The sequence below is a fragment of the Silene latifolia genome, chromosome 3, assembly GCF_048544455.1.
Source record: "Silene latifolia isolate original U9 population chromosome 3, ASM4854445v1, whole genome shotgun sequence".
Lineage (NCBI taxonomy): Eukaryota > Viridiplantae > Streptophyta > Magnoliopsida > Caryophyllales > Caryophyllaceae > Silene > Silene latifolia.
Window position 1 is genome coordinate 30,135,839 of NC_133528.1, and position 72,089 is coordinate 30,207,927.

The 72,089-nt window shown below is 36.5% G+C and overlaps 2 protein-coding genes and 3 non-coding genes across 5 annotated transcripts; 1 reads left to right on the forward strand and 4 right to left on the reverse strand.

The window, feature by feature from the left end:
• Positions 1-32,786: 32,786 nt before the first annotated feature.
• On the reverse strand, positions 32,787-32,894 carry LOC141650475 (small nucleolar RNA R71). Its single transcript, XR_012546505.1, has one exon. It is a non-coding gene; the product is annotated as a small nucleolar RNA R71 (small nucleolar RNA).
• Positions 32,895-39,195: 6,301 nt separating this feature from the next.
• LOC141650476 (small nucleolar RNA R71) lies at positions 39,196-39,303 on the reverse strand. The gene has a single exon (XR_012546506.1). It is a non-coding gene; the product is annotated as a small nucleolar RNA R71 (small nucleolar RNA).
• Positions 39,304-45,399: 6,096 nt separating this feature from the next.
• Positions 45,400-45,471, forward strand: TRNAD-GUC (transfer RNA aspartic acid (anticodon GUC)). Its single transcript has one exon. It is a non-coding gene; the product is annotated as a tRNA-Asp (tRNA).
• Positions 45,472-45,982: 511 nt separating this feature from the next.
• On the reverse strand, positions 45,983-48,926 carry LOC141647481 (DNA-directed RNA polymerase V subunit 7-like). Its single transcript, XM_074455691.1, has 2 exons — positions 48,790-48,926; positions 45,983-46,769 (listed from the first exon to the last, which is right to left on the reverse strand). Exon 2 carries the CDS (start codon positions 46,754-46,756, stop codon positions 46,229-46,231), a length of 528 nt encoding a protein of 175 aa, XP_074311792.1. The 5' UTR covers positions 46,757-46,769; positions 48,790-48,926; the 3' UTR covers positions 45,983-46,228.
• Positions 48,927-60,317: 11,391 nt separating this feature from the next.
• LOC141647483 (CAAX prenyl protease 2) lies at positions 60,318-68,026 on the reverse strand. The gene is made up of 8 exons (XM_074455692.1): positions 67,749-68,026; positions 66,705-66,764; positions 66,449-66,613; positions 65,506-65,617; positions 64,651-64,722; positions 62,557-62,619; positions 60,917-60,991; positions 60,318-60,814 (listed from the first exon to the last, which is right to left on the reverse strand). The coding sequence occupies exons 1-8, from the start codon at positions 67,950-67,952 to the stop codon at positions 60,681-60,683; spliced, it is 885 nt and encodes a 294-aa protein (XP_074311793.1). The 5' UTR covers positions 67,953-68,026; the 3' UTR covers positions 60,318-60,680.
• Positions 68,027-72,089: the final 4,063 nt, after the last annotated feature.

The window sequence follows — 72,089 nt, forward strand, 5'->3', positions numbered from 1 at the left end:
TCAACCAGGCCAGCCGGCCTGCCATGGGTCCCTCGGCCGAGGGTAAGACAGTCTTTCCACCTGCTCTGCCACTTGGCCACTACGTGACAAAAGGTGAAAGTCTATAAATACTCCTCAATCCTCATTGAGAAAACGATCCAATAATCCACAATTCATCCTAAAACTCACTATTAATCTGGTATTAACTCCCTTATCTCTCTACAATATACTTTGCCAAGTAACACACAACTTAATCTCTCTAAGTTTACTGACTTGAGCGTCGGAGTGAGTACGCTCGGTACCAAGCCGAGCCCTCAGTTTGTTCATCTTTACAAGAGAGGCCGAAAGGAAGAGTCAAGCAAAGACGTCATTCACCAAGTTTACGTGGTCACAAAACACTGCTCCGAAATTACACCCGGAACAGCAGCTTTGATAAAGGATGTTAGGACCTCTACGAGCAATCCGTACCCCATTCAAATCATTTAGAACTAAAGACCCCAAGAATGCCATGTCAACACGAGGTGCATTTCGATGTATGAGAAAGAGTTGACACCAATTTCTACAAACCATTGCCATATTTGCCTTATCTTCGTACAAATCAAGTCGTGTGAATATCTCATTCATTAAATGTTGATTATTAAAAACATCATATTGTGCTGCTTGAGCTTGTGCCATTGACGGTAACTTCCTTTAACGGATCAAATGAAAACTCCATTCCCGTTTGCTTTTCAGATACATAATTACTAATAAAGTTTTCTTTATCTTCTGCTAGAATATTAACAACACACCCATTGCACCAATTTTCCATAGATGATTATGTAGACTTAATTAAGAATAAAGTATTTGGACCTACATTTTTAGCAAGTTAGGAAAAAAAGAAAATTAGTTACAAAAAAATAAACTGAAAATAACTAAGATGAAATTTAATTGCTTTCGACACAACTCCCGCACATGTGTAACCTATAGAAGTATCATGTGTATCCTATAGAAGTAGCATGTGTATGTTGTAGGCAAGAGATGTATACCTAGAGGTAAAAGTACAGCTATGAACACAGCAACACATGCTAATATTGGAAGACACACAGCTAACGCTACGGATACATGAAAACAAATTGTGCATCCAGTAAGAGTATCATGTGTATTCCGTAAGTGACAAATGTGTATCCAGAATACAAAAAGACCTAATATGGCATCCTAATTGTGGACTTAGCCCAAAAAACGTGAGACTCTTCTGAATTATGACCCAGCACAAAAAATCGCAAACATTAAAATAGTTCCATCCATTTTTAAAAGAGATATTGTCACTTTGTCGATCCACCCAAGAAGAGATCTATATCTAGAGGTAAGGTACTGACTATGAACACAAAGAACACATGCTAATATTAGAAGATACATAGGCTAATGCTACCGGATACATGAAGCAATTTCGTATCCAAAGTAAAAGAAGCATGTGTATTCCGTAAGTGACAAATGTGTATCCAGAATACCAAAAGACCTAATATGGCATATTAATTGTGGACTTAGCCCAAAAACGTGAGAGTGTTCTAAATTATGACCCAAAGACAAAAAAAAATCGCGAACTATTTTATATAAGAAGGTACATAGGCTAATGCTACCGGATACATGAAGCAATTTGTGTATCCAGTAAAAGAAGCATGTGTATTCCGTAAGTGACAAATGTGTATCCAGAATAACAAAGACCTAAGATGGCATCCTAATTGTGGACTTTGCCCAAACCGTGAGACTCTTCTGAATTATGACCCAACATAAAAATCGCGAACATGAAAATAAAATGGAGGGACATGCACAAGCTATCGCTCGCATACATACGGGGAAACAGATTGTGTGGATCCTATAGAAGGAGCATGCGTATCCGTATGTAAGAGATGTGTATCTAGACTTAAAAATACACCAATAAAACACAGACAACGAGCATACCACTTAATGAGAACTCACACCAAGACGCCAACGGAAAAATCAATCGCATCCCCTCAAAACACATGACAACATAACACAACAAATAACCATAGCAATTAAAACAGTAATTATATACGTTTGAGCTTCAATAATCAACATGTGAAGCTTAATAAAGATCAAAAATCAAAAAATATAAATCAGCTAAAACATAAACAACATAAAAATGAAGAAATTAGGGTTACATCAGGATAGAAAACGTCACCGTCGGAAGACAATGGGAGATCAAGTCGCCACCGTCGCCGTCGCGAGCGGTCGTCGGTGATGTCGCCGTCGGGGGGCGGTGGTCGGTGATGAGAGAGAAGTCGTCACCGTCGGGGATAAGAGTGAGATGTACGGGAGTGTAATGGGAAATTGTGAGTTCTGAGTTGTGCTTTAAAAAAAAAAAAGTACACAAAGTGAGGGGTATTAGTAGTTAAATACAGTTCGCACCGTAATTTGGTTCGTACAGGATCCGATTCTATATATATATATATATATATATATATATATATATATATATATATATATATATATATATATATATATATATATATATATATATAGAGAGAGAGAGAGAGAGAGAGAGGCAAGTTCAAATGAGTCCACCTAAAATGGTGAGTCCACTAAGTCCTAATCTTAGCCATTGATCTTATAAGATTGATGCTTGAGATTTTAAAAATTTAAGATGAGAACTTTAATGTTTTATAAATGAAACTTTAATTTATGAGTGTAAGTTTAATTCTTTATAATTATAACTTTAATATTTAAAGTCATTTTATGAATAAAAATTTAAATTTATGTTATAAAATTTTATTTTAAAAATATAAAATTGATTTTTGAGTGTAACTTTAATGTTTTACGAGTGAAATTTTAATGCTAATTTTTAAAACTTTAAATTTTTTAGATAATTTCTAATATAAAAATTTGAATTTATTTAATTTTACTGATTTATAAATGTAACTTTAATGTTTTACGAGTGAAACTTTAATCTTAAAAATTGAAACTTTAATTTTTCTAGCCATTTTCTAATATAAAAAATTAAATTTATTTAATTTTACTAATTCATAAATTTTTCGAATTTTATGTAAATATTGTAATTTTATGTAAATAGTGTAATTTTATGATTGTAACTTTAATGTTTTATGATTGTAACTTTAATCAGAATTTTTGAAACTTTAATGTTTTATGATTGTAACTTTAATCATAATTTTTGAAACTTTATGTTTTTTTAGGATTATAACTTTATACTAATTTAAATTTATGTGATATAAACTTTATTCTATTAGAAATATAATTTTAGTCCATGTCATGTGAAACTTTAGTCCATATAATGTGAAACTTTCGTCCATATCAGTGAAACTTTAGTCCATATATTGGCAACCAGATCTGGAAAAAAAACAAAAAAACACAACCACGACAGCCCCCACTTCGCCGCATCACCACCACCACGGTCAACAACCACCACCCGAAAAAAAAAGAGTAGATCTGAAAAACGACTCCAGCCACAACTCCTCCAACCATCGACACCAACCACGAACCCCACCACCATACACGACTTCACCGCGTCCACGACACCACTTAGATCCACCACCACCACAAATGAAGGTAAAATCAGGAAAAAAAAAAAAAAAAAAAAAAACTGAAAAAAATAAAAACGACGCCACACTGTAGATACCTCATTTCTGCACCTCTCGCAAACCACCCGGTGATGATTGGGCCGCATGTTTGGTACGCGAAACGGTTTGTGACAATTCGTAAGATTATCGTCAAGTGATTGCTCAAATATTAATGTCTACCTCTTAATTGTCATCTACGTGCCGATACGGTCGTTTTTGTGATAATTAGAGTACATTCGAGTCGGGCCTAAAACCGTCTCCATTTTCTCATCAACCGTTAAATCCCGAGTCGAATGTTGGAATGTTAGGATATTTCTATTCCATATTTCATAAATTTTATCTTTTAGTCAACAATTTTCCGTAATATTCACATAAGATATTAAGGAAAACCGAATTATTTCCGTCCTACCATAACTCAAACACGGAAATCTTTCTTCGCGCGAAGGAAACCCCTTGGGAACAGACGCGCAGTCTTTGCGCCTCTTCCAAGAGACGCAGTGGCTGCTGCGCCTCTTCCTGTGTCCTTTTCGCATGTTTCTCGTATCTTTTTCATATCTTTCCGAGATTCACTTCCAAAGAGTCTCCGAAACCCTAATTCCTTCACGTGATTAGTATAAATAGGAGCCTTCGCTCCTCATATTTCTCACGCGAGTGTCCGCCCTTCTCTTCTCCCTTTGCATTCTAGACTTTGTTCTTACTTTTTGGCGTCTACGTGCTGGAACTTTCGACCACGTAAGCTCGGATCCTTCTGAGTATCAGCCTCCCCGTTGCATGACCGACCAATTTGACCAACTACACATCAATCAACTTAATTAACTTAATCGTTTTCCTCTTACGAGGGCACTTTATTTGCATTCGCGTCGAGCATCACTAATCGATATCTTAGTCCTTCTCGTTTCGTCAACATGTAAGTCTGAGGGTGTAATCTCTCTTTTTATTTATTGTATTTTATTTATTGTATAATCAATTGTAAGGTTTACGTCGAAAATACCATTAAAACCGATTTCTAAAAATATGCTTTAAAACCTCTTTTTTACGGATTTCCAGTAGATAACCGTCGAGAACGGACGCAGCAACTGCTGCGCCTCTTCGAAGGAGCGCAGTTCCTGCTGCGCCTCTTTGTGAGGATGCCGCAGTTCCTGCTTCCTTTCTTCTTCGTTCGTCCTCTGTTATTCGTCAAGTCCTTTTCATTTGTTTCGTTTGTGTGTTAATTCTTCATCATAGCATGATAATCTCATATGTATATCACAATCATCATCATTAATATGTTTTAATCATCATAAATCCGACTTAAATCCCTTATAATCCAATATTTGCGGGTTTTCGTCATTAAATTCAATTCCGGGTTGTAGAGATTCAATTCATCCATATTGGGTTTCTGGAATTCGTCTTTGATATAGTTTTCACTTGTCTTTCGTTGTATTCGTCGCATATTCGTCATTAATCCATCATATCTAACCTAATTAATTGAATTAATTTGTTTGACTCATTAATATTTTTCACTTCTATCATTAATCCATCTTATGTCAATTCGTTTAATTCCGTCTTATTCATGTTTTACTGTTTTCATGACCCATTCATATGTTAAACAACTTATTAATCACTTTCATCCGAGTAAATATCATCAATCGATCATTAAATTCACCAATTAACGTTAACGGCTTGCAATTACGGCTTCACAACCAGAACTGAGCCAAGGAACAGACGCTGCGTCTGCTGCGCCTATTCCAAAGGACGCAGCTCTGCTGCGCCTGTTCCTGGCTGAGTTCTGTCCCTGAACTCCGTTTCTGCCTTGACCTAGTTTAATTAGTTTACATATTAATTAACTATTAACCGTAATATCACGCTAATTCCTGTTCGTTAGTTTATTTGATTCTTTCTTTTATTCTTTTCTCAAATTATCCGTTTTAAAGGTATTTTCGACATAAATCGCCTATCCGATATAATTAATGTAATTTTTATCATTGTAATTCATGATTATCATTATTTCTTGTATCATTTGTATGTTTTCACATGTAATGAGCCATAAATTCCTACTTCGACCCAATTGTTTGCTAATTACGTGTCAACCGACTTAGTATTAATTCTCACATGCTAGGATTAAAACTTGGATGTTGCATCGCATGCATATAGCCGACGATATATCAAGTACGAATAACTTCCCTAATCATTAGTAGAGGCCGCTATCGAGGCGGGCGGGATTAGGTGTTCGATCAAAAGAGCTTCCTAATACGTACCCTCACCCCTTACTCCAGATATCTGTGAACACCCGTGTTCATTGGCATCCACGAGAGTCATTCTAGACATAGAATGCTAAGGGTAACGATTGCTTAGTGTTCATGTCTCTACTTTGTGTCTTGACATGACACGAGGTATTCGAACGGTTCCAATTTCCCATAAAAATTGGTGGCGACTCCATACAAAAATGCAAACGCTTGTTCACCAAGCGCCCCCGTGGCCCATTGTCCACAGTTTGGCGACTCCGCTGGGGACAATACACTTACGTGTAGCCAAAAGGGTGAAACTTGAACAAGGTTAGGGAATAGTTTGTACAAGACAATTGTCGGTTTTCATAACTCGGTCTTCCTAGACCGTTTTATTCGGCCTTCCTAGGCCCAACCCAACCCATTCGACCAATCGTCCCGTCTAAACGGTCCTAATTCTTATTTGGGCCTAAGGATGGATAGCGATTGACGTCATCCATACCCTGATGCTTACTCTTGTTTGTATCAAGGGCCTTCACTACTTGAGGAAATGGACTAGGAATCGGCCTTACTCTTGTTTGGTACGAGCCTCTCCACAGACTTCGGGTTTGATGGTTCGGTATGGCAACCCACCCTTTAAACCAAAACCCTTTTAAATGCACTCAGCATCCCGTTATAATGCTTGTATAAATGTGTATACCTTACGTGATCACCACTTCTAAACATAACCATGACAATTTTTCAAAAATCAAAACCCATTTTCAAACAAAATTTCGAAATACTCTTAATTAGCGCAAAATCCGGTCAAAACTCTGTCCGTTTGTCGTGTCAAAATTCGGGCCACAAGCCCATTTCAAAACCTCACTTCGAGTCAACTCCTACAACTACACTATAGTTGGCTAGGACACACATTTTCAAAAAAAACCTTGTCTTTCTTCAAAGTTCACTCAACACAAGTGGCACACACCCACTTCACGAGTCAAAACATTTCTTCTTTTAGCAAGTGTGTTAGAATGGTCGATCGTGTTTTGATTCGCCGCCGATCTCTTATCCAGTTTCCAAGATGCCCGGATCAAGTGATGAAAGAAATCTCCACCAACTTCAAGATGGTAATGATCGAATCCTAGCCGCGATAGCCCAAATGAAAGCTACTCAAGAACAAACTTATGACCGCCTTGAGCTCATCGAGGGCCGTATCTATGCCGTAGAGGGAAGGTTGCCTCCTCATGAAAGTGAAGTACTACGTGACTCTGACAACGAATCCAAGGATGAAAATCCTCTCATGGGGATCACTGTAGCTGAGAAAAGACTCCAATACCTAGAGGAGCAATTGATGTACCTTAAGGGTGATGACATTTATAGGGAGAACAATCGCAAGTATGAGGCCGTCAATTCAAAATTGCCAACTAACTTTAGTATGACGGATATCCCTAAGTTCAAGGGACACGAGAACCCTTTGAACCACATCCGTGCCTTCAAGGATTACATGTCTATCAAAGGTATCAAACCCGAGATGTTCTTAAGGATCTTTCCTTCATCTCTTGATACCATCCCGAGGCAATGGTTCTACTCTTTAGATCACAAGAAGGTCGCTACTTGGGAAGATGCCGCAATCGAGTTCTCTAAACAATATGCGGATAACGCCGAGATTCAAGTCAACATGCGTACTCTAGAGGTTCTTACCCAAAATGACAAAGAAGGATTCACCGACTTCCTAAGTAGGTGGAGGAAGACTAGCACTCAACTAGTTGAACGCCCGGATGAGGCTACTCTTGTGGAGAAGTTTGTGGATAATCTCAAACCCATCTATGCCAATCATTTGAGATATCAAAACATCAAGATTTTCAAGGACTTGACCGTACTTGGGACAAGGATTGAAGATGACATCCGTAAAGGACTCTTGTCCAAAACGGTAGGCCGAGGATATCAAGGGTCCACAAGTCATTCATACGGCTCCACTAGCAAGACCGATGAAGTTAACCTTCTCGAACCATCCAAGAAAACTACCCCACCAAGGAAATTCACAAACCTTGGGGACACTTACTCCAACGCCCTAAAAAGGCTAATGAAGCAAGGTAAACTCCAACCCATTGGACCTACTCCCGAACCCGAAAGGAAGTCCAAGTTATGGGACGAGAATTCGTACTGTGAATACCATAGGGGCAAGGGGCACGACACAGAAAAATGCTACAAGTTGAAAAACGTGCTTCAAGACATGATCGAAGATGGTCGACTACCAATACCACCGGGAGGTAAACCCAACAACACTCAGAATCCTCTTGGAGTTCTAGTGATCACAAGTGATGAATCTACCTTAGATTGCTCACACCTCATTTCTCCGACCGAAAATGAAATTCATGCAATCGAGAATGAAGGGTTCTACTCTACTATCTCCCCTACCATTTCCGACTTCATCACATGGGCAAGGAGTGTAGATAGGCAAGTTTGGGAATTAGAAAACGTGGTAACAACTTTACGCAATCCCAACGCAACACCCGAAGAACATGTGCCACTAATCTTCTCTCAAAACGCTACTATGCAAGAAATAATCACCGTGGTTGATAAACTAGTCGATCAAATCATACGACTAGAAGATGATATCATGAGAATGAGGGAATTAGCTACAATCAATGGAGTTTGGGCCGACGATGATGAAGACGAGTATCTCATTGAAAACTCCCTAGTCAAAGAGATAGTCCAAAATGGTGAAGACCAAGATGTGGACCACCTAACTCGTTCGGGTCGTCCATATCAAAGCACTACTCAAAATGGTCCAACCAACGTTATCACACCAAATGACAACGAAGACGACTCCACTGATCATTTGCTCAAGCAATTACAGAAGACAAAGGCTGATCTTTCAGTCTGGCAATTAGTAGCAAGCTCATTCCCACATCGCCAAGCTTTACTGCAAGCTTTGGCCAAGCTAAATGTAGCGCATAACTCCACTCCTGAAGATGTAGTCAACTTGGTCTTCCAAGAATCACCGAAGCTAAGTAATCCTATTACTTTCTCAGACGAAGATTTGCCACCTTTTGGCGCTAGTCACAACCTTGCTCTATACATCACTATCATTTGTCTAATGAAGAATGTGCCAATGACCTTGGTGGATGATGGCTCCGCGGTCAACGTCATACCCCTCAAAACGGCATACAAGCTAGGCATGAAAGAGTCGGATTGGACCCCTACCAATCAAGGTGTGCGTGCATATGACGGTACACGACGAAAGGTGGTAGGACTTGTCAACCTAACCATAGCCACGGGACCAATCGAACGAAAGGTTAACTTCCAAATAGTGGACATTGAAGCTTCATTCAACATACTTCTGGGAAGGCCTTGGATTCACGCTTCCAAAGCGGTGACATCCACCCTTCATCAAAAGATCAAGATCCCACTAAACGGCAAAGTGGTGACGATCACTTCGTCACCCATCAAGGCAATAATCGAAAAGCAATCGAACAATCAAGTCCTTGCGGATCCCGTATACGAACTTGGGGGCTTCCAAAGTGTGAGTGTCATAGAAAGTGAGTTGGCACCCTTATACTATAATCCCTACTCTAACTTGGTGGTCAACCACATACTCAAATCCCAGGGATACTTCCCTGGAATGCCTTTGAACCCTATTCGGAAGAATACCTTCACACCATACAAGGAAGGCAACTCAACGAGGATACCACTTGGACTAGGGTACAAACCCACAAAAGAGGAGGTTCTCGAAATGCTTGCCCAAGTCCAAAACCGCAAGCACGTAGGAGTCCAAATGCGACCCTATCTCCCTACTTTAAATGGGTACTTTGTTCAAGAGGGGAGTCTAGAGCTCTTTCACGGATTTCCCGAACCTTGGCATTATCTCGAGAGGAAGTTAGCCGGAATCAAGATCTTTCACGATTGCTACTTTATCCCTCCAGAAACGGTTCCTACCGTCAAAACCCGTCAAGCACCTTGCTTAGACGAACAAGTTGTTAGCCTATTGTTTGGAGAAGATCGATTCGTTAGGGCCGCGCAGGATGAGATCATTACCATGATACTTCAAGACGATCGCTTCAACCCCACCGCGTTAATCACAGAAACCGACGCAAGACAGCAGAAAGGATGGAGAAAATCAATCAAGTGGACCAACAATCAAGGAAGACTCTTCAAGCTCACTACTGGAGAAGGAGAAATGTTCAAAGGAGAACCAGAAGACGATGAGTTCGAGTCGGAGTCGGAGTCAGAGTCGGAGTCTAGAGAAGTCATTAGAGAGTCTACTCCTGTCGTTATCCCCACTCCCTTTGTTTCTCCTAGCTTAGTCTCGAGTAGTCACAGTAGTTCGGGAAATGCCCCAACCGCTGTCCCTTTGCCGCCACTGACCATGGATCAGTTGGCTTCTCCGTTTCAACTTTACTCAAATTTTAATATGAATAAATCAGGTTCTGCCTACTCTTTGTGTTATCTTGAGTGCAATTCTGTTTACGATGATACTGAGGATGACCAAGACCCAGACTCGATCGAAATACCTCCCTACGTAGCCAAAGAAATACTACAGGAAGGGGAAAGGGGACCAGTAATAGAGGACACCGAACCCATCAATGTAGGAACCGAACTAGAACCCCAAGAACTTAGGATAAGGACTACCTTAAGCTCTACCGAAAGGGCCGATTTCATAGACCTCCTAAATGAATTCAAAGACGTTTTCGCTTGGTCCTACAAAGACATGCCAGGGATCGACAGGGATATCGCTGAACATAGGATTCCGATTAAGCCAGGTTTCAAACCTGTAAAACAGAAGCTTCGACGAATGAGAACGGAATGGGCTCTAAAGGTGAAGGAAGAAGTTGACAAGCAATTCAAAGCCGGGTTCATCAAAGTTTCCGAGTATTTGACTGGGTAGCTAACATAGTACCCGTACCCAAAAAGGATGGGAGAATCCGTGTTTGTGTTGACTTTAGGGACTTAAACAAATCAAGTCCAAAAGATGACTTCCCTCTACCTCACATCGACATATTGGTGGACAATACTGCAGACCACGCACTACTATCCTTCATGGATGGGTATGCGGGTTACAATCAAATCAAGATGGCCATGGAAGATATGCATAAGACCGCATTCGTCACCCAATGGGGAACCTATTGCTATACGGTAATGCCGTTCGGATTGATCAACGCCGGAGCTACATATCAACGCACCGCAACTACTCTCCTACATGACATGATGCACAAAGAAGTTGAGGTATACGTAGATGACATGATTGTCAAATCCAAGGAAAGAGAGGGACATATTGCGAACCTTCGCAAGTTCTTCGCAAGGCTAAGAAAGTACAACATGAGACTCAATCCTCAGAAATCCACATTCGGGGTAACATCTGGCAAACTCCTAGGATACGTCGTTAGCCAACGAGGTATAGAAATAGATCCTTTCAAGATCAAAGCTCTGATTGAAATGCCACAACCTCAAACAGAAAAAGAAGTCAGAGGATTCCTGGGAAAGGTGCAGTATATAAGTCGATTCATATCGAAACTTATGATAATTTGTGAACCTATCTTCAACAAACTCAAGAAAACAGACCACACCATGTGGGATGATGATTGTCAAAAGGCATTCGATCGAATCAAGGAGATATTGGCTAAACCATCAGTGCTCATGCCACCACAACGAGATCAACCTCTTGGTTTATATCTCACAGTAACTGAAACGGCCATGGGTGCCATGCTGGCTCAAACTGTAGGAAGTGAAGAAAGAGTTATCTACTATCTCAATAAGAAGTTCTTGGAGTACGAGTGCAAATACTCACAACTCGAAAAGACATGCCTCGCTCTTGTGTGGACAACGAAGAAGCTACGCCATTACATGCTTAGCTACTCCGTCAAAATATACTCCAAAATAGATCCAGTCAAATACCTCTTCGAGAAACCCGTCCTCAACGGATGTCTAGCAAGATGGACCCTGATGCTCTTAATTCGACCTCAAATACGTGCCCTTTGAAAGTTATAAAAGGTCGCGCCGTCGCCGAATTTTTCGCAGAAAATCCTATCAATGACGCACAAACAATAGATACTTGGTCATTTCCAGACGAGGATATACTCCAAACTGATGTAGACTCCTGGGACCTATACTTTGATGGAGCATCGAACTTAAGAGGATTCGGAATAGGAGTGTTGCTCATTTCTCCTGAAGGCGAGCATACACTAATTGCTGTCAAACTCGACTTCGAGGTGACAAACAATCGCAGAATCACTGAAGCTTGTCTCATTGGACTACAAGCGGCGGTGAGCTTAGGCATCAAAACCTCCGAGTACATGGGGATTCATCACGATCATCAACCAAGTTACAGGATCTTGGAAAATCCGAAGCGAAAGCCTCGCACCTTACCAGGCTAGAATAGACCAAGTCGCTCAATTCTTTGATCACGTAACCTACCTACACCTACCTCGGGAAGAAAATCAATTTGCAGACGCTCTTGCGAAACTTGCATCTTTGATCAATATGCCAGATCACATGGTGGAAATGCCTTTGTGCATCGAACGACGATCAGAGCCGGCTTATGTCCACCAAATCACCGACGAAGAGGAAATCGCACAGGAACCCTGGTTCCAAGCAATCCTGAATTTTAAGCTTAATGGTACATATCCACCGGATATGGACAAGAGGGGACAACGTGCTATACGCCTACTAGCTTCCCAATACATTCTAATGCAAGGAGAATTATACAAAAGAACACCTCTTGGTGTAGTCCTACATTGCCTTGATCATTCACAGGCACGAAAGGTGATGGAAGAAGTCCATGACGGAGAATGCGGTCCTCACATGAGTGGGCCCAAGATGGCAAAGAAAATCACACGTTTAGGATATTATTGGACCACAATAGAATCCGATTGCATCAAATACGTAAGACATTGCCACAATTGCCAAATCTTCGGGAACGTGCAACATGTCCCTCCTTCATTGCTCTACACAATGACATCCCCTTGGCCTTTTTCTGCATGGGGAATTGACATAATCGGGAAGATAACCCTAGCCGGAACAGGAGGTCACTGTTTCATCCTAGTAGCGATTGACTATTTCACCAAATGGGTAGAAGCGGCTTCCTACTCGGTCTTCTGACTAAAAATGTGGCAAAGTTCATACAAAACAACATCATCTGTCGGTATGGTTGCCCACATGAGATCATCAGCGATAACGGATCACATTTCCAAGCTGAGACCGAGCAATTGCTAGCCAAATACAAGATTAAGCATCACCACTCTTCGCCCTACAGACCACAGACTAACGGCGCGGTAGAGGCGGCGAACAAGAATGTTGTCACGATTCTCAAGAAAATGATTGACAACTATAGGGATTGGCCAAACAAGATACCCTTTGCTTTATGGGGGTATCGTACATCTGTTAGGACGCCCACTGGGGCTACTCCTTTCTATTTAACCTACGGCATGGAAGCCGTACAACCAGTCGAGCTAGAAATACCATCCTTGCGTATTTTACTCGAAAGTCAAATCCCGGAAGCCAATTGGAAGAAGGATAGATATGAAGAACTCATCCTCTTGGATGAACGTAGGCTATGCGCCTTGCATAATGTCCAAACATATCAAGCACGTATCAAACGAGTTTTCAACAAAAGGGTTAGGCCAAGAAACATCAAAGAAGGAGACTTAGTGCTTAAATCGGTTAGAGCTCTTTTACCGGTTGACCCACGGGGAAAATTCAAACCTAATTGGGCCGGACCATTTCTAGTCAAATCCATACTCCCGGGGGGTGCGGTTAGAATCACAGACCTAGACGGGAATGAGTTTTCAAACCCCACAAACCTTGACCAACTGAAACGTTACTATGCCTAGAATAGGAGTGAAAACGCGCCTCGCGTAACCCCACGTGTCGCTCTTGTGGCACTAAATAAACGGCCCCTGGCCAAGCTGAAATAAGCTAATGTCACTATGCTCTTGCATTTTGGCAAGTTCGTCATCCTCATATCATCAAATAAACTAAATTCGCACCTTCAGAGTAAGCAAAAGCTCATGCTTCTTTTCTAAAGTTCATTACAAGCTCTTGCTTCGAACAATTATTCCTTTACATTTACTCGAACTACGCGCAAGGGTTTGATTTCGCTTTTTAAGTGAATACGTAGGCAATCCTTCACGGGATTCAACCCATTATATCTAAAATGTAAATAGAAGGACACTTGCATTGCATTTGAAATTCGACAAGAATAATAAATAGAAAACCACGACGGTTTCATAACCATTTAACCTTTTTTATTTTCATTCATTTTCTAATAATAATAGTACGCTACATAATAAAAATAGAATAGGCTAGGATTCTAAAAACCCCACCTTTTTTATTACAACAACAAATAATAATAATAATCAAATAATAAATAAAGACTCGGGCTATTCCTCCATCTTCCCCTTGCCCTTGTCATTCCTATCATATTTCTTGTCACGACCTCGAGCCGGACGCTCTTGCGCCACTTCAGACCTAATCACCAACGGTCTTTCTCGAGGCCTAGCTTTTCCATTCTTGCCAATCACCATCTCTGCGACAGGAGTAGTCTTTGGTTTCTTCGAAGGATGAACAACTTGAAACCCGGCTTCTTCTTCTCCCTCTGTCAGATGCTTCTCTTTCTCTTTCTCTCCCTCGCGCACCTTTTAGTCGATGGGCTCGCGCTTCCTCAATTTCTCGCTCTTAGGAGTTGTAGCCTTTCTCCATCTCGGATAAGAATCCGACACCCATAAAGCATTGGCGGAGAAATTCAAGAACCACATGTTTCTTTGGGCCCATTTAATAGCCCACTCTCTCGGCTCTCGTAGTAAGCGCCATAGCGATCTGTGGGGACGGTATCAAGCCTAGGGATCGTCTGTTTCAGCCCAACTTGTCTCATCAGCCTTTCCGGGAAGATGCATACCATAAACTCCAATCCGGGAATGCGCACGGACCTAGTGGGATCCAAAGAAGACACTCCAGTGACGGACTTGAGGTGCCACCACGGTACAACCCACCTGATCAACGGGCCATCATCACTCTTCAGCTTGTTCTTCCAATAATCGCAAACCCGCGTGAAGTCCATCATATACAACCTTGTCCTCATCGCGATCGAGCGGGCATGATAGAAAAGCGCATGAACTGGGGGCTCGATCAAGCGGAGCCGTTCCATAAGCCAAACCTACCAAAAAGCGGGTATTAGACATAAAAAAAAAACGACAAAAAAAAACGACAAAAAAAAACGAAAAACGAAAAAAAAAGAAAAAAAAGAAAAGGTGTCTTTTACCTGCAAAATGACGGGACTCCCCAAGAACGGCAGATCACGATTGGATTTCCTATTATCCAAGCCCAAAATAATCTCTCCCAAACATAAGCAAGCTGGGCTCCTGCGCAGCTCCATCTGCTCAACGAGGCCCAGAAGACGGGGATCACCTCTCAAGTCTTCATCAACATGCCCTTGGAAGACATACACATGCAACAAGCAAAAGCCAAATGCCCTCCGCCTAGCAACATGAGAAACGGTGGGGTCGGCCCGATTGATGAATCGATCTATGAAGTCCAACATTCTCACGCCTTTTGAGGTAACTAGACGGTCCACCTCAAGCCTAGTCAATCCAAGCAAGTCTCTAAATTTGCTCTTGTACCCTTGCGAAGTAGAACGAATGGCGGGCAAGTGTTCGGGGTCCCACCCACCAATAGCAGCAATTTCTTCAGGAAAAGGACAAATATCACCTCCAGGGAACGCAAAGACATGGTAGTTCGGGTCCCAATAGTCAAGGCAAGCATCCAAGAACGGTTTAACAACCTTGATGAGTTTCAAACTCAACAACGATCCAAAGTTATAAGAGCCCATATCGTGCTTCTCCATATTTGAAAATTCGTTGGTCCATTCCTTCAAGCGGATCTCCAAAGTATTCATGACGAGAAAATTTATTTTGAAGAATTTTGTATAATTAGACGAAGAAGGGACGGAAGATTTGTGTGAATAAAAGCTCCATCGACGCTTCTATTTATACTAATTGCTGTTTCCAAAAATCCGTCAGAACAGACCACCTTGGGAACAAAGCAAGACCTGCTGCGCCTCTTCAAGGGGACGTGACTCATCTTTGCGCCTCTTCCTCGCCTTCACTTCGTGATTTTCCGCGTTGGATCTTTCCTAATTCCTTAACGAATAATTTCCTATTCCTACAGGTTATTATTTTAGTAAATACGGGAAGATTACCATGTTTCAGGTTTCCTAATTTCGCGGGCACGCATTTCGAGGCGACATCGACATTTCTGCCATTATATCACACTTGTATTTTTTTTAGGAAATAATTTTCATTTTAATTTTCTTTTTTAGGAAATAATTTCATTTTTAAGTCATTTATTTTACCAAATCCCAACATGTACATATTCATTTCAATTTCTTAATTTCATTTCTACATTTCTAACTTATAGATTTCTATTTTTTTCTTTTTTTAGGGGGTAACCCTCCCTACCGTCCGTCCGGTCTTTTCCGGCAAAATTTTTGCATTTTTCGCGTTCTTTTGAGTCTCTCATTTTGCGCTAATTAAGGCCATATGTATATAAAAATGTATGCTTTGCGTGTTTTCTATGTAAATTTCGGCAGCATGACGGCGTAAACCGTCATCTACCAAACCTGTTCGAAACTAACCTGCAGATACAAGCAACGCAACCCAGCAGCAAAGGCACTCAGGCCGTCATATATATACCAAACGGAGGAAATGTACAAACTGGGGGCTCGAGCGCCAAACAAAGTCCAAAAAATGTTCGAAATGATAGTCCAAGTGTACAAATGTGCAAAATACGACAAAAGCTACACAAAACTACTGCTGGGAGCCCTCCAACTCTGCAACTCTCGCCAAGAGAACGGCGATCTCGGCATCCCGAACCTCGAGCTCCCTCAACACGCGAGCTGTCTCCTCCCCAGACTGGGTCAACTCTCGCTCCAGCCCGCGGTCACCCTGTAAACAATAAATTGGCTCATGTCAATCGATTCAAGCAAAATTAGAAAAGTCAAAAATCAAAAAGAAATAGGCGTGAGGTTCATACCTGACGACCTCGACCGCCGACAAGTGCCTCGACGGCAGTAGCTCGCAGCCGGTTGGCCACCCTCCACAACGCCACAAACCGAGACGGCGCAACCTGCATTTTCAAAAAGAAATTCTCAAACAATCGAACAAACTCAACCAAATGTGTTCTTATACAGAGGATATACAAGTTAGAGGCTCACCCTCCGAATCAGATGCTGCCAATCGTCCAGGCCAGCATCCGTCACAGCTACGTCAAAGTCACGTAGCTCGGAGATCGTCGTCCTCCCGGTCGCGTCAGTGTACTCAAGGGTCTCGGGGTACTCTGGGGGCTCGATGCCCGCCGCCTCGACCTCCTGCAAAGACAAATGATTCTCATTAATCGATGATCTTTCATCATAAATCTCATAATCGAATCAAGAGGAAAAATAAAAGATGCTCACCACTACCGGCCAATACGCCAACCTCCCGTAAAGAAACGCCGAGTAGTCCCCGCCAGGAAGAAGAAGGGCGTCGCCACTGGCACCAGCCAGGTCCGCCTCCCTCTCAGCCTCAGAAGGCTCCCTAAACATCATCCTAGGAGGATCGACGGGAACCGTCAGCACGCCCCGCGAGCACTGACGAGCCAAGCGCTCACCCAAGTACCACACAGGACCCATCGACGTCCTCAACAGCAGTCGGCTCGAGCTCCTAGGCCGAAGGACCTCAGCCACAAAAGGAGGCGCTCTAGCGTACTCCGCCCAAGGTCTGGGCACCCACTGTGACAAAATAAAGTAAAGATCATTCCTATGATCAATTAAAGGCAAATATAAGAAGCAAGTGAATATAAGTGAGATGCTCACGCTGCTCAGCTGAAGAGCGTTCACGTCCCGCCGGTAGACGTTGTGAGAAGAACGCTTGCTCTTCGTCCGGCACATCACTCAGTCCCTCACCACGGGATAGGCCCTCTCCAGCGGCTCCGTCCTCTTCGGCGCGAGGCTCGGGAAGTAGGAGTACACCCACGCCTGTAAAGTAGAATAATCAAATGACGATCTTTCATGATTGGATAAAGAAAAGAATTAACTTTGGTCTAAAGGAAGGTTCATACCTCCAGCAGTAGTCCAGGCCCGACAGCACCAGGAGAAGTCCCCTTCTCCATCAGCTCCGGACGAACCATGGCCCTCATAAAGCGGATGAGGACCGCAAAACCAGATGACCCGGTCCCAACGCCCTAAGGAACTCGGGTCGAAAGGAAGGGAAGAAGCTTCGTCGATGACCTCTCGCCCTTGTCTCGAGGTAAATCGAAGACAGAAACCACGAGCCACGACGAGCCCCTCGCTCGGTTTGACACGAGGGAGGAGGAGCCGTCTCCCTCCCGTCAATCGTCACCAGCGCCGGGGTCTTCCCCGCAAAGTAGTCTCGAACGTAAGGCGGGTATCAAACCCAAGATCGTGACGACCTTCGGTGACAAGTTCCAGCCGATCAATCTCCTCGCCTCGGCCGAATCCGCCCTCATGGCGGTCTCTCCGCCACACCACCTCCTCGGTCCCCACGGCGGACGGAAATCATGCCGTAGTCCTCCAGAATGACTTCCACCTCACCGAAAGGCATGTGGAACGTGGAAGTTGTATCCCAGAATCGGTCCAAGAAAGCGCGGACCAGGCTAAGGTTAGCCCGCAACTTCCTCTTCGCGATGTCCCTCCAGACCTGAACCAAAGGACCGAACTCTCCACGCTCGATCATGGCCCTCTCCTCCGCCGACAGCCGCTCGTAGTGCTCCATCGCTGTCGTGTAACCCGAGAACGACCTGATGTTCCCGGCCTCCTATTGTGATTTGAAACAAGGCTATCTTTAGTTTTGAATGAAATTTGAAAGAAATTTGAACAAAAGAATGAAAAGGGATGAGTAATGAGTAGTGAATTCCTATTTACCAAACTCTTCACCGTCCTATAGGACGGGTGACCCTCTCGATCCACACCGGTGCCGCTCTCCCAAGTCTCGGCCACGCAGAGCTCCTCTCACCGACGACCTCCTCGTCCGACGTTGGCCCGTCTCGGGGCCTCCTCCTCCTCGACGGCCTCCTCCTCGTGAAGCTCGTCCCCAGCAGCCATCACCGCAGCGGTGAAGGCCTGCTCTAAAGCCTCCTCGACGGTAACAGCGTCGATCTCCATGGGAGCTCTCCCAGAAGTAGGAGCCTCATCACCTGCAACATTAAAGCAAATTTAGGCCGCGTCGCGTGAAGGCGAGCCTTGGTTAAAGGATTTTCGAGCCTTCAAAGCTCTGAAACCGATCTTTTCTTGCCATCCCTGGCCATATTCCCACCAACCCAATCACTCATGTGGTAATTTGGGTCAAGTCAAGCCTAATTCGAAGCCTAGTTCCGGGTTCGAGTCGAAATTTCGGCAGCATTTCGTTATAACGGCGATTATGCCCTAGAAAAGTGTCCTGAAAAAGCTGTCACAAACCAAAATTCCGAAATGGTATAACCCATCATTCAAGGATCCCAAATATCAAGTTTCATTACAAATGGGCATTCCTAAGGCTATTTTCGAAACAATTTACGGTTCAGCTGTAAAGCCGTCTCAAATTTCACTCAAAGGCTCAAGACTTGATGAAAATTCGAAACAAATACATGGTTATGTTCCTAATATCACCTAATATCCATTTCTAATGTCAATTTGACAAGGCAAATGCGTTTGGGGGAAAAGCCCCAAAATTTCGATCAAAAGGGTCATAAACCCTAGGTTTTTCGGCTCAAAATCGGATGAATGTAGAAGATTAATGCAAGATTGAGACACATACCTCGATTAGTCATGTTTAATGCAAGCTTTTGGATCAAACCTTGGCGGAAATGGTGAAGATTTGAGAGAGAAATGAGTGAATTGTGTTTCGAGCAAATGAAACATTCCCTCTGATTCTTCGCGTTTTTACGCAGAAAAGCCAATTTGGGGAACAGACGCAGCAGGCGCTGCGCCTCTTCCAAGAGACGCGGCTCTTGCTGCGCCTCTTCCTTTTGTTCCCTCCATACGGATTTTTCAAAAATTCGTTATGAGTTTGTTATTCGTGGGCCAATCTTTGGTGCGCCTCTTCCCCGATGTTATTTTACTCTTTTGGTCCGTTTGACGATTTTCTTTCGTTCCAGCCCGCATTTCCAAGCCCGCCGCAGATGGTCGCATGATCATTTGTTCCTTCACAAAATTCGACACACCTTCATTATGTCTCCAAGCGAAAGTAAGCGGATATACTTTCCCTCTCATGACAAGAAGAATAATTCCCAATCATGTCTCCAGCGAGAGTAAGCGGACGTACTGTCCCTCTCAAGACATGAGGATTGACATCAACCCAAGCAGTTTCCCCTCAGCAGTTCCCGCCTGTGTCCTGCTACTCGCAATTATTTCCCGAAGACTACCCAGCGGTTTTTCTCTCGGCGGCTCCCTTTGTGTCCTGCTGCTCGCAATATTTCTTGTTTCCCCGCGGAGTGCGACAAAGGCGTCGTTCTCCAGAAGTTCCCAAACCCAAAGCCTTCTTTCTTAGGTTCGTAAACCCGAAATTAGGATTTTTTAACTATAGGATCCCAATCCCTTTTAGGTTCATAAGCCTTCAAGTTCCCAAACCAATAGAGTTCCTATACCCAAGCTTTAGTCACCCTTAAGTTGAACTTATATTTGGCCTTCTTCCCGTCAATGCTTTCCTTTAGGGTCCCACACCCTAGCACAATCCTTATATATCCTTTAGGTCTTACCCTTAGCTCCCATGCTTAACCTTAGCTCCTACGCAACTCCGGAAGCATCTCGAGAAGAAGTCCCAGGTATGGTCTCTTCTTATGGCTGGCGAGCCTCCTTACGTAGTCTAATGGACTTTAAACGACCCTCCCCGATAGTCGGCAGACTCTAAAATGTTCCCGACGACAGGTCCTTGGTTCAGACCCCTTGAACCGCCTCGCGTCGCCATAGTCGTCAGGTTGTAATCTTCGATTGACCTGATGGCTATACTTTGACTTTCGCCTTGTCCAAGCCTCAGTCAAAGTGGGGGCTCTGTAGATACCTCATTTCTGCACCTCTCGCAAATCACCCGGTGATGATTGGGCCGCATGTTTGGTACGCGGAACGGTTTGTGACAATTAGTAATATTATCGTCAAGTGATTGCTCAAATATTAATGTCTACCTCTTAATTGTCATCTACGTGCCGATACGGTCGTTTTGACAGTAATTAGAGTACATTCGGAGTCCGGGCCTAAAACCGTCTCCATTTTCTGTCAACCGTTAAATCCCGAGTCGAATGTTGGAATGTTAGGATATTTCTATTCCATATTTCATAAATTTTATCTTTTAGTCAACAATTTCCCGTAATATTCACCTAAGATATTAAGGAAAACCGAATTATTTCCGTCCTACCATAACTCAAACACGGAAATCTTTTTCTCGCAGAAGGAAACCCCTTGGGAACAGGGACGCGGCAGTCTTTGCGCCTCTTCCAAGAGACGCGGTGGGCTGCTGCGCCTCTTCCCAGTCCTTTTCGCATGTTTCTCGTATCTTTTTCATATCTTTCCGAGATTCACTTCCAAAGAGTCTCCGAAACCCTAATTCCTTCACGTGATTAGTATAAATAGGAGCCTTCGCTCCTCATATTTCTCACGCGAGTGTCCGCCCTTCTCTTCTCCCTTTGCATTCTAGACTTTGTTCTTACTTTTTGGCGTCTACGTCTTTGGAACTTTCGACCACGTAAGCTCGGATCCTTCGAGTATCAGCCTCCCGTTGCATGACCGACCAATTTGACCAACTACACATCAATCAACTTAATTAACTTAATCGTTTTCCTCTTACGAGGTCACTTTCTTTGCATTCGCGTCGAGCATCACTAATCGATATCTTAGTCCTTCTCGTTTCGTCAACATGTAAGTCTGAGGGTGTAATCTCTCTTTTTATTTATTGTATTTTATTTATTGTATAATCAATTGTAAGGTTTACGTCGAAAATACCATTAAAACCGATTTCTAAAAATATGCTTTAAAACCTCTTTTTTACGGATTTCCAGTAGATAACCGTCGAGAAAGGACGCAGAAGAATCTGCGCCTCTTGAAGGAGCGCGATTCTGCTGCGCCTCTTTGTGAGGCTGCCGCAGTTCCTGCTTCCTTTCTTCTTCGTTCGTCCTTTGTTATTCGTCAAGTCCTTTTCATTTGTTTCGTTTGTGTGTTAATTCTTCATCATAGCATGATAATCTCATATGTATATCACAATCATCATCATTAATATGTTTTAATCATCATAAATCCGACTTAAATCCCTTATAATCCAATATTTGCGGGTTTTCGTCATTAAATTCAATTCCGGGTTGTAGAGATTCAATTCATCCATATTGGGTTTCTGGAATTCGTCTTTGATATAGTTTTCACCTGTCTTTCGTTGTATTCGTCGCATATTCGTCATTAATCCATCATATCTAACCTAATTAATTGAATTAATTTGTTTGACTCATTAATATTTTTCACTTCTATCATTAATCCATCTTATGTCAATTCGTTTAATTTCGTCTTATTCATGTTTTACTGTTTTCATGACCCATTCATATGTTAAACAACTTATTAATCACTTTCATCCGAGTAAATATCATCAATCGATCATTAAATTCACCAATTAACGTTAACGGCTTGCAATTACGGCTTCACGGCAGACCGAGCCAAGGAACAGACGCTGCGTCTGCTGCGCCTATTCAAAGGACGCAGCGACTCTGCTGCTTTTTTATTCTGGGCCGAGTTCGTCACGAACTCCGTTTCTGCCTTGACCTAGTTTAATTAGTTTACATATTAATTAACTATTAACCGTAATATCACGCTAATTCCTATTCGTTAGTTTATTTGATTCTTTCTTTTATTCTTTTCTCAAATTATCCGTTTTAAAGGTATTTTCGACATAAATCGCCTATCCGATGTAATTAATGTAATTTTTATCATTGTAATTCATGATTATCATTATTTCTTGTATCATTTGTATGTTTTCACATGTAATGAGCCATAAATTCCTACTTCGACCCAATTGTTTGCTAATTACGTGTCAACCGACTTAGTATTAATTCTCACATGCTAGGATTAAAACTTGGATGTTGCATCGCATGCATATAGCCGACGATATATCAAGTACGAATAACTTCCCTAATCATTAGTAGAGGCCGCTATCGAGGCGGGCGGGATTAGGTGTTCGATCAAAAGAGCTTCCTAATACGTACCTTCACCCCTTACTCCAGATATCTGTGAACACCCGTGTTCATTGGCATCCACGAGAGTCATTCTAGACATAGAATGCTAAAGGTAACGATTGCTTAGTGTTCATGTCTCTACTTTGTGTCTTGACATGACACGAGGTATTCGAACGGTTCCAATTTCCCATAAAAATTGGTGGCGACTCCATACAAAAATGCAAACGCTTGTTCACCAAGCGCCCCCGTGGCCCATTGTCCACACACACATATCCACACCCCACGCTCACCATCACAACCACCACGACGCCTTGCAACCACCACCATGCGCAATAAGGATCTGAAAAAAAAAAAAGGACATGGCCGACAACGACACACCAACACCAAGCAACCACCAATCTGAAAACATAAAAAAAAATAAAAAAAAAAAAGAGAAAGGAGAAAGGGGAAGGAGGGGCGGCGGACGGTAGATCTGAAGACATCGAGATATGGTGGGGTGGTGGTAGAAGAAAGGAAGATAGGAGGAAGAAGAAAGGAGGTGACGGCGTGGGGCTGGGGTTGCGTCCGGCGTCGGCGGCAGGGGTAGGTGGCGTTGGCGGCAGTGGCGTGGGGGCGAGTCCAGGATGGTGGTTGTCGTCGGCAGAGTGGCATTAATCCGGTAAGTGGTGATGAGATACGTGAGTGATGGTGGCTGTCGGAGTAGTGAGTCGGTGGAATTATAGAGAGATGGGAGGGAAAGAGTAGGAAGAGAGATAAGGGAGAAAATTGTGAGGAAGTGAAATGAAATTAGGGTTTTGAGTCTTTTATATCTCAACCTTTTATTTTGTTCTAATCTTAGCCATCTATTTTCTATGATCTAAGGGTGATAAATAGGACTTAGGGACTCACCTAAGGTAGGAGGACTCATTTGAACCTAATTATATACTCCCTCCTATTCACAATAAACCTCTCATTTCATTTTGGTACAAATATTAAGGAAACACACTACCCCACCATATAAATAAATTTGGACCACACAAATACACTACCCCACCATACAATTAAATTTGAACCACACAAACACTTACCAAAAAAGGAAATAGGGAAGTTATTGTGAATATACGGAAAAGGAAATAGGTAAGTTTATTATGAATAGGAGGGAGTATATATATATATATATATATATATATATATATATATATATATATATATATATATATATATAGTGTCAAGTTCTCCTAAGTCCCTTACATCTATTGAGTCATTAAGTCCTTCTAAGGGCCTTAGGTTGAAGGGGATGGAGGGAGGAGATTGCATCTCAATGGATGGCCACAATTCATTTTACTCTAATTAGCTCCTCATTTCAATTAAGGAACTCACTAATCAGCCATCCCTCATAATCATTTATCCCACCTACAAACTCCTCTCTCTCTCTCTATATCACACATTCACTCATTTTTCTCTCATCAACAAAACCAAAACAATAAAAACCAATTAAACAAAAAAAACCAAATCTGAGAAAATTTTAAAAAAACTCCCTCCTTCCCTCAAACAGCCACCGACAACCACCCCTCCTTCCCTCCCTCCCTCCCTCAAACAACCACCCCGCACCCTACCACCGCCACCTTTCATGACCACCACTCCCTCCTTCCCTCAAACAGCCACCGACAACCACCCCTCCTTCCCTCCCTCCCTCCCTCAAACAACCACCCCGCACCCTACCACCGCCACCTTTCACGACCACCACTCCCTTCTTCCCTCAAACAGCCACAAACAACCACCTTTCAAATCTGAGAAAATAAAAAAAAAACTTCCTCCTTCACTCAAACAGCCACCGACAACCATCCCTCCCTCCCTCAAACAACCACAAGCACGCGCCGCCACCGACAACAAACAACAACCACAACCATGCAACCACGCACCACTCGACCTCCTTCCTTCCATTTTCAGATTCGTTCACCCCGACCTCCAACCGCCATTACTCCCGCCATCTCGTTTTTGGTTTTTGTTTACAAACGTTGGTTTTAATTATCTACCATTCCTTTCATTTTTGTTTTGTTCTTGTTTTAATTATTTTTAATGTTGGTTTCTGATTTTTTTTTTAGATTCGTTGGTTTTAATTATTTTTAATGTTGGTTTCTGATTTTTTTTTTTACAAACGTATGTTGGTTTTTGTTTGATACAACCACAATGTTTTGTTCTTATTTCGGTTTCTTTTATTTCGGTTTTTAATTATCTACCATTCATTTCATTTTTGTTTTGTTCTTGTTTCGGTTTTTTTTATTTTAGATCTAGTATTCTTGGTTTTTATTTTGGTTTTTTTTTTTTTAAATTTCAGATTCGGTTTTTGTTGAGGTTTCCAATGTTTATATAATTTGAATTCCGTGTTTACTTGTGTCGGATTCCGTTTTTTTAAGGTATAGATTCCGTTTTGTAAACGGTTGTATTTAATTTGTTGGTGTTTTACATCGTTTTTTATTTTAGATCTAATATTGTTGGTGTTTATCTTGGTTTTTTTACAAATCTCGCCTTGTTAATATCAGTTAAAATTTCACTTTTTTTTTGTTAAAATTACACTTTTTTTCGTTAAAATTACACTTTTTTTCGTTAAAATTACACTTTTTTTCTGTTAAAATTACACTTTTTTTCGTTAAAATTACACTTTTTCCTGTTAAAATTACACTTTTTTCTATTACAATTACACTTTTTCTTGTTGGAATTACACTTTTTCTTGTTACAATTACACTTTTTCCTGTTAAAATTATACTTTTTCTTGTTGGAATAACACTTTTTCTTGTCACAATTACACTTTTTCTTCTTACAATTACATTTTTTTTTGTTACAATTACACTTTTTATGTTAAAATTACACTCAATTCTGTTACAATTACACTTTTTCCTGTTAAAATTACACTTTTTCTTGTTGGAATTACACTTTTTCTTGTTACAATTACACTTTTTCTGTTACAATTACACTTTTTCTTCTTACAATTACACTTTTTTTGTTACAATTACACTTTTTATGTTAAAATTACACTCAATTCTGTTACAATTATACTTTTTCTTGTTGGAATTACATTTTTTTCCTTTAAAATTACACCTTTCTACTTTAAAATTACACTTTTTTCGGTTAAAATTACACTTTTTCCTGTTAAAATTACACTTATCTCTATTAATGACTAAAGTTACACTCTTGGACTAAAGTTAGACAGACTAATTTGGACTATTTAGACAATTTGGACTAACTAATTTGGACAATTTGGACTATTTGGACGAACTAATGGAGTTTACGACTAAATTTGGACTAACTAATTTGGATAATTTGGACTATTTAAACAATTTGGACTAACTAATTTGGACAATTTGGACAAACTAATTTGGACTATTTGGACTATTTGGACGAACTAATGGAGTTTACGACTAAATTGAATACAATATTTACAACTAAATTTGGACTAAAATTATACAATTTTGGACTAAAAATACATTTTTAGACTGAAAATACACTATTTACGAATAATTTTGAACTAGAACTAAAGTTACACAATTCATTTATTTTGAGTCATTTAGATTGTGCAATTCCAATCATTGTCCACTAAAGTGTAACTTAGTAAATTGATAGTGTGTGTATCTTTTATCATTTTATGAGTGTAATTTTAGTCCACAAAAGTGTAATTTTAGTCCAAAAAAGTGTAATTTTAGTCTACAAATGTGTAACTTTAATCCACAAATGTATAAATTTAGTCTACAAAAGTGTAATTTTAATCCACGAAAGTGTAATTTTAGTCCATAAAAGTGTAATTTTAATCCAAATGTATAACTATAGTCCAAATTTGTGTATCTTTAGTCCAAATTGTGTAATTTTAGTCCAAATTGTGTAATTTTTGTCCAAATTTCTGTAACCCGGTCAAATTGTTCTAACTTTAGTCCAAAAGCGTAACTTTAGTCATTGAGAAGATAACCTTAGTAGAGATAAATGTAACTTTAATGAAGACAAGTGTAATTTTAAAGGAAAAAAATGTAATTTTAACAGAAAAAAGTGTAATTATAACGGAAAAGTGTAATTTTAACCCGAAAAAAAGTGTAATTTTAACAGAAAAAAGTGTGATTTTAACAAAGAAAAACTGTGATTTTAACCAAAAAAAAGTGTAATTTTAACGGAAAAAAGTGTAATTTTAACCGATAAAGTAATTTTAGTAGATCCTAAATCACACAATACCAAAAGAAAATTTTAAATACGAAATTTGGCAAATATATATAACAAGACGGATATTAACAAAGTGATATCAACAAGAAAAAAGTAAAAAATGAGATTTCATAACTACTAGATTTAGTACTATAATTTTAACCGGAAAAAAAAGTGTAATTTTAACACAAAAAAGTGTAATTTTAACGGAAAAAAGTGTATTTTTAAGAAGGAAAAAACTGTGATTTTAACCCAAAAAAAGTGTAATTTTAACGGAAAAATGTGTAGTTTTAACGGAAAAAAGTAATTTTAATAGATCCTAAATCACACAATACCAAAAGAAAATTTTAAATACGAAATTTGGCAAATATATATAACAAGACGGATATTAACAAAGTGATATCAACAAGAAAAAAGTAAAAAATGAGATTTCATAACTACTAGATTTAGTACTATAATTTTAACCGGAAAAAAAAGTGTAATTTTAACACAAAAAAGTGTAATTTTAACGGAAAAAAGTGTATTTTTAAGAAGGAAAAAACTGTGATTTTAACCCAAAAAAAGTGTAATTTTAACGGAAAAAAGTGTAATTTTAACGGAAAAATGTGTAATTTTAACGAAAAAAAGTGTAATTTTAACCGATAAAGTAATTTTAATAGATCCTAAATCACACAATACCAAAAGAAAATTTTAAATACGAAAATGAAACATCAAAAGATTAAAATTAAAAAACAAAACGAAAATGAAAAAAAAAAAAAAAACGGGTCAATGAAAATTGATCTACTTTAGTAGATCTAAGATTAAAATTAAAAAAAACTCACAAATTTAAAACAATATTATATAGCAAGACGATATAAGGAGAAAAAAAACAACAAAAAAAATAAAAAGAACACCCAAACATCAAGTTTTTTTTTTAAAAAAAAAAAAAAAAAAAAAAAAAAAAGACGCCGGGCGGCGGCGGTGGCGGTGGTTGTGGTGGCGGCGGCGGTGGCGGTTGGCGATTGTGGTGGTAGGTGGATGGTGAATGAGGAAAAGATGAGTAAATGATTTATTTGGATTTTTTGGGTTTTTTATTTGTTTGGTTTTTTGGGTTTTTTTTTCTTGGTTTTTTTTGGAGAGAATATGGAGAAGTGAGATATAGAGAGAGAATAAGGAGATGTGATAATGAGTTGATGAATGAAAGATGAGGAGGATTATTGTAGTTAATGAGAAAATTAGAGGAAGGTGGCAAAATTAGAGTATTAACCTTAATTTTTGGGTTCTCATCTTAGCCATCCATTTCCAAGATCCAATGGCCCATAATGGGACTTATGGACTCAAATGTAAGAGGAGGACTCACTTGATCTTATTACTATATATATATATATATATATATATATATATATATATATATATATATATTATATATATATATATATATATATATATATATATATATATATATATATATATATATATATATATATATATATAAGCTGGGTTGAAACGTTGTGGATCCGCCACGTGTCTCAGATAGCTTTAATGACAAGCATTAATTACAGTTAATCATTTAATATAAACATAATAAATGTAGCATAAATCTCAGTAAATATTAATTATAATTTATAAATTTTATTATAAAATTACATTAAATAATTACGTTGATTTGATTCTAAATTTATTAAAAAAATATTTTGATAAAAATTCTAAATTGTAAATAAAAACATTCATTGCGAAAAATACTTTCAATCGAGTATAATTTTCATTATATTTATTACGATATTTTAATATGCAGAGATGGTTAAAACTTAGATCATTAAATTTATTAAGAAAAATATATTTTGAAGAGTTATTGTATTTATTAAAAACAAAACTTAAAAAAAGTTACTAAAATATAAGTTTTTATAGTGTGGGAACGAAAAAATTATATTGCTACAAATTAATATATGAGATTTTGAGAGGTTTAAATACTGTGATAATGAGTATGTATGTACATAGTGATCGCGAGTGAGTTTAAATAATTAAAATAAAAATAATGATTATTAAGTAATATAAAATTATATAGGGTACGTTGTTTTACGTGGTATCCCGTATTTCTTCGCATTCTACGTGGTACCCCTATATGTTTGAAAATATAAGTGGTATCCCTAAATTTAGTAAAATGTTCTAAAAATACCCAAACTACTAAAAATCACGTTTTTAATATGTTAAATTTTGTAAAGAAAATATGTTTACAATTAGTAAACGATGTTTATGTTAATGACATGACAAATTATTGCCAAAAAAATCAATAAAAAATGTATAAATTAAACATTTTAAGAGGCGGATTAGAGCATTTTGGGTATTTTAAGATGTTTTAATTATGTTTAGGGATACCACTGTTATTTTTTAAAAGCGAGGGGTATCCCATAGAATTCGAATAAATAGAAGGGTATCATGTAGAAAAACCATATTATATAAACAACATGAAAAAGTATAAAATATATTACATTTTCCTTTAATATCTTCAGTTAAATATGTATACGTCAAGAATAAAAGATTGATTATGAAAAATGATATTTGAGAAAATTCAACTTATTTTATTTACGGGTAAACTCTTAAACATCATTATATATAATTGTTAAAAAAACAAAAGGTGCAAATTTCTTATATATATTTGACACATAGCACAGGTAAGACATAACCAAAACATTTGAATAAGTTTAGTTTGGACCTTATATGTTTGATAAATAAATATTAAACGTTATACATACAAAATTAAAATTGCGTAAAGTTATATTCACATCATTTTGAACAAATATTTTAATTGATTTGAAACATAACGTATCGTGAAATGATATAATTTGATAACTTAATGTTGTTGTTGCATTATTCGAATAAATTTTATTTTATTAATATGATATTTGATTAGTTACCATTTTTTTTTGTAAAACGTTGATCATGCGTAATTAAATATAACTTATTATTTTTAATTAAAATTATATGTACATAGTGATCGCGAGTGCATTTGAATAATCAAAACAAAAGTAACGATTATTAAGTAATATAGTATTATAAACGACATGAAAAAGTAGAAAACACGTTACATTTTTCTATAATATCTTTAATTAAATATGTATAAGTCTAATATAAAATATTGATTATGATTAACCAAATACTCCGTATTACTTTTAGTTAAATATTTTGTATGTTATCTTTTAAATACTTTGAAGTTAAATATTTAAAATTAATATTTGAGAAAGTTCAACCTATTATATTTACAGGTAAACTCTTAAACATTATTATATATAGTTGTTTAAAAAAACAAAAAGTGCAAATTTCTCATAGATATGTTTGACATATATCACATGCAAGACACAATCAAAACATTTGAATAAGTTGAGTTTGAACCCTATATGTTTGATAGATAAATGTCACATATTATACATAAAAAATTAAAAATTAGATAAAATTATGTTTACATCATTTTGGACAAATATTAATGATAAGTGCATATTTTATATACTTGTACCCCTCATTTTAGCTCGGTTTCTATTGTTCGTCATACTTTAATTAGTATATTTTTTGAGCTAATCTTGTGTTCTAGGTGCATTGTTGTGTTTGTTACGGTTTTGTAGGAATCTAAGCATTTAGAGGCTTTTTCCTACCATTTTATTCACCAAGTTCACTAAGCTAAACAAGGCCTAACATTGGACTAGCATGGGAGTGTTTGGATGGGTGTTTGCATGAAGATTTGTTGGATTGAAGTGAGAATTGCAAATGTTGCCAACAATCAAAGTCAAGCCCAACTTCAAAGTCCAAGTCAAGGTGGAAAAGATAGGATTCCAAGCTACCTAGGATGCCAAGAATTAAGGTCTTAACCGGGTGATTAATCGCACAATTAATCACCAACATTGGATACCATTTGCAATTAAGAGAGGAATTAAGAGAAATAACACGGAGACACACGACCCGATCGGGCATGCAACCCCGATCGGGGCCATAGTCATCTTCAATGCTTACGTTTTGCTTTCCTCTCCTATAAATAGGAGAGGTATTCCGAAGCTTTGGGGATCCAATTTCACGTCCCATTTCCATCTTAGAATAGCCTCAAGCTTTATAATTCTCTCATTAGTTTTCATATTTAGTTTTCAATATTGTTAAGCATTTGGTTCTTAAACATTTGGTTATTTTATACATTCAAGCATTTGGTTACAATTTGTTCTTCTATACAAGTTATTCTCTATTAAGGTATTCTTATTTCTAGTTTGCAATTTACATTACTAATTTAGTTACCACATAGTTTACAATTAAGTACTTCATTTTACATTAGCATTATTCCTTTTACATGTTATATTATCAAATCCATATAAATCATACAACCATGTTTAGCATTTCTTATAATTTAGTTTGCAATTTACATTTTAGCATGAGTAGCTAATTCTCTTGGTCTAAGGGCTAGGGGAGCCATGCAATAAACAAATATGTAACATGATAAAATAAGTTAATAATAATATTGTTCATATTGCTTCTATCACATGCTTGTGCCACAATGTTTAATCTTTGTTTAAGGCCCTATTCAATTGATTAAGTTCGTTTATTCGTTCTATAAGTCGAGAGGCACGGAATTGAATTAGACTAAGCATGCATAGTAGGACGACCTAGTCAATGACGAGAGTTTCTCTAGGACCCGGTCTATGGTTGATGCTAATATCGTAAGATGGGTATCTTTAAGCCTAAGCAATTGACAATGTTATTAGTACTAAGTCTATCATGATTATATGTTTACCTTTGCATGTGTGACCCGAACCCCTTAGACTTTCTTTTATTATATAATTTACATCATTATTGTTTTTAATCATCAAACAATCAAACCAACCCAAATCGTAATCGACCTTGATAAAAATCTACCCATAGCAATTCACGAAGTAATTCCCGTTTCCTTGTGTTCGACCCCTATTGCTACATTAACTTGTTGTTTAGGGAATTTATTTTTGCATAGGTACGCGATAAGCCTATCAAATTTTGGCGCCGTTGCCGGGGAAACGGTTTTATTGCTTATTGAATTGTCGATTTTTATCTTGTTTTCCTTTGTCTTGGGGAACACTTGTTCCTTGAGACCGTTACTTATCATTTTCCAAGAAATTGTTGTCTTATGCCCAGGTCCTCTCGTAGTGGAGAATTGCTTTCACCGGATTCCGAGCCCGAGAAAACCTTTAGGAGAAGACGACGATTTTGGAAGGAAGTGAAAGAAGCCGCTTCTCCCGTACAAGTTGAAAGTGCTAGAAAGTCTTACTTAGATGATCTAGAAGCCCTTGAAGAGGAGGAGGTTTCTTGTTCATCATCTCCACCACCATCACCATCTACTACCAAAAAGATGGTGAGACTTTCCGATCACTCAAAGCCCACCGCGGCCATGCTTCCGGCCGGAATCACAACCACTCAAATCACCGCGCCGGACTTCGAGATCAAACCAGCTTTTATTAGCCTTGTGGAGAGAAAGCAATTTGGAGGAAGTCCTTTGGAGGATCCCAATTTGCATGTGCAAAACTTTTGTGACTATTGCTCCATGATCCGTCAAACGGGCGTCACCCAAGCCCAAATAAGGGAAATACTTTTCCCTTTCTCTTTGAAGGACAAGGCCAAGCTTTGGATCAATAGCCTTGACCGCACCACCTTGGGAATCACTAATTGGGAGACATTGGCTCTTGCTTTTTACCAAAAGTTTTTTTTTTCCATAGGAGAAAACTCAAACCTTAAGAAGCCAAATTACCGGATTCCGTCAACAAGCTCTTGAGAGCTTATATGAAGCTTGGGAGAGGTACAAAGAGCTTCAAAGGCAATGCCCACATCATGGGTTAGATGATTGGTTTCTAGCAATAACATTCTACAATGGATGTTGTGCCGAGTCCCGAAGGATTCTTGATTCCGCCAACAATGGGCGGTTTGATCAAATTGACACCGATCTTGCTCATTCCACGATCGAATCTATGGCGATCCATGATGCCCAATATGTCAATTCCCGAGTTGTGCCACCCAAAGGTAAAGAAGAATCCTCTAACAACTCCGTTTTGCTAGCTCAAATTGCCTTGCTCCAACAACAATTGGCGGAGAGAGATGCTAAAGATTCCATCCAACAACTCAATGTTGTGTCTTCAACGAGCCAAATCATCGTTTGTGATGGATGTGGAGGTGCGGGCCACTATGCCGCTCATTGCCGAGCTCCTATGGAAGAGGTAAATGCTTTTCAAGCTCTAAGACAAAGTTCATATCCACCGGCTACATTTTCCAACACATATAACCCGAATTCAAAATTTCATCCAAACTTGTCTTACAATAGCAACAATGTGCTTAACCCACAACCCCCACCACAACAAAATGCCTATGTTCCTCAACAACAAAAGTATATCCCTCCACCGGGTTATCAAAATCAACAAAGGCCCCCACAAAACAATTACCAACAAAATCCACCACAAAATGGCCAACAAAACAATCACGGAGTTGGTAAGCTCGAGGGCATGTTAATCCAAATGCAAAGGGACTTGTTGGCTCAAATTCAAAAAAATGATCAAGCTCATAGTGCCGCGGTCAAGATGTTGGAACAACAAGTGGCTCAACTAGCCGCTTCTATTTCTCAAAGGAAGAATGGTCAACTACCTCCCCAAGGTGAGCAACCACATGAAACCGCTAATTCTATTTCCTTGAGAAGTGGTTCAAGCTATGATGGGTCATCCATGACTTTGGATGATGAGGTGGTTGTTAAAAAGGCTAAGCTTGGGGGAAATGACAAGAAGAAGGCTAGTGAAGAGCCTATTGTTAAAGATCGTATGCCATTTCCTCATCGATTGTTGATGCTAAAGAGGAAGAGCAAACTTGATACCAAAGATGTTGGGTCTCCTATGCCAAAAGAAAGTGATGAGGTGGTTATTGAGGAAATCTCTCCTAATGCTAAGGAGAGTGATGTCATTTCAAAGAAAGTGGATGCTCCCAAGGAGAATGAGAAAGAGATAGTGAAAGATGTGGAGGATGCTCCTCCCAAGGAAATTGTTCAAATACCATTTCCCCATCGTCTAGCAAAGTACAAGGAGGAAGGTAAGTTTGCTAAATTTTTGGAAGTTTGTAAAAATTTACAAGTCACCATCCCGTTTATGGAATTGCTTACCCAAGTCCCTTCTTACGCAAAGTTTATGAAGGAAATTCTCTCAAAGAAGCGATCCTTCAATGAGGTTGAGACCATTGCTTTCACCGGAGAGTGTAGTGCACTCTTACAAAATAAGTCTCCCCCGAAACTTAAGGACCCCGGTAGCTATTCTATTCCTTGCACTATAGGCACATATACCATTGATAAGGCCCTTTGTGACCTAGGTGCTAGTGTGAGTGTCATGCCTTACTCTCTTTATGAAAAACTTAACATGGGTGCTTTAAAATGCACAAGTACAACGTTGCAAATGGCGGACCGTTCTTTAAAGCGACCTTTAGGTGTCTTAGAAGATGTACCCGTCCAAGTTGGCAAGTTTTTCATACCCGTTGACTTCCTCATACTTGACATGGCCGAGGATTCACAAACCCCAATTATATTGGGTAGGCCATTTTTACGCACCGCGGGTGCGTTAATTGATGTGAAAAATGGGAGGTTGACGTTGGAAGTAGGTGATGACCGGGTTTCTTTTAGCAAAAACAACACCATTAGAAGCCCAATGTTACAAGAGTCTTGTTATTTACTTAGCACTGTGGACTCTTCTTATGCCTCTACTACGCTTGGATCCTTACTAATGGATCCGTTGGAGGACGAAATGGGTGTTGTTTGTTTTGTAGGTGACAAGGGCACTAATGCTAAGAGTGTCAAAAAGAAGAAAGGGAAATTTTATTTGAAAAATTTCAAATGGTTGCGGAATGCTAAAGGAGCTATGACATGGAGCTTGGTTTGTGGCGAGCTCAATGACAAAACTTGAATCAAATAGCTTCTTACGTCGTGCGGGACGTTAAACCGCTTTCTTCTTGGGAGGCAACCCAAGCTTTTTATTTGTTTTTATTTATTTCTGCAATTTATTGTTTTTGTAGATTAGTAATAAAATACTCGACTTGTTAATGTTTCTCTTTGTGCTTTTTAGGTGAAAATGGAGAAAAGTGAACTTGGCACGCTTCCCCATGCAAGAACCCCGTTCGGGGACGTGGTTTTCGAAAAACGAGAAGGAGTTCAAACAATTGCGGAAAAGAGTAAAAAATCTGAAGAGGAGGTCAACCCCGATCGGGGTTGGGTGGCCCCGATCGGGGTCGTGGTTCTGTGACTTCTTGGCCTTTGTTCTATACGGGTAAAAAAAGGGGTGGATTTCTTTCTATCATTCAAACATACCCGACGGTTCTCATTTCCTCCTTTCTCTCTCGTTTCTTCACATTTCTTCACTAAAGTCACAAAGAAACATTTTCATCCCCCCGAATTCATGCTAGCTTGGGGGAGATTAGCAAGTCGAGTACGTTTTAATTGCTTTGCATTTTAGTTTAGATCTTGCATCCCATTAAACATAACCTCTAGTCCTTCCTGTTTTGTGCTTTGAGCCATTTTTATGGTTTGATTGGGTGTTTTGGATGGTTGGCACATTGAGGACAATGTGATGTTTAGCTTGGGGGGAGATATTGCATTTGCATATAGTATAGTTTGCATGTAGTGTAGAAATTTTGAAAATTTTTGGGAGAAATTTTTGCTTTATGCTTGCTTGTAGCCTACTTTCCTCTTTGCTTATCCTAATAATGGCTTATTGCTAATGATTTATTCTTTCATGTTGGGATATTAGCTACATGGGGATGTCTTGACATAGTAGGTGGGAGATGAAGAATGAACCGAATAGGCTTGATCTTGACTTGTGGCAAGCTACAAAATGGTAAGGTAGAGCCTCTTTTTGTCCGACCCATCCATATCCGGTCTCTCTTAGGTGAGTGTAGGTGTCTCCTTATAATGTGTGTTACATCAAAACGCACAAGTATGGTCTTCATGTCATTTCTTGGTAAGCATGCATTCATTTGTTTTAGCATTTTGGAGCCATTCACATGATATTTTAGCCTTTTTGACCCCTTCACAAAATTTATCCTTAGCTACATCATTGAAATTGCCTACCCTTGTTGAGCTAGTAGCTTAGTTGGATAGTGTTTGGGTGCTCATTGGGATATATTTGGTTGTTTGTAGTCATGTGAGCTTGGTCTTAATGCTCAAGAAAGTAAAAGACGAGGAAAAAAATGAAAAAGTTGAAGTGATGAAATTGGAAAATGAAAGAAAATGAAAAAAATGAATATGAAAAAAAAATGAATAAATGAGAAAAAGCATGAGAAAAAAAGAAAAGAAAGAAAAGAAAAAGAGAAGAAGAAAAGATGTGAAAAATTCTCAAGCATTATTCATATATTTTGGAGGATTTTCTCATGGTTTGAATTGCAAAATTGGGTTGGAATTGGGATTGAGCATCCTTACATTTGGTTGTTGCTAGCTTGACATTAGCTCCACAATCCATAATTCATTTGTTCCCCCTTCTTACCCATGTTTATTTGCCTTCTTCCTACCCATTTGGCTTCTTTATCATGCTTACATGTGATTACCTTTGCTTGCTAGTTTTGACATGTTTACCATATTAGATTGCGGGCACATTGTTATAAGTTGAGGATAGTTGAGTGTTTATTCACAAAAATTGTCCTTTCACATAAAAAGAGTTGAGTGCCCCGTGAGAGTCCATAAGTCAAAAGATCACGCAAGAGCTTAAAGGTTCATTCAAAGTTTTCTATGCTACGCCGTCATGTAAATCTCAACCATGCTTTGCTTTATTCCTTGCCCATGTTGTTTCGGGTTTCTAAATCATTATGCTTAGCTTGTTTAGGATATTGCAATTGATGGGATTTGGTTTCTTGCTTGGGGACAAGCAAGGGTTTAGCTTGGGGGAGTTTGATAAGTGCATATTTTATATACTTGTACCCCTCATTTTAGCTCGGTTTCTATTGTTCGTCATACTTTAATTAGTATATTTTTTGAGCTAATCTTGTGTTCTAGGTGCATTGTTGTGTTTGTTACGGTTTTGTAGGAATCTAAGATTTAGAGGCTTTTTCCTACCATTTTATTCACCAAGTTCACTAAGCTAAACAAGGCCTAACATTGGACTAGCATGGGAGTGTTTGGATGAGTGTTTGCATGAAGATTTGTTGGATTGAAGTGAGAATTGCAAATGTTGCCAACAATCAAAGTCAAGCCCAACTTCAAAGTCCAAGTCAAGGTGGAAAAGATAGGATTCCAAGCTACCTAGGATGCCAAGAATTAAGGTCTTAACCGGGTGATTAATCGCACAATTAATCACCAACATTGGATACCATTTGCAATTAAGAGAAATAACACGGAGACACACGACCCCGATCGGGGCCATGCAACCCCGATCGGGGCCATAGTCATCTTCAATGCTTACGTTTTGCTTTCCTCTCCTATAAATAGGAGAGGTATTCCGAAGCTTTGGGGATCCAATTTCACGTCCCATTTCCATCTTAGAATAGCCTCAAGCTTTATAATTCTCTCATTAGTTTTCATATTTAGTTTTCAATATTGTTAAGCATTTGGTTCTTAAACATTTGGTTATTTTATACATTCAAGCATTTGGTTACAATTTGTTCTTCTATACAAGTTATTCTCTATTAAGGTATTCTTATTTCTAGTTTGCAATTTACATTACTAATTTAGTTACCACATAGTTTACAATTAAGTACTTCATTTTACATTAGCATTATTCCTTTTACATGTTATATTATCAAATCCATATAAATCATACAACCATGTTTAGCATTTCTTATAATTTAGTTTGCAATTTACATTTTAGCATGAGTAGCTAATTCTCTTGGTCTAAGGGCTAGGGGAGCCATGCAATAAACAAATATGTAACATGATAAAATAAGTTAATAATAATATTGTTCATATTGCTTCTATCACATGCTTGTGCCACAATGTTTAATCTTTGTTTAAGGCCCTATTCAATTGATTAAGTTCGTTTATTCGTTCTATAAGTCGAGAGGCACGGAATTGAATTAGACTAAGCATGCATAGTAGGACGACCTAGTCAATGACGAGAGTTTCTCTAGGACCCGGTCTATGGTTGATGCTAATATCGTAAGATGGGTATCTTTAAGCCTAAGCAATTGACAATGTTATTAGTACTAAGTCTATCATGATTATATGTTTACCTTTGCATGTGTGACCCGAACCCCTTAGACTTTCTTTTATTATATAATTTACATCATTATTGTTTTTAATCATCAAACAATCAAACCAACCCAAATCGTAATCGACCTTGATAAAAATCTACCCATAGCAATTCACGAAGTAATTCCCGTTTCCTTGTGTTCGACCCCTATTGCTACATTAACTTGTTGTTTAGGGAATTTATTTTTGCATAGGTACGCGATAAGCCTATCAAATTTTGGCGCCGTTGCAGGGGAAACGGTTTTATTGCTTATTGAATTGTCGATTTTTATCTTGTTTTCCTTTGTCTTGGGGAACACTTGTTCCTTGAGACCGTTACTTATCATTTTCCAAGAAATTGTTGTCTTATGCCCAGGTCCTCTCGTAGTGGAGAATTGCTTTCACCGGATTCCGAGCCCGAGAAAACCTTTAGGAGAAGACGACGATTTTGGAAGGAAGTGAAAGAAGCCGCTTCTCCCGTACAAGTTGAAAGTGCTAGAAAGTCTTACTTAGATGATCTAGAAGCCCTTGAAGAGGAGGAGGTTTCTTGTTCATCATCTCCACCACCATCACCATCTACTACCAAAAAGATGGTGAGACTTTCCGATCACTCAAAGCCCACCGCGGCCATGCTTCCGGCCGGAATCACAACCACTCAAATCACCGCGCCGGACTTCGAGATCAAACCAGCTTTTATTAGCCTTGTGGAGAGAAAGCAATTTGGAGGAAGTCCTTTGGAGGATCCCAATTTGCATGTGCAAAACTTTTGTGACTATTGCTCCATGATCCGTCAAACGGGCGTCACCCAAGCCCAAATAAGGGAAATACTTTTCCCTTTCTCTTTGAAGGACAAGGCCAAGCTTTGGATCAATAGCCTTGACCGCACCACCTTGGGAATCACTAATTGGGAGACATTGGCTCTTGCTTTTTACCAAAAGTTTTTTCCACCGGAGAAAACTCAAACCTTAAGAAGCCAAATTACCGGATTCCGTCAACAAGCTCTTGAGAGCTTATATGAAGCTTGGGAGAGGTACAAAGAGCTTCAAAGGCAATGCCCACATCATGGGTTAGATGATTGGTTTCTAGCAATAACATTCTACAATGGATGTTGTGCCGAGTCCCGAAGGATTCTTGATTCCGCCAACAATGGGCGGTTTGATCAAATTGACACCGATCTTGCTCATTCCACGATCGAATCTATGGCGATCCATGATGCCCAATATGTCAATTCCCGAGTTGTGCCACCCAAAGGTAAAGAAGAATCCTCTAACAACTCCGTTTTGCTAGCTCAAATTGCCTTGCTCCAACAACAATTGGCGGAGAGAGATGCTAAAGATTCCATCCAACAACTCAATGTTGTGTCTTCAACGAGCCAAATCATCGTTTGTGATGGATGTGGAGGTGCGGGCCACTATGCCGCTCATTGCCGAGCTCCTATGGAAGAGGTAAATGCTTTTCAAGCTCTAAGACAAAGTTCATATCCACCGGGTACATTTTCCAACACATATAACCCGAATTCAAAATTTCATCCAAACTTGTCTTACAATAGCAACAATGTGCTTAACCCACAACCCCCACCACAACAAAATGCCTATGTTCCTCAACAACAAAAGTATATCCCTCCACCGGGTTATCAAAATCAACAAAGGCCCCCACAAAACAATTACCAACAAAATCCACCACAAAATGGCCAACAAAACAATCACGGAGTTGGTAAGCTCGAGGGCATGTTAATCCAAATGCAAAGGGACTTGTTGGCTCAAATTCAAAAAAATGATCAAGCTCATAGTGCCGCGGTCAAGATGTTGGAACAACAAGTGGCTCAACTAGCCGCTTCTATTTCTCAAAGGAAGAATGGTCAACTACCTCCCCAAGGTGAGCAACCACATGAAACCGCTAATTCTATTTCCTTGAGAAGTGGTTCAAGCTATGATGGGTCATCCATGACTTTGGATGATGAGGTGGTTGTTAAAAAGGCTAAGCTTGGGGGAAATGACAAGAAGAAGGCTAGTGAAGAGCCTATTGTTAAAGATCGTATGCCATTTCCTCATCGATTGTTGATGCTAAAGAGGAAGAGCAAACTTGATACCAAAGATGTTGGGTCTCCTATGCCAAAAGAAAGTGATGAGGTGGTTATTGAGGAAATCTCTCCTAATGCTAAGGAGAGTGATGTCATTTCAAAGAAAGTGGATGCTCCCAAGGAGAATGAGAAAGAGATAGTGAAAGATGTGGAGGATGCTCCTCCCAAGGAAATTGTTCAAATACCATTTCCCCATCGTCTAGCAAAGTACAAGGAGGAAGGTAAGTTTGCTAAATTTTTGGAAGTTTGTAAAAATTTACAAGTCACCATCCCGTTTATGGAATTGCTTACCCAAGTCCCTTCTTACGCAAAGTTTATGAAGGAAATTCTCTCAAAGAAGCGATCCTTCAATGAGGTTGAGACCATTGCTTTCATCGGAGAGTGTAGTGCACTCTTACAAAATAAGTCTCCCCCGAAACTTAAGGACCCCGGTAGCTATTCTATTCCTTGCACTATAGGCACATATACCATTGATAAGGCCCTTTGTGACCTAGGTGCTAGTGTGAGTGTCATGCCTTACTCTCTTTATGAAAAACTTAACATGGGTGCTTTAAAATGCACAAGTACAACGTTGCAAATGGCGGACCGTTCTTTAAAGCGACCTTTAGGTGTCTTAGAAGATGTACCCGTCCAAGTTGGCAAGTTTTTCATACCCGTTGACTTCCTCATACTTGACATGGCCGAGGATTCACAAACCCCAATTATATTGGGTAGGCCATTTTTACGCACCGCGGGTGCGTTAATTGATGTGAAAAATGGGAGGTTGACGTTGGAAGTAGGTGATGACCGGGTTTCTTTTAGCAAAAACAACACCATTAGAAGCCCAATGTTACAAGAGTCTTGTTATTTACTTAGCACTGTGGACTCTTCTTATGCCTCTACTACGCTTGGATCCTTACTAATGGATCCGTTGGAGGACGAAATGGGTGTTGTTTGTTTTGTAGGTGACAAGGGCACTAATGCTAAGAGTGTCAAAAAGAAGAAAGGGAAATTTTATTTGAAAAATTTCAAATGGTTGCGGAATGCTAAAGGAGCTATGACATGGAGCTTGGTTTGTGGCGAGCTCAATGACAAAACTTGAATCAAATAGCTTCTTACGTCGTGCGGGACGTTAAACCAGCGCTTCTTGGGAGGCAACCCAAGCTTTTTATTTGTTTTTATTTATTTCCTGCAATTTATTGTTTTTGTAGATTAGTAATAAAATACTCGACTTGTTAATGTTTCTCTTTGTGCTTTTTAGGTGAAAATGGAGAAAAGTGAACTTGGCACGCTTCCCCATGCAAGAACCCCGTTCGGGGACGTGGTTTTCGAAAAACGAGAAGGAGTTCAAACAATTGCGGAAAAGAGTAAAAAATCTGAAGAGGAGGTCAACCCCGATCGGGGTTGGGTGGCCCCGATCGGGGTCGTGGTTCTGTGACTTCTTGGCCTTTGTTCTATACGGGTAAAAAAAGGGGTGGATTTCTTTCTATCATTCAAACATACCCGACGGTTCTCATTTCCTCCTTTCTCTCTCGTTTCTTCACATTTCTTCACTAAAGTCACAAAGAAACATTTTCATCCCCCCGAATTCATGCTAGCTTGGGGGAGATTAGCAAGTCGAGTACGTTTTAATTGCTTTGCATTTTAGTTTAGATCTTGCATCCCATTAAACATAACCTCTAGTCCTTCCTGTTTTGTGCTTTGAGCCATTTTTATGGTTTGATTGGGTGTTTTGGATGGTTGGCACATTGAGGACAATGTGATGTTTAGCTTGGGGGGAGATATTGCATTTGCATATAGTATAGTTTGCATGTAGTGTAGAAATTTTGAAAATTTTTGGGAGAAATTTTTGCTTTATGCTTGCTTGTAGCCTACTTTCCTCTTTGCTTATCCTAATAATGGCTTATTGCTAATGATTTATTCTTTCATGTTGGGATATTAGCTACATGGGGATGTCTTGACATAGTAGGTGGGAGATGAAGAATGAACCAAATAGGCTTGATCTTGACTTGTGGCAAGCTACAAAATGGTAAGGTAGAGCCTCTTTTTGTCCGACCCATCCATATCCGGTCTCTCTTAGGTGAGTGTAGGTGTCTCCTTATAATGTGTGTTACATCAAAACGCACAAGTATGGTCTTCATGTCATTTCTTGGTAAGCATGCATTCATTTGTTTTAGCATTTTGGAGCCATTCACATGATATTTTAGCCTTTTTGACCCCTTCACAAAATTTATCCTTAGCTACATCATTGAAATTGCCTACCCTTGTTGAGCTAGTAGCTTAGTTGGATAGTGTTTGGGTGCTCATTGGGATATATTTGGTTGTTTGTAGTCATGTGAGCTTGGTCTTAATGCTCAAGAAAGTAAAAGACGAGGAAAAAAATGAAAAAGTTGAAGTGATGAAATTGGAAAATGAAAGAAAATGAAAAAAATGAATATGAAAAAAAAATGAATAAATGAGAAAAAGCATGAGAAAAAAAGAAAAGAAAGAAAAGAAAAAGAGAAGAAGAAAAGATGTGAAAAATTCTCAAGCATTATTCATATATTTTGGAGGATTTTCTCATGGTTTGAATTGCAAAATTGGGTTGGAATTGGGATTGAGCATCCTTACATTTGGTTGTTGCTAGCTTGACATTAGCTCCACAATCCATAATTCATTTGTTCCCCCTTCTTACCCATGTTTATTTGCCTTCTTCCTACCCATTTGGCTTCTTTATCATGCTTACATGTGATTACCTTTGCTTGCTAGTTTTGACATGTTTACCATATTAGATTGCGGGCACATTGTTATAAGTTGAGGATAGTTGAGTGTTTATTCACAAAAATTGTCCTTTCACATAAAAAGAGTTGAGTGCCCCGTGAGAGTCCATAAGTCAAAAGATCACGCAAGAGCTTAAAGGTTCATTCAAAGTTTTCTATGCTACGCCGTCATGTAAATCTCAACCATGCTTTGCTTTATTCCTTGCCCATGTTGTTTCGGGTTTCTAAATCATTATGCTTAGCTTGTTTAGGATATTGCAATTGATGGGATTTGGTTTCTTGCTTGGGGACAAGCAAGGGTTTAGCTTGGGGGAGTTTGATAAGTGCATATTTTATATACTTGTACCCCTCATTTTAGCTCGGTTTCTATTGTTCGTCATACTTTAATTAGTATATTTTTTGAGCTAATCTTGTGTTCTAGGTGCATTGTTGTGTTTGTTACGGTTTTGTAGGAATCTAAGATTTAGAGGCTTTTTCCTACCATTTTATTCACCAAGTTCACTAAGCTAAACAAGGCCTAACATTGGACTAGCATGGGAGTGTTTGGATGAGTGTTTGCATGAAGATTTGTTGGATTGAAGTGAGAATTGCAAATGTTGCCAACAATCAAAGTCAAGCCCAACTTCAAAGTCCAAGTCAAGGTGGAAAAGATAGGATTCCAAGCTACCTAGGATGCCAAGAATTAAGGTCTTAGTAGGGTGATTAATCGCACAATTAATCACCAACATTGGATACCATTTGCAATTAAGAGAAATAACACGGAGACACACGACCCCGATCGGGGCCATGCAACCCCGATCGGGGCCATAGTCATCTTCAATGCTTACGTTTTGCTTTCCTCTCCTATAAATAGGAGAGGTATTCCGAAGCTTTGGGGATCCAATTTCACGTCCCATTTCCATCTTAGAATAGCCTCAAGCTTTATAATTCTCTCATTAGTTTTCATATTTAGTTTTCAATATTGTTAAGCATTTGGTTCTTAAACATTTGGTTATTTTATACATTCAAGCATTTGGTTACAATTTGTTCTTCTATACAAGTTATTCTCTATTAAGGTATTCTTATTTCTAGTTTGCAATTTACATTACTAATTTAGTTACCACATAGTTTACAATTAAGTACTTCATTTTACATTAGCATTATTCCTTTTACATGTTATATTATCAAATCCATATAAATCATACAACCATGTTTAGCATTTCTTATAATTTAGTTTGCAATTTACATTTTAGCATGAGTAGCTAATTCTCTTGGTCTAAGGGCTAGGGGAGCCATGCAATAAACAAATATGTAACATGATAAAATAAGTTAATAATAATATTGTTCATATTGCTTCTATCACATGCTTGTGCCACAATGTTTAATCTTTGTTTAAGGCCCTATTCAATTGATTAAGTTCGTTTATTCGTTCTATAAGTCGAGAGGCACGGAATTGAATTAGACTAAGCATGCATAGTAGGACGACCTAGTCAATGACGAGAGTTTCTCTAGGACCCGGTCTATGGTTGATGCTAATATCGTAAGATGGGTATCTTTAAGCCTAAGCAATTGACAATGTTATTAGTACTAAGTCTATCATGATTATATGTTTACCTTTGCATGTGTGACCCGAACCCCTTAGACTTTCTTTTATTATATAATTTACATCATTATTGTTTTTAATCATCAAACAATCAAACCAACCCAAATCGTAATCGACCTTGATAAAAATCTACCCATAGCAATTCACGAAGTAATTCCCGTTTCCTTGTGTTCGACCCCTATTGCTACATTAACTTGTTGTTTAGGGAATTTATTTTTGCATAGGTACGCGATAAGCCTATCAATTAATTGATTTGAAACATAAAGTATCGTGAAATGATATAATTTGAGAACTTATTGTTAATTTTTGTATTATTCGAATAAATTTTATTGTGATTAATATGATATTTCACCAGTCACAAATTTATTTAGAAAACGTTGATCATGTATAATTAATTATCACTTATTAGTTTTAATTAAAACTGTTATGTAAATTATTTTAAAACATTGAAGTTAAACTTAAAAAAATTAAATTTGAGAAAAAATTATTTATAAGAGAAAATATTGAAGGTCATCTATGAATTATATTATTTTTCTTCAATTATAATCATAAAATTTTAAAACAGGCCGCGCGAAGCGCGGGATACTACCTAGTTGTTTATATAAGACGGTCTCACAATAAACTTATCGTGAAATCTCTCATGTAAATATGTAATGGGTAGTTACCTTTTTTATCGAGTTTTCGCTGTAATGTTTCTTAAACCTTTTCTTTTTAACTATTTTAAATAAAGGCTAAAATGGTAAAAAGAAGTCAAATAGCAACAAAGTCGTTGTAGTATAGTGGTAAGTATTCCCGCCTGTCACGCGGGTGACCCGGGTTCGATCCCCGGCAACGGCGTTTTATTTTTAAATTTCCATGTTACAGCTTTACAAATCTTGTCATTGGCTTGTTCTAGTTGGGAGATTCATAATAAAGGAGTATTGGGGTCAAAAATATAACTGGATTGATGTGAGATCCGCAACAAATTAATCGAGTTGATCAAGTTAAGATGCAGGACAGCAATAGTCAATACGACCCACGACCCACTTCATTTGCTATGTTTATACGAAGTATGACTGTCTGCGTTAGTTGTTAATTCGCACTTGATCTGAATATCCCACTTTCTTTACCCGCTGAAGGTGAGAACTTTCTTCCCGGCCCATATGTTAAATCCGATTTTCATATTTCAGCCCAGCTCATGTAATCTGCAGGAGCCAAGGGTATGTGCTAATTTTACTGTATCACAATGTGATTTGTGCGAATCAGGCGCCAGATAAGGGACACGAGACCAAAGACCGCTATTGTAGAAGATGCAAAAACGAACTAGTTTAGATGGTAAAGTCATTATCTAACAATACTGACAACATGAGGTCGAAAAAGTAGCATGGTCATGGTCAATCATAACTTGACAGAAATCAGCAAGTTCAGTGGTGAACACCAAATGTCTACACAAAACAAACTAGAGAGAATTCTGATCTAGACAAAATAAGCATTCACTAAATCAAAGTAATTAGAGAATCAGATGCTGCAAAGACTAGGCTTAATATACCAATGTGAATGCTCCAGGAAAGTAACCGCATCTGCACAAAATAAGCATTCACCAGGCTTAAGAGCATCAGACAGGCCCAAGAAAGTCGCGTTCTAAAGTGACCACAGCTTGGAATTCCCTTTCAGACTCAATCCACTTTGTCCCAATCACAGAAAAACGCACCATGACATCTTTTTCGATCTTTGACTGTTTTTCACTGACAAATACTGGGTTTTCACCAGGGACGTAATCATAGCCAGGCATTTTCTGGGGGGAGAGAAATATATTTTCAATGGGCCCACATTTCAAAAACACACCATGCTTCAGTATCTTGTGGACTACTCCCTCAATAACCTCTCCTCGGAAAATTTTGAAAGTGAGGCAAGTGAAGGTTACGGGAAACAGCACATCTCCCGTCTGTTGCCTAACTCTCCCCTCCCCGACTTTATCCAGAGTAGTAACTGCAAGCAAATAGCCGAGTTCTTTGGTTGCCTTCTTGACTGCAAATTCTTCCATTAGTCGAACAATGATTGCTCTTTGAAGTAACAATCCTTTCACATTCATGTTTTCAGCAGGAATGATCACATTCCAGGACAATTGCACCTTCAGAAACATTGTTTCAGATTTCCTACAAGGAAGAATGAAATATCATACGGATGTGAAATAATCAACACTAGATAGATGATTATGCACATTAATCTTCTATGATTGGTCTAATCTTGTCGGAGCAATGTTACTCTGATCCTTCACATTGGGGGCCGTACCTTTAACACGACACTTGGTATGTTTAGAGGAAAATAGGGTACGAGACATAAAGGGAGGCCACATGACAAACTCAAGAGGAAAAATTGTGCAAGAGATTTAGTATGCTTTTTCAATGATTTTCACACTTATTTCTCAAACATCATTCTATTTCACTCTAATAACTCAAAACACTCAAATTTATACTCTGTAACCAGTATCTTTTGTTCGTACGCATCCCCTGACCCATATACGTCTCCTCATAATAGGAGGATCTCAGAGTCTGAATAATTGACTCAAGTTGAGTTGACACTCAGATACATATTTGTGTCCAATACCCGCAACAAACTATAAGTCTATAAGTAACATAGATCGCAGTACCACATATATCCCTCCCTCCTCAAAGATAAGTGAGCAAAAGAAAAGGCTGACATGCATTCTTGGTGTCACCAATATATCATCCAATCAGTTGACAGTGTCGCTCAATAACAAACAGATCAAGCTGAAAGGGAGATTCAATATGACCATCTCAGTGGCGCTTTGGGTAAGGATTACGTCTCCAACAATATGACGACGACAATGACAACAACAGCAACAACAATAAGTCAATAACCAACATATTCACTACTTTCAGATATCAAGGCCATCGTACCAAAAAAAAAAAAAAAAGATATCAAGGCCTCAGAGTCTAAAAACACAGGGCCAGCTATCAAAGAGAAAACCATCAATGCCGCATAATCTTTATAATTGAGTAAAGTTGGTTGCTTCCACTTCATATCTCCATTGCTTCTGCAGAATTGCCTTTCGGGTCAAACCCTTTCCCGACCAGGCGGCTGCTGCCATGGGGAAAACCCTTGCCCAATTAGGCTGATATGGACTAACTAGGGATTACCCCCATGATCCCATCGTCTAAGACTAATCTTCCTTTTTTGACATTATGATGTGCTTCTCACAACAAGCTGCCATATGCATTTAGGCTAACCGACATAGGATATATTCTATTTTACTATATCACACTAACCCTTTGTTTCACACACCCACTCTACCCCGTCCTCTACTCCACTTCATTTCCCTTACCTCCCCACTTCCCACTATGTTCATATCCATCCAAACAAAGTAAATGCTGCTACTACTCTGTCCAAAATCATAACATTTGTACTCAGAAGACACTAAAACTCGGTAAAACCAGAAAAATGGAAGGACAGTTCTTGCCTTTCGGAACTGGCAGGCTATATTAAACAAGGTTAAGAAAAATCCCTATAGATCACTGGGTACAACATTAAGGTAGAACGATCACGTCCTCAACGAAACTATACTATACGTCTATACCCCCTCCATCCCAATCATTTGTTTGACTTTGATTAAAATATCCCTCACAAACAATGAAAAAGGTAAACAATTAAACTAAGTTGCAATTGATGGTAACAACGAAAGCGAAATCCACTACATTTCATTTATAAGGATCAAATGACAAGGTAGAACACATTAGTATCACTTGTAAGCAAATACCACAAAGTTGTTAACTTTTTGTATTAATAAATCTCCCATTTTCCCTAAAAATTCCATTTTCTCAAGAAATGACAAAATTTATACTTCACCACAAACATGCATTGAACAAACTAACATTCTTCTTCAATTATAATCAAAATAATGCAGTAGAAATGCGAAAAGTCGCAAACTTTCTTATGAATTAGTAAATGGGCACACGAAATAAGTAAAGATTTAGCATAAAATAACTCAAATAAACAAAATTCACGCAATTTATTTCACCAAAATAGGTTTATTTACCCAAAAGATGAAAATCTAAGAAAGGGCAATCAATATTAGTGAATTAAAATGAAGAATAATGGTGAAACTATTAAAAATAAAATGGATTAAATGGAAATGGAGGAAGAAGAGAAGCTTACAGTAAGTGAATGGAGAGAGAGAATGAATAAGCAGAAGAAAAAGGAGAGAGCCAGGACTCCAGGAGTTGAAACGCAGATTTTGTGTGAAATGTTGAGAGTTGTACAACTAAGCATTTGTTTATTGGGCCATTTTCTTTAAAATTGCAAAAAAATGGCAAGAATTAGGCATGTTCTTTCTGACATATTTTTCAACTTACTTCAATTTAAATTTCTATTATTCGATTCGATTCGATTCGATTGATCAATTAATTCAAATTTATCTGATTCGATTCGATTCACTCACATCACTTCATTCATTCGATTGATTCGATTATTTCAGTTCACTTGATTCAAAGCTCCACTAAATTCAACCAATTTCAATTTTGCGAATCTTAAACTTAATAGTTGTTATTAACACTATTAATATTATATATTTATTAATATTAATATTATTATTATTATTATTATTATTATTATTATTATTATCATCATTAATTTATTATTAATTAATCATCCTCATTATTTTTATTATTATGTATATTATATTATGGTTATTAAAATCAATAATATTCATATTAATAATAATAATAGTAATATGAATATGAATATGAATATGAATTAATAATAATATTATTAATAACATTGTTAATTTTAATATTACTATGATTAATACCTAATTATTATTTTCATATACGAATTTTACTCTTTCACATGCACTTTTCATAAAGTTCTATTTTATACCCTTTTCACCTAAAACTGAACCAAGTGAACTCTTAAATCAATATTTTTACCCAAAACTTAATTTAATTGCTCAAATGACTTGAAACTTACAAAAGATGGATTCTAATTTATCAAATAATAAATTAATTTACTTGGTATCAATTATTAATATTATTTGTTGAGTTTTAATTAATCAACCAAATTTTATTTATTTGTTAAAGATGAAATTAGGGTCTGTCAATTTTTATTTATCTAATTAATTAAATTAGGATTGTTGGTGCTTCGTGATGACTACCTAATCAGTCAAATTAGGATGATAAAACGGTTAGACTTTGAACATCAATCTAGCAAATTAGTGCTCCATTATTTCACCTAATTAGATTGATGGTGAACTGTGGTTCATGGTGGCTACCTAGTTAATCATTCAAAGTAGTATAATTACTAGAATTAATATTATTATTATTAATAATCTTCTTCTTCTTCTTATAATAATAATAATAATAATAATAATAATAATAATAATAATAATAATAATAATAATAATAATAATAATAATAATAATAATAATAATAATAAGCTGACTCAATGTCAGGAAGCTCTTCAAAAATCCCCTTTTTCCGCTGCTCTTCTTGCTGAGGAAAAACATCTTCTGGACACTTTTAGTAAGTTGAAAAAAGCTGAACTTAGTATTCTTGGTCAGAAGGCAAAGGAGCATACTATTAAGCATGATGATTGTTGCTCTGAATTCTTTTTTGCTAAAGTTGCTGAGAGGAGGGCTCGACAAATTGTTGGTGAAATTGTTGATATGTATGGACAGACTCAACATGGCTTGGACAATGTTGCTAATGCCTTTGTGGACTATTATACTAGTCTTCTTGGGGACTACTACTCTGTAGAGCCCCCGGATGACTCTTTTATTGCTCAAGGTGCCACCTTGTCTTCGATGATTGGCTCCCTTTGATCGCCCCGATTAGTAGTTCGAAATTAAAAGCGCTTTGTTTAGTATTGGGTCAAACAAGAGCCCCTGGACACGATGGGTTTTCCTCTGGTTTTTTTAAGCATTCTTGGGATATCATTGAAGTTTGAATTTTGCCATTGTCCGACTTTTCTTCTCTCTTTGGAAAGTTGGTAAAGCAAGCCAATACTACTCTCATTTCTCTTCTTCCCAAGAAAAGTGTTCCTAAATCTGTTCAAGATTTTAGACCTATTTCTTGCTGCTCCACTATTTACAAGGTTATCAGTAAGATCATTGCTACTCGCATGCAGCATCTCCTCCCCAAGCTCATTGGAGGGGAACAAGGTGCTTTTGTAAAGGGTAGAAACATTTTTGAAAATGTGATCTTTGTCTCAAGGTCCAGTTAAAGGTTACAATAGGAAGTATCTCACTCCTAGATGTTTAATGAAGGTAGATATAAGGAAGGCTTTTGACACTTTGCAGTGGTCTTTCATTGAAGATATGTCGCTAGCTTTTAACTTCCCTGCCGCCTTTGTTAAGCTCATTATGGCTTGTATCTCAGGTTCTTGGTTCTCTTTGAAAGTCAATGGCTCTAGTCATGGTTTCTTTAAGGGGATGAGTGGTGTTCGTCAGGGGGATCCTTTATCCCCTTACATTTTTGTGTTGAGCATGGAAGTGTTATCTAGATATCTTCGTGAAATTTGCAAATTACCTCAGGTTTCTATGCATCCTAAGTGTGTGGGAATCAAGCTTACTCATTTGATTTTTTTGATGACTTAATGATTTTCACCAGAGGAGACTTGCCTTCGTTAAAGCCGTTGTTCGGACCCTTGACCTTTTTGGTAGGATTTACGGATTAAAAGCTAACCCCGAGAAGACTTCTATTTTCTTTGGTGGAGTCCAGGAGCATGTCAAGCAGGCAATCCTAGCTTTCACTTGCTTTCAAAGAAGAGGAGTTTCCAATCGATACCTCGGTGTTCCTCTGAATGCAGCCAGATTATGCATCACTAATTTTGGTATGCTTATTACTAAATTGCAGAATGCTATTCATCACTGGTCCACTAAGTTTCTCAGCTATGCTGGTAAACTTCAATTGATTCAATCAGTTTTGTTTGGTCTTCAAAATTACTGGTGTGCTAGTATTCTCTTGCCTCTGGGTGTGATTAAACTTATCAACAAATTAAGTAAAGACTTCTTTTGGCAAATCCATGAAGGTCATCGCAGGATGACTTTTAAAAGTGGAAGACGATTTGTGCTCCATGGATGAGAAGGGGTTTTGGGTTAAAGGAGTTGCTTTCATGGAATAAAGCAATGCTCTTACAATGGGTTTGGAAGCTTGGAAGCCTGCGATAGCTATTGGGTCACATGGATTGAGTTATCCCTTTAAAGGGACCGATGATGTGGCACACTCCCATTAAAGAAAGTTTCCCGACAGTTTGAAGGGGATCTTGAAAGTTAGAGATGCTTGTATTCAGCTTGCAGGCAGCATTCAACAGGCTCAATTGCTTGTTCAGACTTGCGTTCATCAAGGTAGATTTGTCATTTCTAAGGGTTATGAATTGTTCAGGACAAAGCATCCTGCTGTTCCTTGGGCAGATCCTATTAGTAGGCATATCATTGTGCCTGCTCATCGCATTACAATCTCTCTTGCTCTGGAAGCTCATTTGCCGACTGTTGATAATGTTATAGGCAGGGGTTTGATCATGCCTAATAGATGCAGTCTCTGTAGAGCTGCTGCTGAGAGTCATGGGCATTTGTTTTTCCATTGTGATTATGCAAAGATAGTTTGGCAAGCCTTGCTCACTTGGATTGGCATTAACAGAGGGGGGATGACTCTTAAGCATGAGATTGGCTGGATTAAGAGTAGGAAGCATCGTAAACATTGGTCTGCTAATTGGTTCATCTGTACTCTAGCTGCAGCAGTCCATTTCTTATGGCACGAACGGAATCAAAGAATCTTTACTAGCCAGGAAAGGAGTCCAGCGATCTTAGTTCAGCAAATTAAGTACATTGTGGGTGTTCGTTTGCTAGCTTTTAGTAAGGATAGTATTTACAATACTTTAGTTGAGCATCTAACTCACTAGTGTGTCTCTTGCTTGGCACTTTGATGCCAAGCTAGTGGATAGTTTTGTAAGTCTACTCCATCTTTTTTCCCATTATTGGATGAATAAAAATGGAGGTAATCTCTTGCAAAAATAAAAATAATAATAATAATAATAATAATAATAATAATAATAATAATAATAATAATAATAATAATAATAATAATAATAATTTTGTGCTTGGCCGGGTTGTTGCTGATGCTGCTTAGCAGAAGTGTGCTAAGTATGGGGATTTGTGCGCGGCAGCAGGTTATGGTTTCCTTCCATTCTCTTTCTCATCACTTGGGGAGTTGGGTTCGGATACTGTTGCCTTGCTCAAGCGGATCCAGAAATTCTCGGTATCTCGGGACGCGGGGCTCGGTGGCCGCTTACATTTTTACTAGACTTAGCTTTGCTGTTGCTAAGGGTGTGGGAGCCCAGCTTGTTTCTCGGCTCCCCACCAATTTCATGTAAACTTTTGTTTTTCATTTAATGAAAGTTGCGCGCATCCTTTTAAAAAATAAAAATAAAAAAATAATAATAATAATTAATATTATTATTTAATATTATTAATATTAATATTAATATTAATATTAATATTCTTTCAGTTCAATTCAGCTCCAATCGACTTAGTTCGATTCAGTCTATTCGATTCGATTCGATTCGATTCGGCTCCATTCGATTCATTTCATTTCTCCATTGATTGATTGATTCGATTACTCGGCTCCATTGATTCGATTGACTTCATTCGATTCGATCGATTGATCAAACTCTAAAAAGCCAGAAAGAACAGGGCATTACTTCTTTATTTTACAGCGGTAAAAAAAAAAAAAAAAAAAAAAAAAAAAAAAAAACTGCTCCGTCACTAAAGATGGCAATCGGGTTAGTCAGGTCAGGTCTGGTCGGGTCGAGTCGAGTCATATCAGGCGTGACTACATTCGAGTAAAGTTCGGGTCACTTGTGGGTCGGGTTAGTCGGGCCAATTCATAGCACAAGTTCGGCCCGGGTCATTCATATAGACTTTTCGGCTGACGGGATTTGGGTCAGGTTATTAACAGGTTTGCTATTGAGTCGGGTCGCGTCAAGACATTGGATTTGAGGTAGGTTTTGTCTTGTTTGGCTGCTCAATTTATTATCGAATCGATTTTTTTCCAATTATTTAACTGGTTGGAGGTGATATGTGAATCAAAACGGTGGCATACATTTGATGGCATGGCAAACTGTATAAGCTTTTAAAAGATAATACGACAGTTTTAAAAGGGGAAAAATAACAAAAACAACCACTCAATACTGGGACGTAAGTTACGGGCCTAGTTTAGCCACATCAGATTATACAGGTTTTAAAAGATAACTAGTATTGGTGCCCGGCTTCGCCCGGGCTACCTCTACTTACCATTAAATTATTTTATTTTATTTTCATTAAATAAAATTACTTACAGTTGCATAACCCATAAATTTATCATTAATATATTTTTATAACATATCATAAAATTACGATGAAATAAATTTTGAGACAAATTCACTACTCCCGCTATTAATATTTTACTCTTATTAATGAAACAATATTAATAACATTTCACTACTTGCCCGTAATCATTGTTACTTTCACTACTTCCGCCGTAATTATTGTTACTGTCACTACTGTCGCATTAATATTGATAATTTCCACACCAAAAAAAAATTAATATTGATAATTTCACTACTCCCTCCGTAATTATTGTTACTTTCACTATTGCCGCATTAATATTGATTATTTCACTACTCTCGTTGTTGTTTCTACCACTTTCACTAATCTCGTTGATAATATTGTTACTTTTAGTATTCAAATGAGTGATTACTATCATATAAATATATCCAATGTTACTATAATTCTTTTCTTTACTGACGAAATTACTTTTACTACTTAGACATGAAATTTTAAGAGAATTATATATTTATATAAATATATTACATATATGCATTAAATCAAATCGAAAGAATTATGCAATATTATATATTATGGATTCTAATTTGAATTATTTATAACCTACTTATTATATTTTTGTATGTAAAATAATTAACATCTCTATACATTTAATAAACTATAAAGTTTAATAAAATTGCATAGATTTTAAATTAAATATATAATTTTATGATGATAATAATTAATACCATAAGTGTCCATGTTTATACTAATTAATTATTTTATTTTAAGAAAATTGACCATTTTCTAGTCTTCTATAAATATTTAGGAAAATTACCAGGCATCTTCTTTCTTTTAATTTCCTTGAAATTGACCATCTTAATTAATTATTATATTTTAAGGAAATTGACAATTTTAATTAATTATTTTATTTTAAGGAAATTGACCATGTTTAGGAAAATTACCAAGCTTCTATATAATTTAATTTTAACCCAAACTATGTAATATTTGCATTGAGATCCCTTAATCAGGTCCATCACACGGTGCTATTGATTTAAAACTATATAGTATAATTAATTTGTATAATTTTATTTAATTACATTGAAGTCCCTTGGTTTCTGGATTTAATATATAGTACTAGTATTGGTGCCCGGCTTTACCCGGGTTACCTCTACTTAACATTAAATTTTTTTTCATTAAATAACCCAAAAATTTATCATTAATATATTTTTCTATGATATATCCTAAAATTACGATGAAATAAATTTTGAGACAAATTCATTACTCCCGCTATTAATATTTTACTCTTATTAATGAAACAATAGTAATAACATTTCACTACTTGCATGTAATCATTGTTACTTTCACTACTCCCACCGTAATTATTGTTACTGTCACTACTACCGCATTAATATTGATAATTTCACTACTCCCGCCGTAATTATTGTTACTTTCACTATTGCCGCATTAATATTGATTATTTCACTATTCCCGTTGTTGTTTCTACCACTTTCACTAATCTCGCTGATAATATTGTTATTTTTACTATTCAAATGAGTGATTACTATCATATAATTATATCCAAAGTTATTATAATTATTTTCTTTACTGGCGAAATTACTTTTATTACTTAGGTATGCAATTTTAAAAAGATTATATATTTATATAAATATATTACATATATGCATTAAATCAAATCAAAAGAATTATGCAATATTATATATTATGAAATCTAACTTGAATTATTTATAGCCTACTTATATTATATTTTTGTATGTTAAATAATTAACATCTCTATACATCTGATAAACTATAAAGTTTAATAAAATTGCATAGATTTTAAATTTAATATATAATTTTATGATGATAATAATTAATACCATAAGTGTGCATATTTATACTAATTAATTATTTTATTTTAAGGAAATTGACCATCTTCTAGTCTTCTATAAATATTTAGGAAAATTACCAAACACCTTCTTTCTTTTAGTCTCCTTGAAATTGATCATCTTAATTAATTATTTTATTTTAAGGAAATTGACCATCTTCATTAATTATTTTATTTTAAGGAAATTGACCATGTTTTAGTCTCTTACAAATGTTTAACTATTCAAATGAGTGATTACTAACATATTATTATATCCAATATTAGTAGTGAGATGTTAATACAATTATTTTCACTACTAACATAATTATTTTTACTATTTAGCCATACAATTTTAAGAGGTTATATATTTATATAAATATATTACATATATGTATTAAATCAAATAGAATATTATATCTTTTGGAAATCTAACTTGATTTATTTAATTTTTAATAGTTTCCAAAATATAATCTACTTATATTATATTTGTGTATGTTAAATAATTGTATAATTATATGATGATACTAATCTATATATATACATAAAAGAGAGTTTTTTCGAGTGATTCTAGAGCGTCCACATCATCAAAAATTAATTTAGGAAAGTTTCATAAATAATATTTTCCACATAAAAAATAAAGTGGAGAATCTTTTAATTATTATAATATCTATATTTCCTATTTTATATTCATGAGAAGTTTCTAATTTTTATATAAAAACTTTGACATTTCATCTGGCAAAAAAATCGTTATAAAAATTATGAAAATAATATAATTAGATTCGTGACAAAAAAATGCTTTCATTAGAGTATAGATTTCATATGATTTGCACATACGAGTATTAAAGATGGTGTACTTCTTTTAATATGTTATATGTCCACATTGAAAAACAATGTTAGTGTGGTGATTATAATACGTATAAATTATATAATTGTCCCACATCGAAAGATTAACATAAGGTGGGTGATCCTATGATTATAAATAGAAGTCATCATTGGAACCTATATACCAACCAAAAACCTTTTGAGTCTCTTAAGTATTGTTTTGGAGAGCTCTTAAGAGTTTATATCATTATCTTCACAGTATGATATATAAATATTTTTTCTATATTATGTATTATATTCAAGTGATGTTTATAATCTTTATATAAAAACTTATACATCTCATTTGCCAAAAAAATATTATAAAAAAAACGTGCGAATATTAATAAATAGTACTCCCTCCATTCAAGACCAAATACAACATTTTCATTTACATGTTTGCCAAGACACCAATTACAATGTAAATATCTTTAAGTTTACATTATAAAAAATTTAAAGTTTGATATTCTCATTGTACTTTATAAGTGAATCAAATAAGATCTCACATGACCATATTTTGTCTTACATATTGTAAGGAATCGTAAAGATTCTATTCATTCATGAATAGTGTAAAAAAAGGAATGTTGTATTTGGTCTTGAATCGAGGGAGTATAGTATTTGCTCATTATTATTAACCTGAGTTAGATGTCGAATTATGTACGAAAAAGATGGTGTATTTCTAAGTATGTTATTTGTCCACATTGAAAAATATGTTGGTGTGGTGAATATATTACGTATAAATAATAGAATTGTCCCACATCGAAAGTTTAGCATAAGGTGGGTGATCATATGATTATAAATAGAAGGTATCCTTAGAACCTAAATACCAACCCAAAACCTTCTGAGTCTCTTAAACATTGTCTTGGAGAACTCTTAAGAGTTTATATCATTAACTCCACGATATGATATATATTTTTTATATTATGTCCAAGTAATGTTTATAATTTTTATATAAAAACTTATACATCTCATTTAGCAACAAAGTAACATAATTTTTTTTTTTTTTTGAAAAATTATATAATTAGATTCGTGGTAAATAAATGCTAGCATTAGAATATAGTATCATATTATTTGCACATATTTTAATTACGATAAGAAGTTAAAAAAATGTATTATACGAATATTAATAAATAGTACTCCTATAGTATTTGCTTATTATTATTATTAAACTGGGTTAGATGTCGAATTAGGTGTGAAAAAGATGGTGTATTTCTAAGTATATTGTTTGTCCCACATTGAAAAATAATGTAGGTGTGGTAAATATACTACATATAAATAGTTAAATTGTCCCACATTAGAAGATTATCATGAGGTGAGGTATCACATAATTATAAATATGAGTCATAACTTAGGGGTATCAACCCAAAATCTTTTGAATCGCTTAAAAATTATCTTAGAGAGTTATTATAAAAGTTTGTATTAACGGCAAACCTTAGTTACAACAATATCATACAAGTATTAATCACGTAGATATTTATAAAAGCGGTTATATATTACTATATTAGTGATATTATAATGTTTATTTTAAGACAATCGATAATATAATAACTTTATTTAAGACAAAGTCATAATTAAAAAATAAAATGGGTGCTAAATATACATAAATTTGTTTGTGTCATATAATGATAATCTCTGCACTAAAATAGAAAATTTATGAATTATAATACAATCAAGTGTTGCATAAAAAGATCTTGAATCCACAAACAAATCAATAATGAGCTTTTTTACTTTGATAAATAGTAGAATTAAATCTTTTTAACTTTCAAATATAAGTAATTATTATGCCTCATTACATTTGAGTAACTAAAATACATCATAATTTTTAACCATTAATCAAAATCGCACCAGAAAAAAGAAATATTTTGCATTTGTTTATACATTCTATTGTCCCTCAATTATATCTTAAAAGTCGTGTTAGGCAAAAAAATGTAATTTAAATCATATCATTTGTACATATTTTAATTATGACAAAAAATGGAAAAAACGTACAAATATAAATAGATAGTATAATATTTTCTCATTATTAAATCGGGTTGGATATCGAAATAGGTGCAAAAAAGATGGTGTACTTTTTCGTGTGTTATTTGTCCCACATTGAAAAATAATGTAGGTGTAGTAAATATACTACATATAAATAGTTGAATTGTCCCACATTAGAAAATTCACATAAGGTGGGGTGATCTTAAAAATTAATTTAGGAAAGTATTATAAATAATATTTTTTGATGTAAAAAATAAAGTGGAGAATCTTTTAATTATTATAAAATTTATTTCCTATATTATATTCAAGTGATGTTTCTAATTTTTATATAAAAAATTTTACATTTCATTTGGCAAAAAAATATCATTAAGAAAATTATGAAAGAACATAATTTGATTCGTGGTAAAAATGATATCATTAGCGTATAAATTTCATATAATTTGTACATATATAAAATTGTGTATTTCTTAGTATGTTATATGTCTTACATTGAAAAATAATGTAGGATTATATAAAAATAATAGAATTGTCCCACATCGAAAGATTAACATAAGATGTAGTGGTCTTATGATTATAAATATGAGACATCCTTGGAACTTAGGTATCAACCTAACATCTTTTGCGTCTCTTAAATAAGATGTTTTGACTTTTGATCATATCTAAATAAATGATTAGAGATAAGATGTAAATATTAAGACCTTATAACTAATTTTTTTAACTAAGTTAATTACCCCGTTGCAACGCACGGGCATTCAAACTAGTTAATAACATAAGTGGGTCATGTTTATTTTAGGGAAAATCACCATATTTTGATATTCTCTAAATTTATACTTCAACCAAAACTATATAATATTTGCATTGAAATTCCTTAATTAGGTCCATCACACGGTGCTAGTGATTTAAAACTATATACTATAATTAATTTGTATAACTTTCTTTAATTACATTAAAGTCCCTTGGTTTCTGGATTTAATATATACTAGTATTGATTAATACGACAGTTTGGGGGGAGGGGGAATAACAAACACGGCCACTCAATACTAGAAGGTAAGTTAAAGGGCCTAGGCTAGCCACATCAGATTATGCCTAATTAATTTAAGCAACGATTTGTTTGTAAGCAAGTTTTTTTTTTTTTTTGGGTGACGAGGGAACCCGCAATCACTACCTTCGGTGGCACTGGGTAAACCCTCGGGTGTACGTGATAGCCTGCAAACCACGTATACTAGGTAGGCCCGAGGGTGACAGACTCGAAGTCTATTAGGCATGGACTCAGACCATAATACTCTACAAAATTGCGTTTGGAAAGGATTGAACTTGAATCTCCTGAGAATTTCACCCAAGTTTTAACCACTATACTTCACTCTTGCGGACAATTGTAAGCTACTTTTGGTGGCGTTGGAGGTGGTGGAATATTTGTTCCAACGCTTACTTTGATCATTGGTTTCGACCCCAAGTCATCCACTGCCATCTCAAAATGTATGTCGTTGAAAACTCGCCCTAAATCTTAACAAGATTATTTTGTTTAACTGCCAGTCTCGTAATATGAGATTGTTTATACCCACATCAATGAGCATATTCACATAGTCGGCTAGCTCAGCTCATAAATTCAATGAAAGTGATATTCACGACTTGGGTTTGAAACCTGCTGTCACTGAAATTGCCCAATGAGCATATTCACAAAAAAAAGTTGAAACTAAATCTCTTATTCAAAAAAAAGTTTGTTTTACAATAACTCCAATAAAAGAGTAGACACTCAAGGAGGCGAGGTGAATCTATATATCACTATAGTTAAATGTGGTGCAGTACAATCACATGTAAAGAAAGAGTAATTACATATAGGAGATACAAAGTTACAGAAAAAACCTATATTGAGCAATCACCACTCAATTGTTTAAATATAAGTAAAGGTGGGAAGGGGGTTGATTCGCTTTCATTCCAAAGGGAAGTAATGGGAAGGAGATCACTTTCCTTCCGGATCTTCCAATGTATCGGAATGATCTTAATTTGAATATGGTTTGGAGGGGAGATGATTTCCCTGCCAACAATGAATTAATTGCAATATCCCTGCCAACAACTACAATCATCGTCTATCTTGATATTGTACAAAGCTGGGACTGTGAGTGGGGTGAGAAGACAGAAAAAAGCTATAGCTCCTGCGATGGAAGCAACGCTTACCACTAACCCTGAAACCAAAACCGTATTAAAGGAAGATGTGGTTAAACTTGGTTATACACTTACACTTGCATGTCTTCGAGAAAATAATAGCAACAAAGTTAGAAGCTCACCTCTTTTAGAATATATAACAGGCAGTCCCATAAAATTGCAGACAATATGAGCAACTAATGGCGCAGCAAGATGCCCTGTAACCAAAACCAACTCTGTCATTAAAGAAAGACTAGCCCTAGCGAACAAATATTTGGTTGTGAGATTTGTGACATTTCTAGCAATTAGCAGTCAGTCTTAGCACAATAATGCAGTTCAACATACCACCAGAAAACACCAAACTAAATCCAACAACATATATACATGCACATTACGAGATAAATACAAAGGAGGCTCATCAGAGCTTAATCTGCCAAAAATCCTGATGGAGAACATTATAGAAGATTTACCCATTATGAAAATCACACAAGTTGTGTCCAAGGATTCTTTAGGCCTCTAGATGAGATGTTAGGTTTCCTTTGCATTGGCTTAATGAGAACTAACAAGGAACACAGCACAAAAGCAAAAGAGCCTGTTGTCGTCCAACAAAGTGAATATTTGGAGCTAAGAGACTTGAAGCTTATTGACTGAAGTGAAGGAAAACTAAGTAAAGAAAAACAAAGAGAAATGAACAAAGATACACCATCTTATTTATATAGTCCCCAACTAATATTGGGGATCGAACAATATCGACTTTGACCGATCTTACAGACAAAATGCAATGATTACGACTTCTTAGAAATAATAATATGACAATAGTTGGTTTAATAAAGCAAACATGACAAAGTTTAGATTATATGACAACATATATTTACAAAAATTATGTCATAGAATAGTTGATATCTGTTAATCATCAATTCAAATGGAGACGATTGAGATAAAGAATTAAAGATAATAACAAGAAACATGAGTATCTTACACCACAGTTACTAAAAAATGTCAGCCAAAATAAAAGATCGTTTGTGAAATGATTCAGAAGAATAATTACACAACCTATTTAACTTAACTCCAACTTCTCACAGAAATGGAAAGTCTGACATTTAGTGGACCAGTCCAAAATTTTCAAATTTATGGCACCTCTAAGCATATTATTACATCTTGGCTTCGATCAAAGTCACGGTATGGTTTTCATGGCCTAAAGTCCTAAACTACCTAATTACGGATCATATGGCCTCGAAATGCGGTGAAATGCAATCGTTGTAACCTCCAAAGTCCAAACCCTTGAAAACTAGATAGAGAATCGGTGTTACGGCCAATATTTAAACTCAAGCCTTTAAGTTACCTATCTACACCAACTTTATCACAGTGCTACAAATACTCCTGCTACAGCCCAGTAAGAAGGGGTCAAGATTTTTTTCGTATGTCCTATAGTAAACGTTACATCAAGAATTCACTGAATGAATGCTATTTCACAATATAAGAAGCACACACATTTGATGAGCCATTTTGGATTACTCCTTGTTCCAAGGACCACTAATAGTGACCATGAAAATAGGTAAAGTATCTTTCAGACTAAGAAAACTCATTAAAAACTTGAAATTCTTAAGGTAAAAAAATTGGACAACATATGCTTTGGGGTTTTTTCTTGTTTTAAATTTGAGACCCCATACAAAAGAAACTACAGAGATTCCAAAGGCATCCAAAACACTTTTCTTTAAGCCACTGTAGCAAAAGCACACTAGAAAAATAAATGTCATGAATATGAATGACAATCATTACATACCAGTTCTGATGAAAAGAAAAGAAGCATATGAGCCAAAAACCATTGTATATGCAAGCTGTGTACCTGAAATTCAATCACAGTTGCACTAAGAGCCATTCAAGTCCAAAGTGGTATAAATTAAACAAATTCCCTGACATATAATCATATTCCTTAGTGCATATATAAGGAAGTTATGATATTTCAAGAATAATGACATCTTAAAGATATATATATCTACAGTCCAGTAGCTGAAGATGAATACTAAAGAGTCTATGAGTTAATTAATACCTTGCTCTTCTACATTGCTCCATCCTAAGTTCAGACCATTCTAAGTTCAGACATTCCTTCCCTTACGAATTTAGGGGCCGTTTGGTTCAAACAATTGGAATGGATTGGAATGGATTCTAATATCAAGCAGGTATGGAGTTAGAACCCATACTTTTTAATGCTTGTTTGGTTTGATCTTGTAATGGATTGTAAATGGCATTTATATTTTTTGGTTCACATTTGAATGGATTTCAAATTATTTGTTTTCTTCATTATAAATAAGATCTACAATATTATTTATAATTAAAAATAACTAATACAAGATAATAACAAAAGCAAAAATCCAAATTACCCATACAAATTGGTGAGAAGCATAGAAATTTAATCAAAGAGCAGTCACGTACAAAGTAGCATAAATATCAAATTACGCCTAATGATTATTAAGAACAAATTATTAAAAAAAAAAAAGAAAAAAAAAAGAAAAAGAAAAAAGGGAAAAAGTCGTTATGGAATGAAGTAATGAACAATTTTTACCAAAAAAAAAATTAATGAACAACTACCAGCTAAGTACCAAATTTATAATTAGGATCAAGGAATATCAATGGAGAATAATTCGTGAGATGTATACAACCCTTTTTTTTTTGTTTTTTGTTTTTTTTTTCTTTGCTAGGGTTTGGATGTGGAGGGATGGAGTTAGAAACTTAGAATCATGGGGTGGGACTTGGGTATGAGATTCCAAGGGGTTGGAATGGATTTAGAACCCCTTGGATATCAAACTCCATTCCAAAAGGGGTCAACCAAACACTTGAATGGATGAAATCCATTCCAAATGCTCCAACCAAACACCCCCTTAATACCTTGCTCTTCTACATTGCTCCATCCTGAAAAAGGTAAAGTTTATCCCTGCCCTCTCTTATTCCATTACTGCCCTATATACTCTTATTTATCCCAAAATACAGACCAGTAAACCACCATGTTAAAAGTAGGTGACCCTTGTCGCTCATAGTCAACCAATACTACTTCCTTCATTAATACCCTTTTCTTTTAAAATGTATCCATCAAAATACCAGACCACCACGCTGCAACTACACCACCCCCAAAGGGACAAAAGAACTCAATCAAAAGTAATGCAAGTTCATTCATTATAACTTTAACAATAAAAATATAAACAGAAGTATAAAACATCAGTCAATTCTACATGAATCAGCAATTAATCCAGATAAATTAACTGGCCCTCATTTGATAAATTAGGATTTTTAAGGTTTTTAAAAAGACATCAAACATAAAAATAGGAAAGGTGTGACAAAAACAAATTACGTGATGATGATCAGACATGAGAAGCAGAGGAATAAGAAATGGAGAGAGGAAAAGAGAATGAGGCTCAGATGGAGGAGATTAGAATGCGGGATATGTTCAGAGATGACTTGATCTTTAAGCCAAACCGGTCAGTTGTTCCAATTTGATCACCAACATGTCTTATTATTAGGTAGTAGTTTAAAAGAACAAAATAATAATCGGCAGTGGTTGAAAGTGGGTTATAATAGGTAGTTTTTGTGATTTTTCTTCCATTTTATTATTATACAAAAGGTCCAAAGGACATAACTCGGTTTATGACAGATTGTTCATGAAAGCTACACTAATCTCATCTACCCACTCTATTCCTGACATAAAACGAGTACATATGCAATGATTAAACTTGCATTAAAGTCACTACAAAATAATTCAACTATAAGAAACTCATGTTATCACCAAATAGAAGAGGCTTTACAGGTCCCCCAATATTTTAAATACTCAAAAATCAGGAATATAAATTACAGATAAAGAAATTAATGAAGTTGAAAATTATACCGACGGCCATGGAAGTTTTAAGTACACTGCAGTTCTTGCGGCTGTAAAACTCCAACAAATGATTCAAATGTGCTGATAAGAAATAATAAATGACTGTTATTCATCTAATCAAATTTATAAGAATAGTAACATAAACAATGCTCAGATAATATAGCTGACATATGCATCTGTAAGAATATTAGGCATTTGAATAACTCATTCAGTCATTCATGTGGCTCCAGAAAAAGCTTGCTAGTGACAGAATATCCCCTTAAAATAGTGACAACAACGGCCTCAATAGAGACACAGCAAATGTTGCATGCCTTTTGGGGAAGATTAAGTAACCTGTCACTCCTACTCCTTTTAAATAGAGCCCTTCAGGGCCTTCACTGAAAGGGTGAAGTACCCAAAAGATAACTCCTTCGGACTTGCAAGACTTCAGAAATTATTGCCATTCCTCAAAGTGGACATTGATTATTCTAAACATTTAACTATGTGGAACCCAAAATATTCAGGAGGCATCATACTTCGGAAAGAGAAGGAGAAACAAGAACAGAATGATTAACAACAGTGCAAATGTCTAAAGAAGCGGGGTTGAAAATTGATTAAGGAAGAGCACTAACAATTGTGTCTAACGCTCTAACATTCAATTCTCCAAAAGCACTTATCTGTTCAATAGAACATAATGCCAACTCTAGGCAATAATGGAAGGAAAGAAACCATGAAAGGAGAAACATTATAACAAATAAATTCTGTGACCTGAACCTTAACTTCCAAGAATTACTGTCAAATCAAAACATGAAATTGTCAACTACATATGATAACATAAAACAAAAAAAAAATGTTATTACCTTTAAACGAAGTCGCTCTACTTACCCAGGCTGAAGAACAAAGGGCACAGAAAGACAGTAGTTTCTGGCTTGAATCCTCCACACAAAAGTAAAGGTATCATACAGGCCCTGAATACCAGTTCTTCAGTAATTGGTGCCTGTTTTCGATAACATTTCAGATTAAACATCATATCACACAAGAACCCACAACATACTTTAACTTTTATGCATATTCGTTGTTCTTTGCTTCAGAAGGGGATAGACTACTAATCACAAAGTGGACAGTATTTGATAATGTGCTTTTCATAAATCATTCTACAACTGATATGTTTAAGCCACTGCGAAACAATATGTCGGAATGATGTAAGCATAATTTGTTTGTTTGCATCCAAAAATCAGAAAGAAGAAATGGCGTTTAGTTTTCTTGTTTCTTTTGAAGCACAAGTTTCCAGCCGATAGATAGACTTCTTCATAAGCACTCTTAGGTGTAAATTGTAATTATTAAAGCAAAATGCCTAAAGCATTATCTTGCAAGATAACAACATATTCACAGCATAAACGAATCAGAGTCATGCACAGATAACAGCACTGGCCAGCCATAGTAAACGCAATAGCCTTCCTTCTTACATACTAAAATTATACTCTGTGGTATACCGTATAATGAAACGGGAGTTATAGTAATTTACTATTTTTTGCAGAAGTATTATGTAGTTACGTAAATTTTACAGTCGTACAATTTCCGTGAAATAGAATTAAGTAGCAAAATGGGGTAATGAGACTCGGACCCATAACGACTAGGTCAGAAGAGGATGTCTAATACTAGCTTTCCACCAAGTATTTAGGTAATGTATGATGATAGTAACAATGATGCTAAGGCTTTGTTTCAGGTTTCTAGTCTAATCGAGGATGACAAGTTAATGACGCGCAACATCAGTAACATAAGAACAGATTCTATGTTAAAATGATATAGTCGGTGAAGAGGAACTGACCACAACAAGATTCCGCCAGGCAGCAATGTTAGAAGCAAACGATTTGATGCTCTCAAGAGAAAAATACGGACTTTCACCCTCGTTCCACAAGTCCAACAATTTGAGGACAAAAGAGCCGGCATACATGAGACAAGTCAATGAAAAGGCGCAAACCACAGCATGCCACTGTTTGATACATTATACATACAAGCCCAATCAATCCTAAATCTAATAATAATTGCATATGAAAGTTGGATGAAGAAAAGAGGACACTCACAAAATGATTAGATCGTACACCGTAGGCAGCTAATATATGCGTAAATTTCCAGCTTCCAGTCTGCAATCAGTACAAACCGAAGACGAAAACCTAAGTGAATTAGAGAAGCAGCAATTATTCAGCCAAAATAACAATAACTTCATATAAACCAAAGTAAGTTAGACAAGCAGCAGTTAATCAGTCAAAATTCGAACACAGAATTTCATAAATAGGTACAGTACAAACAGAAGAGCAAAACCTCAGTGAATTTTAGAAAAACAGAAATTAATCTACAGAAAACAAAACTTCATATATTGATACAGTACAAACTTATGTTACTCGCTAGGAGAGGCGGAAAATTAAAAAAAAAAACGTGAGCAACACTTCACTTTGGTTGCGTTTGGTAGTCCGATATTTGGACACTCCCAAATATGATATGGCGCTTCGACATTTCATTTTGACCAAAAATTTAAAACACTGCACAAAATAACCGTATCTAACGCATTGACTTCTGTCGCGTCCGGACGACGACACTAGCAAGAGTTTCAACCGAGTTGGAGTAACACAGATACAAACACGAGATAAAAACCTAGATGAATTAAAGAAGCAGCAATTAATCAGTATAAAACAGGACTTGATGTATTAATACAGACCAAGCTGAAGATCGAATCCTAAATAAACTAAGAAAAGCATCGATTAATCAGTAACAAAATGGATTGCGGGACAGAGAAGACGATATGTTAATTTTAAAAGTAGCACTTGATCAATCGAAAACGGAATTTCATATATTGATACAGCACAAACAGAAGATCAAAAACATCCATGAATTTTAGTGAAGCAGCAATTAATCAACAGAAAACAGAACTTCATATATTGATACAATACAAATTTACTTTACTCCGACACTTCACTTTGGTTGCGTGTTGCATGTCCGATACTCGTATACTCCCGACACTTCGAGACTTCATTTTAGACCAGAAATTGACAACTTTGCACAAAATAACCGTATGAAGCAGTAATTAATCAGTAAAGAAATAGAGAAAGGGAAAGAAGGATAGGGCATACAGGAAGGAGGAGAAGAGAAGAAAGGAAGAGGCAGAGAAGAGTGGCGACAAAGGCGCAAATGAAGCGTCGGATCATGAACTGATAAAACGACGTCGGTGGAGGTCGCCGGAAAATAAGCGTCGGAGAATAAAGGACCGCCACGTAAACCACCGTCATTCCGCCGCATGCCGTCAACGCTTCCTTTACTGTCAACGTTTCCATCATACAAGTGTATTCCAAAACTACACAGTCCGGAATGCTGAGTCAAAGGAGACATGAAGTATTGGGATAAGCCTATGTGGTCGAAAGTTCGAAACCAGCTAACAACACAAGTTTTTCAAGTTTTTTTTTAGAATCTATAAAATATAATTAAAAGGCTACCCACAAATAAATGATTAAATGTCACCTAGACAAATCCACGTAGGATCCAAAAAGCCACCTAGATTAAAATTTAATGTGACGTGGGATATTTAAACGTGATGTTGCATATTTTTAATGTGACATGGCGAATTAATGTGACATGGATTATCAATTTATTATTACATGACATTAATTTAAATTATTTATCTATAAATTAATTTAATTCACTTATATCTATAATATGAAAGTATATTATCATTATTCTTAAATTAATTTTGTATATTAAATATATTGTCTTCCAAAATTTATATAACCCTTACAAATTTACATCAAATTTCATAATTTATAATTAATATTGACATTTTAATTGAAATTTTTGTAATAAATCATGTTAATAAATTTCATAATTTATAATTAAAATTGAAATTTTTGTAATAAAACATGTTAAGGAATTAATTAAACCTCTTCATATTACTAAACACTCGCCATTATTAACATTTTCCTATTTAATTCATTGTTTTTAAAAAATTTGTAATAAAACATGTTAATAAATTAATTAAACCACTTCATATTACTGAACACCCACCATTATTAACATTTTCCTATTTAATTTTTTTAATTAAACATGGTAATAAATTGATTAAAACTCTTCATAATACTTAACACACACCAAATTAATTAAAAGTTTTTCCTATTTAATTAATTTTTGTAATATAAGATGTTAATAATTTTTTTAAAACCCCTTATATTACTCAACACCCATAATTTTCATTAACATTTTGTCGTATTTAATTCATCTCTTGAGGTCCTCGGCAATCAATTATCTAATTTAATAATACCACAAAATAAATTATAAATTAAATTAAAATATGGGAATTTATGGTTGTGTAATGACTATAAAACCTACAATACCAATAATAGTTTCTATTCACTTTATTTATTTAAAATATGCCCATTTGTCATGAGTTTCTAAGTATTGGATTGTATTTTATGGTTTAATTTATTTATTTGATTATTATATTGATTATATTGTTGTTGTTGATGTTGCATATTTTTAATGTGACATGGCGAATTAATGTGACATGGATTATCAATTTATTATTACATGACATTAATTTAAATTATTTATCTATAAATTAATTTAATTCACTTATATCTATAATATGAAAGTATATTATCATTATTCTTAAATTAATTTTGTATATTAAATATATTGTCTTCCAAAATTTATATAACCCTTACAAATTTACATCAAATTTCATAATTTATAATTAATATTGACATTTTAATTGAAATTTTTGTAATAAATCATGTTAATAAATTTCATAATTTATAATTAAAATTGAAATTTTTGTAATAAAACATGTTAAGGAATTAATTAAACCTCTTCATATTACTAAACACTCGCCATTATTAACATTTTCCTATTTAATTCATTGTTTTTAAAAAATTTGTAATAAAACATGTTAATAAATTAATTAAACCTCTTCATATTACTGAACACCCACCATTATTAACATTTTCCTATTTAATTTTTTTAATTAAACATGGTAATAAATTGATTAAAACTCTTCATAATACTTAACACACACCAAATTAATTAAACGTTTTTCCTATTTAATTAATTTTTGTAATATAAGATGTTAATAATTTTTTTAAAACCCCTTATATTACTCAACACCCATAATTTTCATTAACATTTTGTCGTATTTAATTCATCTCTTGAGGTCCTCGGCAATCAATTATCTAATTTAATAATACCACAAAATAAATTATAAATTAAATTAAAATATGGGAATTTATGGTTGTGTAATGACTATAAAACCTACAATACCAATAATAGTTTCTATTCACTTTATTTATTTAAAATATGCCCATTTGTCATGAGTTTCTAAGTATTGGATTGTATTTTATGGTTTAATTTATTTATTTGGTTGTTGTTGTTGTTGTTGTTGTTGTTGTTGTTGTTGTTGTTGTTGTTGTTGTTGTTGTTGTTGTTGTTGTTGTTGTTGTTGTTGTTGTTGTTGTTGTTGTTGTTGTTGTTGTTGTTGTTGTTGTTGTTGTTGTTGTTGTTGTTGTTGTTGTTGTTGTTGTTGTTGTTGTTGTTGTTGTTGTTGTTGTTGTTGTTGTTGTTGTTGTTGTTGTTGTTGTTGTTGTTGCTGCTGCTGTTGTTGCTGTTGTCCAATAAGTATATTTTAATTTGTTATGTTGTTGGTTTATAAATCGTTTGCTTTTTATTTGAATTCATATTTTCCAGTTGGTTTAATTTAAGTGACTTACATGTGACAATGTTTTAATTCGTTTGTCAAGTTTTTGTCAGGTTGATGTTTTATCTTTTGGTGAATGTATTTTTTATATAACTTTAAGGCACCATAAAACGTATGTGAATGCAGATAAGGCAAACCATCATGTGGGTAATCTGAAGAGGGAAGAAATACAAAAGGCACGAAACTGAGGTAAAATTAAAGGTAAAAAAACGTAAGGTAGAAACTGATAAGTAATGGATGCTTGTTGATCTCAAAATCGAAGTCTTATAATATTTCTTTTAATTTGTTATTAAACGTATATTGTGGTGTAATTTTATTATTAAACTTTCCTGATCAACCTATTTAAATTTGTATTTTTGTATTCACGAGTATAGTCATCTCTAACATATATTTTTCTTTTTCATTTTATATGAACTATTATCAAGGCATGTAATAAAAGGAAGCGAAAGTTGTAACACCCCCATACTTCAAGTGCCTTACCAGGACCACTTAAGGCATGGAAGTGCTACCATCTCGGTTACCCGAGGCAATGATAATAATAAGACAATAAAGAAACGTACTTTAAAAGTAAATATAATTTAATTGATTACATGTCTCAAACAAAACTGTTAAATGAAATACAAAGTACTCAAACGGTCCACTGATAAAACTATCAAAGCTACTAGACATCGTCGACACAAATGGAAGACTTCTAACTGTCACGTGATGACTCATCCCAGCTATCCCATGCGCATCAATCATACCTGCTCAATAACTGCTCACCACCCACGAATGGATCACCACAGTTTTTAAAACATTTAAACGGGGTCAGTACTAATCACACAATTTATATAATCCAACAACACGGCAAACAACACAGCTCAATCATCACAGATATACTCCGAACTCCATCACCAACTCCACAATACTGACTACACACTAAAGTGTGTAGCGCTGCCAGAGTGCCCATCGCAACAGGTCACTCCACGCCGCCAGTGGGGGACCGCAGCCATTTCCACCTAATCCCCGCTCATCTCCGTCGAGCGATAAACCCAAATCCATTAATGTGCACATCCCATCTGTGGCGGGTTTCACAAAAGACGAATAATGGGCGTGAAGCCACTCCCGCAAGTGACTTTACTCAGCCAGGGACGCGCCCCGAAGAACACAGACAGATACAAACAATCACAACTACTAAACAACAATCAAAACCAACAATCGTCGCAATACTCGTATGATAACAATCAACAAACACAAATAACCATCAACACATTATGGGACTAATACTGAGTAGGGAAACCCTACCTGGAATGCAATACAGTCAGACGATCTCAACAGCTGTTATCAAAAGGCCTCTTCTACGAATCCTCCTCCTAACATATGATCATACAATTACTACCAATCAAGAGAGACAACAAAACCCCCAAATCCCCAAATTAGGGTTTAACCAATTTAAACAAAATACTATAAAAACAGTACGTAGATCTTACCCCCGACGCAAGGATCACAAAGATGTAAAGAAAGATGAATTCCGACCTTCCAAGCTCCGGCATTTGTCAATAATGCGATGAATGCGAAGTACGTAGATTGATTTCTCTTTTGAAAGTAATTAGGTTTGTAAAAGTGTATTATGAAAGTGACGGAAGTGTTTATATATTAATTCGCATTATTAACAAAACCCGACAAATCATCCCCCCGTAAACCGGCTACTCGATCGAGTAACTGACGTACTCGATCGAGTACCAAGGCTACTCGA

What these genes read in the sequence shown, in the direction of transcription:
- LOC141647481 (XM_074455691.1), bottom strand. Translation starts at nt 46,756, where the DNA reads ATGTTTCTGAAGGTGCAATTGTCCTGGAATGTGATCATTCCTGCTGAA.
- LOC141647483 (XM_074455692.1), bottom strand. Translation starts at nt 67,952, where the DNA reads ATGATGGAAACGTTGACAGTAAAGGAAGCGTTGACGGCATGCGGCGGA. An exon ending in TAAAACTTCCATGGCCGTCG is followed by an intron (nt 62,620 to 64,650) that starts GTATAATTTTCA and finishes ATTGAATTTCAG; the next exon opens with GTACACAGCTTGCATATACA. An exon ending in TGTTATATATTCTAAAAGAG is followed by an intron (nt 60,815 to 60,916) that starts GTGAGCTTCTAA and finishes TTTTGGTTTCAG; the next exon opens with GGTTAGTGGTAAGCGTTGCT.